The sequence below is a fragment of the Sus scrofa genome, chromosome 13 (assembly GCF_054392235.1).
Source record: "Sus scrofa isolate SSC_HxYL_T2T_F1_AM1 chromosome 13, Sscrofa_HxYL_maternal_Yorkshire_Landrace_v2.0, whole genome shotgun sequence".
Lineage (NCBI taxonomy): Eukaryota > Metazoa > Chordata > Mammalia > Artiodactyla > Suidae > Sus > Sus scrofa.
Window position 1 is genome coordinate 142452325 of NC_139395.1, and position 72089 is coordinate 142524413.

The window sequence follows — 72089 nt, forward strand, 5'->3', positions numbered from 1 at the left end:
TTTGGTCTGACTTGGTTCATATATTCTGCCTTAAATTAGTCACAATTTATTAGTTTATTTAGCATATTTACTAATTATTTTTTGAGCTTTACAATTGGATCGATACTATGGTCCTAGACATCTGTGATTCATCATGGAAAAAATATAAAAATATATAAATCCTTGCCTCCACTGAGCGGGACAGTTAGGCGATACTGATAAATGATACACTAATAAATGAACAAATACATAATTTTCTTCTACTCATGGTGTTTTAAAGAAAAATAAAGCAGGACAAAGGAATAGCACGTGATAAGGGCTTTTTTTTAATCTTAATAAATTTATTGGAGTATAGTTGACTTACAATGTTGTGCTAATCTCAGGTATATAACTAAGTGAATCTGTTATACATATTTCTATTCTTTTTCAGATGCTTTTCCCATATAAGTTATTACAGAATATTGAAGTAGTTTTCTCTGTGATGTATAGTAGATCCTTGTTAGTTATCTATTTTATATATAGTAGTGTATAGTAGGATGACTTTTTTTTATGTTACATATTTGTGGCAACATGGTTGGAACTAGGGCCTATTTTCTGTGTGGTGACCAGATAAGTCTTCTCTGATACAGTGATATTTGTGATTCTTCTGGGAGAAAAGTGATGCTGGGAGAAAACAATAAATTCTTAAAGTTTACTTATAGTGTCACAGGAATAGAGAAGAGACCAGAGTGGTTGGAGCAGCATGATTTAGGAGGAAAGTGATAAGGTGTGAGGGTAGGAGGGTAGTGTCAGGTTTAGAAGTAAGTTGGGAATTCTAGAAAATTGTGAACAGCAGAGAGACAGAAAATTATCTAACGTATGTCTTCACAGACTGCTCCTGTTACTATTTGGAGAAGAGATTGTGGGATATAGGACTGGAAGCAGCAGGGGATCATCTAGGAGTTTTTTCCATTGGTCTTGATAGGAGATGACTGTTATCTGGACTGCAGTAGCTGGTGGAGAGAAATGCTCAGATTCAGGATGACTTTTTTTTTTTTTTTTTTTTTGTCTTTTTAGGGCAGCACCCATGGCATATGGAAGTTCCCAGGCTAGGGGTCGAATAGGAGCAGTAGCTGCCAGCCTACACCACAGCCTCAGCAACATGGGTTCCTAGCAGAGTTTGCAACCTACACCGCAGCTCATGGCAGCAGTGGATCCTTAACTCACTGAGCATGGCCAGAGATCGAATCTGAGTCCTCATGGATACTGGTTGGGAATTTGGTACCACTGAGCCACATGGGACATCCCAGGATGACTTTTGAAAGTAGCGTTGACACGGTTCACTAACAGATTAAAAATCTTCCTTCAAGAGAAAGACTAAGAATCATAAGAAAGGAAGAATTAATCAGACTCTCCAGTCTTCCTAGAAGATGTAGTGTAGATATAAAATTGGATATGCATGTCTAAGGCATTCTTGACTATATTCCCTATATTCTATAATATTCATAATGATATTTACAGCTCTGTCATGAATATGGAATATATTGATGTTCCTATCCAGTTGGAAATGGGTGGTAGGGTAGGCCATGTGAACCACACATACTGTAGGATGTTTCTCTGAGATGAAACATCATGTTGTTACTGGAAGGGAGAGTGAATGCTGGACCAAAAAAAAAAAAAAAATCACAGAATATGTCTAGTATAAAAAGATGTTTACTATAAAATTTTCTTAAACTCTAGAGTTTGTATCTTATCTTCCTGCTGATTTTCAGTTGTTTTAATCTTTTTTATTTTTTTGTCTTTTTTTAGGGCTGCTTCCAAGGCATATGAAGGTTCCCAGGTTAAGGATCTAATCGGAGCTGTAGCCACCAGCCTAGCCACAGCCACAGCCACGCAGGATCCAAGCCGAGTCTGCAAACCACACCACAGCTCACAGCAATGCTGGATCCTTAACCCACTGAGAGGGGCCAGGGATTGAACCCACAACCTCAAGGTTCCTAGTAGGATTTGTTTCTGCTGTGCCACAATGGGAACTCCAGTTGTTTTAATCTTTACAGATAGTGAAGCACCTACCCAAATTCCTTAATTTGAAATTCAACTCTTTGCATGTGCCTCATCTTCATTATACCTTTTTTTTCCATCTTTGTTTCAAGTATGCTGGAAACATAAATTACACACTCCTAAATTACACATTTTGTCCCTTGCACTGCTCAACCCCCAGACCTTTGCCCACTCTACTGGAAATGCCTTTCTTTCTTTTCTCCACCTGGTAGATTCTTGACAATCCCTTAATGTGTCCCTTTCTATCAGCTTTCTCCAACTCTCTAAGGCTCCTGCCTCTGGGCTCCCCTTGCACTTTAATATCCATAGTTTCACTTTTTATCTTTTTAAATTACTTAATGAGTTTTATTAATTTATAGGTGTACAACAATCATCACAACCAGATTTTATAGCACTTCCATCCCAAACCCTCAGTGCATCCCCCCAGCCCCCATCAATTGTTTCCCTTTTATTACAACACCATCACAATATGCACATACATTAGTTTCTGAAGAATATATATTTCAAACTGACATTCCTGAATTACTGTGAAAGGACCAACTTTTACTAGAATTTCAAATATAATTATTTACCAATTTACACTTGTAAATGAGGGTGAGAACCTCTTTTTTCTCATCCAAGCCAAATCTTGTTGTATTTAGATTTTAAGGTTTTTACCAGTCTGAAGAATATGAAATTAATCATTTTTCCTGATTATTAGTGGTCATTCAAGGTTCTTCTCAAAAACCTGATTGGCATCCTATTTGATTTATTTTTATTTTTATTTTTTATTTTTTTCACTTCTGTTTTTGAGGCCCCTATGTGTAGCCTTCTGGCCTATACACTGCACAGCCTCGAGGGGGCATCATTCATGTAAACTGAGGTGAGGATGGTACCAGTCTGGGTTTTTTCAAATGTGGCCCTGAGGCAAAGACTGTGTTCTACACACCTCTCTATACCAGTTCTGTTTGGATTGGGATTTGGCACAAAGTAACCAAAGTAACAAAATAACCATTAAATAAGTGCTGAATTGATTAATGATAGTTTCATTGAACATGTCAGGAAAATTGCTTTGCTTCCAACATCTTATGAAGTAAAATATGTAGTGATGTGGCTACATCTAGACATTACTTTTATTGTAACTACATTTTCTGTTTCACTCCTTTTTTTAAAGGCACATTATCAGAAAATATTCTTGTCTATATGAAGTATTATGATAACCTGGTTCCTTAATTCCGTAACATGGGACTCTGAATGCTGAGTCTTATCTATTATTCTGGAAGGCAGACACTGAGGTAGGTTAATACAGGAAATCAGAGAAAGATTCTACCCAGTCCTCTGTGCACTTGAAATTGTTCAGATAAAGGCTTTCATCTTCCCAAAATAATTATGCATGAAAACCATCATCCTTTACATTTGTTCAGTGCGTCTCATTTAAAGACATTCATGTATATCATGTCATTTGACTTCCACTAAAATCCAACAAGTTAAGTTGGACACATTTTATTACTGAGATTAAGAGACATTTGGAAGTTGGTCGAGATGATGCAACTAAAGAGGCAGGCAAAATCTGATTTTCATAGGCAGCAGTGTGTCCATCTGTGAAACTAAATGTCCCAACCTTACTTGTTGCTGTACGCGACCGTGGAATCATCATTTTATCTAATAAGACTTAAAAATAGAAATCAGCTAAGGATTGTTTTGTTTTATAACTTTTTATGGTATTTTAAAATACACTATTTGCTACAAATGAAAGAATATGAATGTAATCTCTGTAACGTTTAAAGAATAATAATTATAGAACAAATACCTGTGAACCCACTCACTACCAAATCCAACAACATCCATATGAATGTAAGTTCTTTACCCAGCCTACCACGTTCTTCTTCAAGAATTAACATTTACTGAATTTTGTGCTTATCATTTCTGGTTTTCTTTTCCCATACTTTTATTGCTTATGTACAATGCCTTAATACATTATTTAGTTTTATTGGTTTTGAGTCTTACAAAAAATGACATGCTCAGTGTGTTCCTCTGGGACTTTCTTTTTTCATTCAAATTCTGTTTCTGAAAAAGATACTTCATTTTATGTATAGCCATAATCTATCCATTTTTACTGCCATAAGATATTACGTTGTGTGAATACAACCACAATTTAGTTACCATCCCCCACCAATGGGCATTAGAAAAGAGTCCAATTTTTTGACTATTATAATTACTACAGTTGTTATTCTTATACATGTCTCCTTGTACATATATAAAAGTTTCTGCAGTAGTCCATTTGTGTATGAATTTGGATGTTTAAATTTACAGCGTAGTGCAATATTTCAAAGTTTGCTGGGCCAGTTGAGAGACCCATCACCACTGATCCACATTCTCTTCAACACTTGTATTATCCGACTTCTTAAATGTTGACAATCTAGGGTATATGATTTGCATTGACATTAATTTTATTAATAATCTTTTATTATTAAGATTTTACTTCTGTGAAATGCCTGCAAATGATTTTTGCTTTTTTTTATGTTGGGTTGTATTTTTTAGTTGATTTATTGAGATTATTTTTATTTTCTGGATATTAAATCTTTATTACACACCTAATGGTTATCTCTTCCCAATCACAGATTGTCTTTTTATGTTCCTATCATGTTTTTCATTTTCATGTAGTTATATATATATGTATATATATATATATACCCTTTTTAATAAATATGATTTGCTTTTTTGTCTTATTTAATAATAAAAAATTCTGTGATTCATGGTAAAGAATCCATTCTTCCTATTTTTTCCTTCTGAAATGTTTTAAGTTTTGGTTTTCGTCTTCAAGTTCTTGACCCATATGGAATTGACATTCATATATGGTAGGAGTTTAAGGTTATTCCTCCCCCCCACATGGATAACTGATTTCCCCACAACATGTATTGAAGCATCCTTCATTTCTTCACTGATCTACAATACTGTCATATCTTATATCATAGTTTTATATATGCTCAGGCTGTTTTGGACAGTTCATTCCACTGTTCCCATCCCACTGTTTAGTTAGTTTTTCCTTCCACTGGGGGTTTCAGAGAAAGTTGTGATTTTACTTTATGAGCTATTACTTTCTCCTTTTTCATCTTTGTATATTGAAAAACATAATAAGGATGAAGGTAGAGTAGCATTCCTTTTTTTTTTTTTTGTCTTTTTGCCTTTTTTCTAGGGCTGCTCCTGTGGCATATGGAGGTTCCCAGGCTAGGGGTCGAATTGGAGCTGTAGCTGCCAGCCTTTGGCACAGCCACAGCAACACCAGACCTGAGCCGCACCTGCGACCTACACCACAGCTCATGGCGACGCCGGATCCTTAACCCCCTGAGCAAGGGCAGGGATCGAACCCACAACCTCATGGTTCCTAGTTGGATTCGTTAACCACTGCGCCACGACGGGAACTCCTACAGTAGCATTCTTGAAGCCATAAAGTAGCTATGAGAATGGGAGCCACACACTAAGAATGATAAAGTACTAAGATAGAATATACCTGGTTATTGACTATATTATAGTTTCCTCATGCCGTCTTTAGATTACCTACCTTTGAATGGCTTGTTATATGGGACAAACAAAATTCTATTTGGTTAATTCTTTGATACTTTTACTTTATGAGCTATTACGAAATTCATGAGGTATACTATTTACATCCCTCTTCAAATAAGAATCTGCCATAGTAGGTACATCCTGCCTACAGATTTCAGCTGCAATGCCATTGGGATCTATTTGAGCCCTCTAGTTGAAGCCATACTCTTGCTGGACAGCTCCAGATACCAAGTGCAGCCAGGGTTCTAGAGCCTGGCTATTTCTGCCCAGTGCAGGACTCTTTATGGACATCCTTTAAACCTCAGATCCCCATGGGCTGACTCTAAGGTTTTCTAAGAGCTGTGCAGCAGTTTGATGCTTTTCCTATAGGATTTTCCTCCCTTTCCTCTCTCCTTTCACTAGTGTTAGTCAAGGTTGTGTTGACTGCCTATAACTAATGGATCAAATCTGGAACACCTCCCGCTTTTTTGGTATAGTCTATAAACAATGAATAGTTTTTGCATTTTAGAGAGTTGTAAAAAAAAAAAAAAAAAGAATATGTGACAGAGACTATATGAATCCCATGAAACCTAAAATATTTCCTACCTGGCCCTTTACAAAAAAGTTTGCAAACCCCTAGTAAAGCCTTTCCTGTCTACTTCTGCTTTCTTTACCATTTCTCCTCCAGAAGAATTAGCATTCCACCTCTAACTCTTGACATCCTGCTTCCCAGAATACTTAAATTGATGCATTCGATCTCTGTTATTTCTTTAAATTACTAAAATATAATCATTAAAAAGTAGATCTAGAAAAAGGCAGAATCAGGACCAAAACTCAGAGCACGCCTCTAACTCTAACACGCCAGACTTCTTTGAGGATGCACATGAAAATACTGGATGAACAATTTGGAAGAAAATAAAAAAATCAATAATGGGTAAAATATATTTTGTTTCTACTTTTACTGACTTTTAACTTAGTGATTACAGTTATCAACTTAAATATCCAAAGACTGGGGTATATTTTCAACTTGATAAGCCATAAGAAACTAATGTTTGTTTGTTTTCTTCTTTTGAAAATCCTTTGTTCATTCTGGATTTCCACATTCTGCCTTTTCCTGCTGCCTAATGGTCATCTATACTTGGATGTGCAATAGGCATTGTAAACTTAACATGTCCAAAATAAAACTTCTGACTTTCTCTTCCAAACCTACCCTCCTGCAGTCTTTCCTCTCTGGTTTTTGGCAGCTCCATCCTATCAGTTGCTCAGGCCAAAAATCTGAGCATCATCTTTGACCCTTCTTTTAATCTGACATCTCACATCCAATCAGCAAAACTGGCTGGTTCCACTTTAAAACGTTACCCAGATTATAGCCACTTCTTGCAACCCACTGCTGTCACCAAGTCATCTCTTTCCAGGCTTATTGGTAGTAAACTTCTACCTGAACTCACTACTTTTCTGCTTGACTTCTTATATCCTATTCATTTGTAACACAACATTAAAAAAAAAATTTTAGATCCTGTGTCTTCTCCGGTAAAAACCTAATACTACCCTTTCCCTTTACTGAAATCATACATGAAGTCCTTGCAATGGTCCATTATGCCCTATACAGTTCAGATTCCCCTTCCCTTCATGCTTCATCTCCTATTGCTCTCCTCCTAGCTTTTAGCATTCCAGCTACACCTGCCTCCTCACTCTTTCTTGAACATTTTATACATATTCTACTTTAGAGCATTTAGACCTGCTTTTTCTGGATTGACCTTTCCCCTAGATAATTTGATTTACTTCTTCATCTCTTCATATTTTTTCCTAAAATATCAACTTTCATTGGGAATTTCCATGACCTTATTTTAAACCATTACCTTCCCCTAACTTTCCCAGTCTTTACCTACTTTAGTCTTTATCTATATGGCTTATCACCATTTAATATACTATATATTTAGGAGTTCCTGCTGTGGCACAGCGGGCTAAGAATCTGAGTGCAGTGGCTTAGGTCACTGCAGAGGTGCAGGTTTGATCCGAGCCTGGCTCCATGGGTTAAATTATCAAGCATTGCCACAGCTGCAGCTGCGGTATAGGTTGCAACTGCATCTCTGATTCAGTCCCTAGCCGTGGAATCTCCATGTGCCATGGGTATGGCCATAAAATATGTATATATGTATATATAATTTTATTTTGTTGTCTATATTCCCCATGTAGAATGTAAGTTCTTGGAGTGAAGGATTTTGTCTATTTTATTGTTGCTACATTGCACAAATCCAGAGGCAGCATTTCCTTTGTGGCAGAAAATACTTGGCAAATATTAGCTTCTAAAAATATTATCTGAATGAATGAATGAATATTACTAAGCCTGCATGGTAACAGTATATTGCTATGTACTTGAGTAGAAATCAAAATTATTTTTATTATGTGATAACACATAAAAAGCATAAAATAACAATTCCAAAACTTATCTTTGGGAAAGAAAAGATGGCTAGAGAAGGTCACATAAAATCATTAATAGTTTTGTTTTTGAGTAATATGGCTATTACAGTCCTTATTATATATTATCAATCAATACTGTAGTAAAAAATAATCATCAAAATAAAGTCCTTTGTCCTTGCTGTGTTAGAGGTCATTTTTCCTTCTTGTATTCCACTCTCATCTCCAAGGAAATATTCTCTGCTACCCCTGACTCTTGTTTCAAATGTTTGCTTGTTTCAGATCTCTTAAAGGTTGTTAGATTTTTTATGGTTAAGCAGCAGCAATGGACAGCCGGGGAAAGTATGCCATTAGTGGAAACAGGAAACATATTGGAAAAAGTGAATACAAAGAAAAAAGTCTCCTTTGGGAGAATAAAGTGTTCTAGTCCAGGTCATCTCAGTTAAGAAATACTTGTCCAATTTTCAAAATTTAGTTTTCTGTAATTGGTTAGTGTATTTGTGTGTGTGTATGTGTGTGTGTGTGTGTATGTGTGTGGTGGGTGTGCATTTTATCTTTTTTCTTTTTTGGGAGAAGAGAGAATCAAAGTGATAAATCACAGAAATTATGAAATAAATAAAATCACAGAAATGTTATTCAATTAAAAAAATGTAGCAAGATTATACTTTGGCTAAGGACTTTCCTGAAATTTTCATATCACAAAGGAAAATGATTCAGTGATTATAACACTATAATCACTTATCCTCTTGAGCTAATGCTATTTGTTAAACAGAAGGCAGTTCTTTAAAATAGAATTTGCTTTGTAATAATGACTATTATTGGGGGTTATTTAAAAATATTAGAAAATGACAAGAAAAAATGTTATTTACCAAGTAAATATGACAGTAGCTTCTGAAGACCACCTTTCTTTAACTCCTTCCCCTCTTCTCATCAAAACAAACAAACAAAAACCCTAGAACCATAGCATTAGAGAAAGAGTAAAAAACAACACTGAGGCTGTGTCATAGGCCGGAGGCTATAGCTCTGATTAGACCCCTAGCCTGAGAATCTCCATATGCCGCAGGTGCGGCCCTAGAAAAAGACAACACCACCAACAACACAACAATATTGTGTGAGTAGTTCCCATGGTGGCTCAACTGAAATGAATCTGAATAATATCCATAGGATGTGGGTTCGATCCCTGGCTTCTCTCAGTGGGTTAAGGATCCAGCATTGCTGTGAGCTGTGGTGTAGGTCACAGATGGGGCTCGGATCTGGTGTTGCTGCGGCTGTGGCGTAGGCTGACATCTATAGTTCCGATTAGACCCTTGGCCTGGGAACCTCCATATGCCACGGTGTGGCTCTAAAAAGACAACAAACAAACAAACAAACAAAAGACAACCCTACACATTGTGGAGTTTCTATCATGGCTCAGTGGTAATGAACCCAACTATTACCATGAGGATGCTACTTCAATCCCTGGTCTTGCTCAGTGGTTTAAAGGATCTGGCATTGCTGTGGCTGTGTAGACCTGTAGCTGCAGCTCCAATTCAACACTTATCCTGGCAAACCCCATATGCCCTGGGGGTGGCCTTAAAAAGACAAAAAAAGAAAAAAAATTCTGCTCTATGAAGTGCTCTAATGTGTGTTTATTCAGAAGAATTTTTGAGCAGCTTGATCCTGAGTGTTCCATAGCTTAGTGGTTTGCAAGTCAGAAAGTGCCTTGTAAGCCCCTGGGAAACTTATATCTGACACCCTCCTCTCAGATATTCTGATTCCCCTAATGTGGGTTTAAGTCCTAGGAACTGGGAAATTTCAAAATCCTCCAGTGTTTATACCTTCCATGTAGTTATGGATAAGAACTACCGCATGGGGCCAAGTTCTTTCTTTTACAAATGAAAAAACAGTGGGTGGAGATCTCCATAGCTCACCTTGGCTGATCAGTGGCAGAGCTAGTGCCAGATTTCAAGTTCACTTTTCTTCCCACTTAACACTCTTCACCCTGCTAGGGCCCAGTATAGGTCTTATAAATTCTTTACATCCTTTAGCCTTGTCTGCATTTAATGGTACTAGGCCTAAAGCAAGTGGTCCATAAATATTAACTTAATAAATTTGTATCTCCTAATTGCTGATCCTGGCCACATGTAGAAAAATCTGTCAATGGAAGATAAGCATACAACATACCAAGAGGTCTTTTTTATATGTTGTTTGGGATTCGGTTGGCTAAAATTTTGTTGAGAATTTTTGTGTCTATATTCATCAAAGATATTGGCCCATAGTTTTCTTTTTTGGTGGTATCTTTGTCTGGTTTTGGAATTAGGGTGATGGTGGTGTCATGGAATGTCTTTGGGAGTGTTCCTTCTTCTTCAATTTTTGGAAACATTTAAGGAGAATGGGTATAAGTTCCTTTTCGTATGTTTGGTAGAATTCGCCTGTGAAGCCATCCGGTCCTGGACTTTTATTTGTAGGGAGTGTTTTGTTTTTGTTTTGTTTTTTTTGCCTTTTTTGTCTTTTCTAGGGCCACACTCATGGCGTATGGAGGTTCCCAGGCTAGGGGTCCAATCGGAGCTGTAGTCTCTGGCCTACGCCAGAGCCACAGCAACGCAGGATCTGAGCCGCATATGCAACCTACACCACAGCTCACGGCAATGCCAGATCCTTAACCCACTGAGTGAGGCCAGGGATCAAACCCACAACCTCATGGTTCTGAGTCAGATTCATTAACCACTGAGCCACAACGGAAACTCCCAGGAGTGTTTTTATGACATATTCATTTTCATTTCTAGTGATTGGTCTGCTCAGTTGATCTATTTCTTCTTGATTCAGTTTTGGTAGGCTGTAAGTCTCTAGAAAGTTGTCTATTTCTTTTAGCTTGCCAAATTTGTTAGCATACAATTGTTCATGGTATTCTCTTATGGTTTTTTGTATTTGCGCAGTATCCATTGTGATTTCTCCTTTTTCATTTCTTATTTTGTTTATTTTGGTTTTTTCTCTCCTTTTCTTGGTTTGCCTGGCCAGAGGTGTGTCAATTTTGTTTACCTTTCCAAAGAACCAGAACTTGGAGTTCCCGTCGTGGCGCAGTGGTTAACGAATCCAACTAGGAACCATGAGGTTGCATGTTCGATTCCTGGCCTTGCTCAGTGGGTTAAGGATCTGGCATTGCCATAAGCTGTGGTGTAGGTTGCAGACACGGCTTGGATCCTGCATTGCTGTGGCTCTGGTGTAGGCTGGCGGCTACAGCTCTGATTGGACCCCTAGCCTGGGAACCTCCATATGCTGCAGGAGTGGCCCAAGAAATGGCAAAAAGAAACAAAACAAAACAAAACAAAAAACAAAAACAACTTGGTTTTATTGATTTTTTCATCTCTATTTTATTGATTTTTCTCTCTGATCTTTATGATTTCCTCCTTTCTGCTGACTTTTGGTTTTGTTTGTTCTACTTTTTCTAATTCATTTAGATGGTGAGTTAAGTTGTCGATTTGAGATTTTTCTTCTTTGTTGAGGAAGGCCTTAATCACTATCTAGTACACGGCGCAAATGAAACTTTCCACAGAAAAGAAAATCATGGATGTGGAGACTGTGGTTGCCAAGGGGAAGGGGGAGGGAGTAGGATGGACTGGGAATTTGGGGTTAATAGATGCAAACTATTGCCTTTGCAATGGATAAGCAATGAATCCTGCTGTATAGCACTGGGAACTATATCTAGTCACATGATGTAGCTTGATAATGTGAGAAAAAAGAATGTATATATGTATGTGTGACTGGGTCACCTTGCTGTACAGTAGAAAATTGACAGAACACTGTAAACCAGCTATAATGGAAAAAAAATAAAAATCATTAGAAAAAAAATACCATGAGGTCTGCAGAGTTTCAGAGCACTGAGAACATTTCTCATTGTGTTTTAAAACTCAGCAAATTGTCCCCACATAGCCTAGAACCTGTAGTCACTTCTGTCAGTTTCCATGGTACCAGCGAATTGTAGAGATTTTAGGGCTGGCTGGGGGGTTCCTGGATTACGTCTGGGGTCAGGAAGGAGGAGACTGCAGAAATCTTACACCTCAGCCACACAGAAGAAGGGAAAAAATCCACTCCCAGATTTTACTGGAATTAACAACAGGCTTAAAACATGGGGATATGGGAATGGTATGGAGATTTCCCTGGAGCTGGGCAAAGGTCCACATTGAAAGTACTAATCTATGAGGAGGAGAAAGGACTTGGTTTGCAGGACAATGGCATCTAGGTAGGAGGAGTTCACATGGAGGGGGGTGTCTACCTGGTATAATTGACAATCCAGGTTTTCTCTTTGTTCTTGTCAGAAACATCTAGGAATTTTATTTCCTCTCAAACTTCATGGAGCTGGATCCCTTTCCAGAGATTTAAATTCTATAGAGTGTGGGCGATTCTGATACATCTACTTAAAGAGCACTCAAATCAAACTGACAATAATCTTAGTCTCTTACCCTTAAGGCTCATGTCTGGGACTCTGCTGTAGGCCTGCAATTCTTTGTTTACAAAGCAAGCCTGTCTCTTTAATATGGAAATTGCATGGGGAGAGATGTTTTCCAGATAACGAACAAATGCATTTCTTCACTTGCTTTCCTAGGAAGTAGTTTCGATCATAATCATTTCAAAATCAATAATGGATTCCTAGGTCTCCTTCTCTCTTCCGGCTTGTGAGGAGCACAACCACCTCAGCTTTTGCAATGATTTACAGTTGGCTGTTTTATCATTTGGTCATTTGTTGTAGCATGTCCTCTTTCTGGGGATGAGGAAAAGGAAGTCACTTCTCCTGACCTTCTCTCCTGTCACCACCCTTGGAGAGAAAAGAGGGCATTCCAGTGGGTGGCGTCACTCAAGTATTTGACAGATGGCCCAGAGGCACCACAGCTCTTTCCCAGGGACACTTAGTGAGTCAGATCCTATCCCAATCTTGAAATAAATGATTAACAAAACAAAAGATTTATTTTATATTAAAAAAACACAATTTATTGAAAAAGAGTAATGCTTTATACAAATTCCTATTACAAAACCCCCAAAACATCTATTTGTTTGTTTCCAGGTAAGGTAGCAGAGTACAAAAATATCAAAATCGGATAAATTCTGTTAACAATTTTGTTGGCCACCTTGGATGGTAGATTTCTTTTTTGAGTCTAGCCACTAGTAACCACATGTATTTTTGCCCATCATTAGGATCTATGTAGGTAGCAGAGACTCTTTAAATTATACATTCCAGGGGCATAGACTTCAGGTTTGGAAGATACACTGAAATTGACTGGGTTCAAATCCTAAAATGCATCCCTTTGGATGACTTCCTCTACATGCTTTCACTGTGAATTCCATCCCCAAACTACCTAGTCTAGCAGTGACAGCTGCCAGCTAATAGCAACACCTCTGATGACACCACTTAACAGATATTCATTCACCTTGTCTACCCTCACAAGGTAATACAATTCAACAAATCTTCCATTCTTTGCTTTACCAACACTTACACTTCTATTTAACCCATTACATCTGCAAGCTTGTCCTAGGTCAAGTCTGCATTCCTGAAAGGAGAAAAGCTTAGCCACAAAAAGCATCAGACCATACTGACTGAAGAAGACTAAGACTGCTCTAGAAACATTTTCAGTTAGTTAGCTGAATCTCACTTGAGTGTCTCTTCACTTGAGAGGCTGGTTAAGGCAAGAAAGCCATTTCTTAAGTGTTCTCTCTTTTCAGTCGTTTGAAAAATAATCCACAACCTAGGCACTTAAATTCCTTAATTCTTTCCCCTCGTACAATATTTTTCACCTTACAAAACCGTATTAACCTGTATCCCTTCTCATTGGATCCCCACAACAGCCCTGTGAGGTAGGCAGGTCAGGAATTACAATCCTCTTTTTATAAATGAAGCAATCTAGGGCAACCACGTGCCTTGCCCAAACTGACACAGTAATTGATAGCACCAAGGCTCAAATCAGACCCTGAAGTCAACACCCTTTCTGTGACATCATCTTGCTCAAGTGAAGGAGCGTTTTCCACAGAATGGAAAGCTCTGAGCAATTGTTAAAATGGAACAGAGCACCAACAACGTGGTGGCCACAGCTGTAAGGAAGGAAGTGGGCCTGTGGAGAAAGGAAGGTGCTGAATGATGTGAAGGCCTGTGTGTAGTTTGGTTCAACGACTTCTTAATAGACAATTTAGCAAATAAAAACACGACTTAGGCATATTTCATGTTCAAAGAATGAGCATAATATCAACTAATTAATACTTACACCACTCTACCAGCTGGTTAAGTATCATTATCTCAATTTGACAGATGGGAGAAGAGGAGAAAAATGAAGTGACTTGCTTACGGCTACAGAGAGAATATTTGTCATCAGATTATCTGCAGAAAGCCTAGCACTTCATTCAGACAAACAGGCCACCCCTTTCTGGGAAGAGGTAAACTATATGACAAAACAACACAGTTGAGGAAGGGAGGAAGAAAACAGGTTATTTGGGAGGATATACAACTGTGAAAAGTAGCTCAAAAAAATCTAATCAATAGAATTGTGTTACAACACCTGAAAGCAGCACACAGCTCCTCAATGGGACAAATATTTTCAAAGCAAACAAGCACATTAGAGGTCAGAGTACAGGGAGCATGTGGGGGGAAGGTCAACAGGAATGTATCATCTGCTCACACAGAAAGATCTGCTGCCCAAACTCTAATTTGTTAAGTCTTACTGACTTTAGGAATTAACCTGTATGCATATAAAATGTGTTATCAGACTCAAGAGTTAAGCCTAACCTCACAAAAAAACAAATAAATGCATGAAGAAGGACTGACTGATGACAAAGCAAGTGCTGTAAGAGCATAGTAACAAAAAAATAATATGACATAAGCATATGTGAAGAACTGAAATAATTCATATTTGGTAACGTAGGTCAGGTCTTCTGTGAAAGACACTAAAAGCTGACGAAGGAGGTAAATGATATTTGACCCATTATATATGTGTAGATAAAAATGAAGAGAAAAATACCAAATAAACTACTTATTTAATCAACAGAATTAAATATATTTTTTTTTCTTTTTTAGGTATATTTTAAGTATGCTTATGCCAACATAAAGAGAATAAGAGCTTTTACTAATTTTTTATAGAAAAAACATGTATATGTACATATCTATATATATTTAAGGACCGCCCTCTCCCCACATTCGAGATGATTACTCAGTGGGAAGCAGTAATACACATGAAAATGGCTTCCCTCCTGTATTGAGGAAAGGAGATAAAATAAGACCATGTCATTTTTAGCAATGGGTATTTTAAAAAATAATGTTTTTTTTGGTTATACCACAGTTCAGACTCTAACAGTCAAAAGTCGAAGATCTCAGTGTCAATGACAGTATTTCAATGTCCATTTTCTGGTTGTTCCCACACGGTTTTGTCCTTTTGATTCTGTGTCACACGTAGTCTTTCCCACTGGAAGGCGAAGGTTTTGGATAGGGCCTTGGTGTTGGGTAAGATGTTGTTTTTCGGGGACAGGAGCAGCAAAGTAGGGCACCTCCCAGAAGGCAGAGAGAAGCAGCAGCCCAGCCAGTGAAGAGAGCCTGACCAAATTCATATCTAAAGAGACAAGACAATGCATTTGCTTAATCAATGAACCATGGGAAACTTTTTAAATAAAATTAAGGAACAAAATCACTATCATACTCACTATATTTTTTCCCCCACAATCCCCTTAAATTTTGTCAAGTACTTTAAAGCTTGTGAACATGTACACATGAGAATGTTTACACTGCAGTTGTTGAGAATTTGCAATAGTAGTTCAGGCAATGTGGTCCTCAGAACCGGGTTAGTTACACAAATGTTTCCAAAGAATTTTCCATGTGTAGGAAACTTGTAAAGCATGTTTGCCTACTTTTAGAAGTTGGGTTTGGGCCCTGGTTTGTTCCTGGGCTAGAACTTAATGTGTCAGGCTATCATCAAGTAGCAACCACAGTCCATAAACTGCTAGAGTGTGATGGAGACTATTTGAATTTTCAATAGTTAATCCCTGGTACCTATAAACACTGAAATCTGAAATGTATGGTTTTGTGACAAAGACTCCTAAAAAGCCCAGAAATCATTCTAGATTAAGTTGACCCAGGTGGATGTATTAAGTTATACTCCTGGGACAAGATCTGTGGCTGAGGGTGGGCAGTAAGGATGGAGAGGAGTGGATTTAGTTATAAGGCCTGGGTTTGCATCATCTCAACTCTCAACTGCTGAATGGTGGGCTAGTAACTGCACCTCTCAACCTCAGCTTTTCTTAAAGTAGGACAATACCATCTGCCTCACCTTCAGGATCCTGTAAGACAATATAAATGAGTGTACAGAGCCTAGCCATTCATAAAGCGCTTTCATATCTACTACTGGTAACATTTTAGCCTACTGCCCTTCAGCAGCTTGTCTCTACATGGTAGATCTTACTGGGTGGGTTCCAACACAATCATTGCACTATGTGTCCTCCTATACGTGGGTGATTATATAAAAAGCAGCACACCTTATCTCTCCACCACTGGGATTTTTCCTCCATTCATCTTAGAACTCAACAAACAATAATTACATCTTAACAGCCTGGCTCTGAAGGTAGTTATTAGGCTTTAAAGATGTGAACACAGTGAGACAAAGAGCCTTGTCTTTGATCAAAGAGTGTCATTACCTGAGAGCCAAGTGTCAGCCCTTTAACTTGCACAACTGGCAACATTAAGAAGGACAGCCTTTGTAAAGTTGTTTTTATGGTTGTGATGAAACACAAAATTTCAAAATGGTAACTTTTTTTTTTTATAAATAAACTGTTTTTTTCCTAAATAAGATTAAACTGTTAGGATGAAATATTATTTATTTATTAACTTTTTTAGGGCTGCACCTGTGGCATATGGAAGTTCCCGGGCTAGGGGTCAAATTGGAGCTACAACTGCTGGGCTACACCACAGCCACAGCAACATGGGATCCTAGTGGAGTCTGCAACCCACACCACAGCTCATCAATGCTGGGTCCTTAACCCACCGAGTGGGGCCAGGGATCAAACCTGCATCCTCATGGATACTAGTTGGGTTCATTACTGCTGAGCCACAATGGGAACTTCTATTTATTTATTTATTTTTGGCCATGCTCATGGCATGGGGAAGTTCCCAGGCCAGGGGTCAAATCCATGCAATAGCAATGACTTGAACCAAGGTAGTGACAATGTTGGATCCTTAACCCACTAGGTCACCACGGAATAGCAGGAATGAAGTATTATTTGTTAACCTTTAAATTAGTACTATTTTTTTGATCAGCCATAAACTGTGTAATAATAGTAATTACACAAGTTTCAGATAATCACGATTAAGTGTAAATATCAGCATATACTGCAAAAATGAAATTTCAAATATATTAGTATCTATATTAATATCTTAAGAAGTTAAAATACAAAAAAAGGTCTTGCATACATTTGGAAAGTACACAGTTTGGAACCTTTCTACTTTGAGGTTTGTTTTGTCATCTATATAGGCTGTTTTTTTTTTTTCTTTTTTTGCCATTTCTTGGGCTGCTCCCCTGGCATATGGAGGTTCCCAGGCTAGGGGTTGAATCGGAGCTGTAGCTGCTGGCTTACGCCAGAGCCACAGCAACGCGGGATCAGAGCTGCATCTGCAACCTACACCACAGCTCACGGCAACGCTAGATCCTTAACCCACTGAGCAAGGCCAGGGATCGAACCCGCAACCTCATGGTTCCTAGTTGGATTCGTTAACCACTGAGCCATGACAGGAACTCCTATATAGGCTGTTATATTTTCAAGTTTGACAGAAAGTTCCATAAAATTCTGCATAGCAAATCAGGGAAGCTGTAGCACTAACTGGACTTTGCAGAACACAAAAAAAGGGTATTTTCTCAGAGAAAAAACTATTTAACACATGGATAGGATTACCTGGCATTGACTGGGGTCATGGGGTCATAGAATTCTTGAACAATTCTGTTACCATACCATGCTGTGGCAACTAAGATAGCCAGACCTACAGAAATTCGAAACAAAACACTGTTAATCACTATGGAACACTGAGCATAAATATAGTTCATTTATAAGTATTTTACAAGAATGAAATCTCACCAGTAATGCTAGACTTTTTTTTTTTTTAAGGCTGCGCCTGCGCCATATGAAGATTCCCAGGCCAGGGGTCAAATCAGACATGTAGTCGCCGGTCTACACCACAGCCACAATGCCAGATCCGAGCCGATTCTGCAACCTATACCACAGCTTACAGTGACACCAGATTCTTAACCCACTGATCAAGGCCAGGGATTTGAACCTGCAACCTCCTGGTTACCAGTATGATTCATTTCACTGTATCACAGTGGGAACTCCTAGACTTTTTTAATTTAGTCCATTTTAATTCAGATGACTTTAGGGAGATTAGAGGTTCAGATATAATTTATTCTAAGTATTCTCTAAAGGCAGACAAAAATATTAGGTTGGAGTTAGGCATAATTTATACTGTTCATGTTGTCATTCACTTATAGTTCAAGGTCATGGGCATAAATGACACTCCTGGAAACAGTTCAGCAGATTCATGTCATTTAAGATCTCTTTCAAATTTATGATTTTACATCAGTGTACTAAACTACTTTTGATAAAGCCAAAGTTGTTAGCATTATGTCTAGTTGCTTACACAAGGGAAGATGAACACCCTTCTACATTCCTCTTGACCAAAACTCAAAATTTACATTTCTGAATGATCAAAATGAAAGGAAAGAGCTGGATAGCAGGGACGAGCAGGACCTGTCTCAGAATGGACCATCCTATTGCCCCACTGGCCGGATATATCAGGCATTGCCTTGAGATTGCTGAGATGCCACATCAGATCAACACATGCAGCACACTCTCTCAATTTCTCATGCCTTTTGCATTTCAGTAATGCCAGAGAAACTTCTTAGCAAAACAATCCACTCTGTCTTTTACAATATCTCAAAAATTCTCTTATCCAAAGAAATTCAATGACTTCTTTTTATAGTCATTCTAAAAATTCATCAATTTAGACTCATTAAACATTTCTATGCTATCTCTCTTACCCCTTCCTCCCATTAAAAAAAAAAAAAAAAGTGGTCCCATTTAATTGCCCCTGATACTTGAGAGAAAACACTACTGCTTTTGGCTGCTCAAGGAGAACATGAGAATGCTCTGGAACTTGCAACTCACACTCCCTAGGAAGTCCCTGAAACTATGGATGGATGGAGTGATGGATGGGAGTTACCAGAAGGCAAAAGAGTTCTACGCAATAAGTTGATTCATAGCCTTTGATGTAAAATAAAACTATTGGGAATAAAATGCTATCTGTGCTTTTTCTGACAGGAGTAATTTGAATAAACTTTAATCAAATCTTTAGCAAAGGCACAGGCACTCTTCCTTCATTATTGATGAAATTTGCATACTTTTATTGAAGAGAAAATGAGAAAAAATATCTAATTCTAGTTTTTTCTAGTGGTAGATTATAATCATTGTTGTCATTTTCAAATACAATAGACTACTATACACAGTATATAGAGTGGTCTATTTCAAAACGATAGACAACTACTTACATAATCTATAATAGTCTATTGTTTTATATACACACAATTTTATACACACACACTATCTTATTTAAGATAAATCATACTTTAAGGCTTTATAAATGAATTGTCCATGTCTTCTTCTTGCTCTCATTTTCTCAAAACTCACACATCTAATTCCTTAATCAACATTTAAATAAAGCAATAAATACATATTTCTTTTTTTTTAGGACCACACTTGTGGCATGTGGAAGTTCCAAGGCTAGGGGGTCAAATTGGATCTGCAGGTGCCAGCCCACACCACAGCCTCTCCGCTGTGAGCATAGATCTCAAATTTTCATGTAAAAGCCAGCTGGACTTAAGGTTTCTATGTCTTCAGATTTTAAAGGAAATAAATTCAAACAATGCAAGGGCAACAAGTCCAACATAACCTAAGGAAACCAAAAACTAGATCTTGTTTGTTTGTTTTGTTTTTTTCATTTTGTTTTGTTTTTTAGAGAGGTACCCGTGGCATATGGAAGTTCCCAGGCTAGGGACTGAATTGGAACTTCAGCTGCCAGTTAGGCACCACAGCCACAGCAACACCAGATCCAAGACACATCTTCAACCTAAAGTGCAGGATCCCCAACCCACTGAACAAGGCCAGGGATCGAACCCACATCCACATGGATACTAGTCAGATTCATTTCTGCCTGTGCCACAATGGGAATCCCCAGAAACTAGGTGTTAATCCATGCCATCTGGAGTTTAATAAGATCTAAAGGAGACAGAGCCTCTCTTACCTGAAATAAGAAAGATCACTCCCCCAATGACAGCCATCCGCATCTTCTGCACCTCATCATCTTCCATGCACTTCATACACTTCATGCCAACAGTGGCCACAAAGATGGCTATTAGTCCCAGCAGGATGCCAATTACCATCAAGGCACGGGTTGCTTGCAAAGTGCCTGGAGGAAAACATGTTAGAACATGTAAAAATCATGCCTAGATCAAAAGAGAAAAGTGATAGAAGACCAAGTATATTTCAACACCACATGGAAGAAAGAAAATATAATTAGGAGTCAGGAGGCCCCAGCGCTAGTAATGTTTCTGCAGATAAACAATACAGTTTCTCCCCTAGAAAAACAAACACCTAGTGACTGATGAGTAAGAATCCCTCCAGCTCTAACATTTTATATTTTCAACATTAAATTCGAAATCCTCTGAAAAAATAATTAATGATCTGGTTGAATAAGCTTAGCATAACTAATACATTTTCAGTCCTTACTAGTGGAGCATTTAGAGTATTTTATTTCTGAAATAACAGTCATGTGTTATCCCTAATGTTAAACCATTTATAATTAAAATGGTTTACAATATATTCTGGTAATAGTCAATAACTTTATGCTCTAGTCTTCAAGCTGCAGAAAATCTGGGTGAGTGGATTTGGAAGATAAGAAATGAATTTCTCAGGAGTTCCCATTGTGGCTCAGCAGAAACAAATCTGACTAGCATCCATGAAGACAATCCCTGGCCTTGCTCAGTGGGTTAAGGATCCAGCATTACCATGAGCTGTGGTGTAGGTTGCAGATGCAGCTCTGATCTGGCGTTGCTGTGGCTGTGGTGTGGGCCAGCAGCTATAGCTCTGATCTGACCCCTAGCCTGGAAAACTCCATGTGCTACAGGTGTGGCCCTAAAAAGGCAAAAAAGAAAGAAATGAATTTCTCATAGATTATCATGGCTGGATAAGCAGCATTTTTGTATTTCCAGTGAAAGGTGTAGGGTGGGGGTTAGGAATACCATTTTCTTAGAACAAAACAAAATAACCTTTGAGATGCTATTTTGAAATACAACAGGTTTGTATTCATTTTTAAAACTATTTAAACTGCCATGCAGTAAAGTAGCAGACAATAATTCAATGTAGTATTTCTCAGAATTCCATTAATCTCCTAAGGTCCTGTTGTTGTCATTAGTGCACCAAGTCATACTCAGTTACATACAGTGAGATATAAGAGATTTATGCCCATACATTTCTTAAAGAATAAAAACCAGATACTATCACTCTGGCATGAAAGGGACGTTCAAAGAAAAAATTAGCTGAAACCATGCTAGCTGGATGAGTTTGATTAATTCTAGATTTATTTCCTCCTTCAAATAAAGATCATCATCTTTTTGATGGTGTTAACATGAGACAAATATTTTTGCAAATATAAGTGTAATTTACATGTAACAAACCCTGCTATCTTGGGTAAGCTACTTATTATTCTTAGGGTCCATGTTTCTATTATGCAAAGTATAAATGATGGTATCTCTTATCAGGAAGTTGGAACAATTGACTTCTTGCTGACCTTCAAAAGTGGCTGACAGGATGGAAAGATTTTGTATCTCACTATCTAATTTAGACCTGGACTCAGTGTCAATATTTTTCGTGGTTGAGAACTTAGGCTACAAATCACAGTTAACACTAAAGATTTCTAAAACATCATTCAATTTTAACTTATTAATATTTACACCTTTGCCATTACCAGGCAATCTAGGATAAAAATCATAAAACTCTTTCTGAGAAGTATCGAAGGTATTTTTTTTTAATTGTATTTGAGAGATATTTGGGAATGCAAAATAAATTTTACTTAATTTAATGAAGAAATAAACCCCAGGCCCTCCCATGCTCCCCTATGAGGTCCACTTCCCCACAAACGTGTGTGGGCAAGGGGGCACCTTACCCACAGATTTATTGTGAGATTCCAGGGCGGTATAAGAACTCCTGCATCAAAACACATGTTTCATGGACCATGGGTTTACCAGGAACTAGAGCTGCTTATGAGAGTATTGTGAAACTTCTTCCTTGGAATCACAAACCACACTGTAGCATGAAGCAGAAAGTACCAAGGACTCCACAGTTATGGCACGTCCTTCCTCCTGATTTACCAACAGTTTTTACCAAGACGATCACTGCTTAGAAGGAAAATGAAAAATAAAGTAACTAAGCTCTTGTACATAACAAAGATTTCAGATAGGATCCTAACTTCTTTCTACTCCAAAAGAAAGCATTTCAGGCAAAGGAACCCTGGAAGAGGAGATGGTGAAAGTCATAAAGATGATCCACATGCCTGGAGGACAGGGTGACCGCCTGTTCATTTGCCTGAGACTCTCTTGGCTTAAAACTACAAGACCTGGAGTTCCCGTTGTGGCTCAGAAGTTAACGAACCCTACTAGTATCCATGAGGTTGCGGGTTCGATCTCTGGCCTTGCTCAGTGGGTTAAGGATCTGGCACTGCAGTGAGCTGTCGTGAGGGTCTGGCATTACTGTGGCTGTGGTGTAGGCCAGCAGCTACAGCTCCGATTCAGCCCTTATCCTGGGAACCTCCATATGCCATGAGTGTGGCCCTAAAAAGACAAAAAAAAAAAAAAAAGAAAAAACCCACACAAAAAACTACAAGACCTGCCTTCTGAGAAGGTCCTCAATCCTGGACAAACTGGGATAGCTGGTCACTACCAGGCAGGAGGCATTTACCATACAGGACTTCGCAAGCTAGGTTAAGGGGTTTGGAGTTTATGCTAAGTGTAATCAGAAGTCACTGAAGAGTTTAAGGACAGGTGACAGGATTTTTACCCTCTGCTTTCCAATGATAGTGCTTCAAGTACGTACAGCCTCTTACATCTCTCAACCACTTTCTACTTTCCATAAAGCCCAGTTTTCCAACCTTTTATTCACCCCTTTGGCTGCATTTTCTGATATTTAAGTCTTCCACTTTGTTTGAATTGTAGGGCCCCAAACCAGGCCCAGCTTCTGTAATAATCATTCTGATATGTACTTCATGTAAAAACAGCAGGCCACAAGCCCAGCAGGTTTGAGCACTTGGATCACAAAGTATGCTTTAGGAAGAGTCGGCTGGGCCCCCATCTCCTGTGTCAGGCTTGTGTAAAACCACCCAGGCAAGCGAGCACACGGAACAGCCCCTCCAGGGCTCCACCTGCACTTGCCTGGAATGATCTCATCTTTACTTTCTTCATCCCGAGGTTTGCCCCCCTTTCAGTTCTCAAAGAAAAGGCATTTAATCCATGCCCCATCTTACTCTTTCCACTACTTTTCCAAAATTTCTAAGGGAGAGGGAACAGATATTTCTTTTTGTTTGCTGCAAACCCTAGTATGCATTATTTCTTTATAGAATAATGTAGCTCTTGCATAATGTGCAAACAATGGAGAAAATGGAAAAAAAAAAAGCTATACTTAGGAATCATGTAAATCACATAGAGCAAGGGGATCATGTTTCATTCTTAAAAATCTGATAAAGCAGTAGTGTTATTTTGTAAAGCAATATGCTTTTCACTTATGTCCTGACATCCACTGGTTTATGAAATGTCTTTGGATTTTACAATGCTAGATGGGCATCAAACACAAAATTACATCTTGCATTATTGGAGACATTTGGATGGATTTTAACTATTATGATATGTGGTAGCGGAGGAGAATGAAAAAATACAAAAAAAGGGGTGAGAATCATAACAACATGAAAAGTCAGTTGGGTATACATAATGGTGGATTGCAAATCAAAATAAGAAAGTGTTGTGTTACAGGTTATGAGGGTTTTCTATGTGGATAAAATCTAAAGTGTCATGTTACAAGTTATGAGGGTTTTCTGTGTGGATAAAATCTAAAGTGTTGTGTTACAAGTTATGAGGGGTTTCTATGTGGTTTTAAGCTGGAACCAGATCCTTCAAGTTAACGTCTTACGGAAGCCTTTTAAGTCAAAGATCTAAATTATGGAATTGTGAGGCCCTTGAGGACTTGGGCCAAATATTTGTTCGTATTACTATATAAAGCATTAAGAACAGTATCTCTATTTAACATATCTTCATCCTTTAAAATTTAAGTTTGAACACATCTTTATCCTTTAAAAATTCTTTTATGATAGGTAAAAATACTCATTTGCTAAGCTTCATCTTTGAAATAATTCTGAGAAACACCTTCCTGGAAAGCCTATGAATACCAAAACCTTGGTACAGAGAGCCAGATCTAGTTTAGCTCATTAAAACTACAAACTCATTTAGGGAGAAAAAAATTAATACTTTTTGTTTAACCCCATATACTTTTTAAATGTTCTAAAATTTAAAATTATGCATCTAATGAGCTTCCAAGATGAAGCTTTTCTTGGTTGGAACACTTTGACTGGCAGAGCAGAGAAGGTGCAAAATGTTTGAAAACTATAAAATGTTTGAGACCAGAATGTGTAAACAACAAGGTCCTACTGTACAGCACAGGGAACTATATCCAACTGCCTGGGAGAGACCATGATGGAAAATAATATTTAAAAAAAAAAAAAGTATATGGAGTTCCCGTCGTGGCTCAGTGATTAACGAATCCGACTAGGAACCATGAGGTTGTGGGTTCGATTCCTGGCCTCACTAAGTGGATTAAGGATCTGGCATTGCCGCGAGCTGTGGTGTAGGTTGCAGACGTGGCTCAGATCCCACGTTTCTGTGGCTGTGGTGTAGGCTGGTGGCTGCAGCTCCTATTTGACCCCTCGCCCGGGAATCTCCATATGCCGCGGGAGTGGTCCAAGAAATGGCAAAAAGACAAAAAAAAAAAAAAAAAAAAGTATATACATGTATGACTAAGTCACTTTGCTATAGAGCAGAAATTGGCACAACATTGGAAATCAACTATGCTTTAATTTTAAAAAAGTATATTTTAGACCAGAGAGATATGTTATGCCTTGAACTATTAACTCTGAGTTGGTCTGCTTGGATTAAATCCAGAAGCAAATATGTTCCTTTCTGGTCCATTAAATTAGCAGATACCTCTGCAATATTATTATCACTGACTAGAGTTGTCTGTGGAGAAAATGGTTAGCAAACATTCAAAAAGTTACACTATTGTTTCTCATCATTATTCAGCAGTATGTGGAGAAGGCAGTCTTTTAATTATACTTAGCTAGACTGATAATCTTGAGATTAAAGACTCCCTAAGGAGTTCTTACCACTTGCAACCTGAAAGTATAATTTGAAAACACACTTACAAAGATCTCTACTTATGAGACAAAAATGAATTAGAAGTTACTGATCTACTACAGTGAAGTTAATCACCATAAGCGCCGAAAGACAAGCAGAGGCAAGTCAGTGGAATTTTTTTTTTTCCTGAGGCATTTCTAAAGTCTTACTACACAAGCAGCAGAATCTCCTTTAAATACCTGGCATTGTTCATGCCACTTACTAGCCATATTACTTACTATATTATTACCCCATGTACTATATATCATAAGTAAAGTCGATCTTAATTATTATATCTGTATCCTCACATGGTCCCTCTTTGCATCAGTAGTTGCTTAGTAAGTATTGGGCAGATAAAGAAACTGACCACTAGGAAAAAAAACCCTCTCTTCTCCTCTGCAATTAAATGAGCTCATCAGAGAAGGTCACAGAACTATATTCCCATGACTTCTTCACTTATTAAATCTTCCACTTTTTACTCAAGTTCAAAGTTTCTCAAAAGTTCTCCTTGGTAGCATTTCCATTTTATTGCTGGATAAACTGGGGGCCACTGGGTGTGACCTCAGGACTCCAGCACAGTCAATATCTGTGGTCTGGGATAAGGCAAGACTCACTACTTTTCAGGATACCCTGAGCAGTCTTGCTCTCTTCTTTTGTTTCTTAGATTGTCTCATGATTAAATGTATATTTTTATGTCACCTCTGTGCCATTGACTCATCACCTCAATCAAGGAAAACCTGAACTCTATCACTTGCTTGTCTCCTTTCCATTACTGAAATTAGTAACAAAGAATGTTGGTGATAGAAGGAATCAATGGCACTTTATCAATCATCTTGGCTGCATCCCTAGCATACAAGATAGGGCCTGGCTCATGTTTGGTGAATGAATGAATGAGTCACGAGTTCATCTGCCCATACCTCCCACTCTGCCCTATTTTACATGTGGGGAAACCACAGCCCAGAGAGATTGAGTGGCTCACTATCATAGCCATGGCGAGTTTGCGCAAAACCAGAATAAGAATTGGGAACTCAATGGGAGTTCCCATTGTGGCACGGTGGAAATGGATCCAACTAGTTAACCATGAGGTTGCGGGTTCCATCCCTGACTTTGCTCAGTGGGTTAAGGATCCGGCATTGCCGTGAACTGTGGTGTAGGTGGCAGACACGGCTCAGATCCAGTGTTGCTGTGGCTGTGGTGTAGGCCAGCAGCTGTAGCTCTGATTTGACCCCTAGCCTGGGAACTTCCATATGCCAGGGGTGTGGCCCTAAAAAGCAAAAAAAAAAAAAAAAAAAAAAAAAAGCAGAAACAAAACCCCAAAGATTTGGGAACTCAAGCCCAGGTATGGGTTTTGACTTTCATTATTCAAGAATCAGAATTAATTCCTGAAACAGATTTGAACACCCATGGCCCCTTGAACACCCTTGGTTCAGCAGGCATAATGCAGTCTAGGAAAGTATAAGCAGGTGCCCTCCTCTCTGCCTATGCTTCAAAGACTGTCCAAGTCAGTGATTTCGTTCTTTGATTGAGCCTGACATCATGGTGAGAGTGCTGGGAAACTTCACCAACGACCAATACTCATTAAAGCACACCTACACACATGTGGATTCATGCAAAGCAAGTTGAACAGGCTAGAGGAGGTTATAAACAAATTACAAAATCCCAAGGCTAGATGAGACTTAGAGAGAGTCTAGCCTAACCTCCCATTTGTCTGAGGCTTGGATTTTCCCTATAACATTCCTTCAAAATGCTTATTTATTCCTCCACTTACACACCTCCCACTACGCAACCTCCTGGGGCAACCCAGTCTTTGGAAAGCTCTAGCTATTAAAGTCAAGCCAGAAGAAGCAATTAACTAAGCACATGAAATAGGCACTAGCTTGCCAAAAGTTTGAGAATTGGATCAAAACAAGGCAGGACGTACAGTTTAATCAAGAAAAGTCTACTGCAATTTGATCTGGCACTCTTTTTCTTTTTCTTTTTTTTGTATATTACAGCTATCAGTCATCAGTGTCAATAAACATCACATACTTGGATGGAAGTGAGATCATCTCAGCCATAGTAAAACCACAGTCCGCAGTGTAAGATTTGTTTCTCCAGGAAGTTCCTCACTTACATTTTCATATACTGCTTTGCAAGATCCACCTCAGAAAGTCCTGCTGTATCTTATTTCCAACACTGGCTGAAGCACACTGTATCCCTTTAGACACTGTCATGTGCTTTTTATAGCTGACTCTGGTTAGAGCAGGGGAGCAAGAGCTTTTAACACATCCAGTGCTATAATCTTGATAAATCCTCAGATCTGGGCCCTCAGTTGCCAAGTGGGCTCACTAGCAAAGAGAACATGAAACAATTTCAAGAAATGTCTAGCGAAGCTTTTCACCTAAAAGCACGTCGTGGAATGCAACTTTTACAAGGAACGCTACTTATATGTACAGATAATCCTGTTCAACTAACTCTAGATGTCACGGGACTGTACCAAAACCAGCCAATGAGTCACCTCCTCAGGTCTCTACACCAGGTGGGCGTGAGCTCTACCGTCCAGGTGTAGAAACAGAGATAGGTCGGTTCTCTGGGCTCCAACCAAAGGCATCTAGTGAATCACTGGCAGGTAGGGGAGGGTACCTGTGAGTCAAGACTCCCTCTTCTGGGAGTCAGTTTTGAGAAAAAGGTCTTGGCCCCACCTTGGATAAACTCTGGCTTTAACCAAAACAAAAAGAGGAATTTGATCTGGAGTTTAAAGATATTCATGTGGAAGAAATCTCCAAAATGTATATGGGGGGTGATATTGTTTAGTTCCACAGCTTTAAAAATTGTAACAGCTACATTAACTAGAAATAAATGACAATAAAAAGTGTCAATAAATGACAATAAAACAATACTTTATCACGTGTAGGGATGACCTGTTTTGAATATTTACAACATGGATTAATTGGATTTTTTCTGATAATTTACAGAAGTTAAAAGGAAACCTATTTCAACATGTGACAATGAACTATTTTGATTAGAGGAACCAGAGACTGAAATTGCCCTTAGAAACATCTCCACCTGTCAGTTTCTCAAAATGCCACCCCCAAATGCCTGACACAATTCCTTACATGTATTTATCTCTCCATGGGGGAGAGTCAATGACTATACAAAGGAGTACACCTAATATACTCCTTATATTTGGCCTAAAGAAATCCTAATATGGGAAATTTGAAAAGCCGAAATAACAACACTAAAAAGCTCCATGTGTACACTGACTAACCAAATTCCACAGGTACTCAAGGGGCTTAAACGGATTTGGAACAGATTTAACACCTCTGAAGTACATAGCTTTTCACAAAACCATATTCAGGAGATAGACAAAGCAACTGAAGTAAACCTGGGCCATGATAACAGCGCTTCCAGGTATCACACAAAGGGGACAGGCTTGCTTATCTAGGCAAAGGCTAAGGAAGCTTTTCTTCCAGTTAGTTTCAAGGCATGGAAGACACCAGGTTCAGGAAAACTAATGTTATATCTCAAGGAAGACACTCCAGCCATGAATTGTTACTATCAAAGTTAAGTAGGGATTTCATGAGTTTCTGACAGGGCTCTCAAAAACTTTTGTTTGAAAAAAATAATAAAAGGAAAAAAAAGCCATCTTGTCACCCATCTCTCTCACATCCTTAGGACTATTTTTCTCTACATAATGCATTTCAACTTGATAGAAGTAAGAAGTCAACATCTGCTACACAGCAACTCCTTTGTGGAAGACAGAAACTTAAAGAGGACCTGGCCTCTGTCTCCTGACACCTGCACTCATCAGCTGGGTCTCCTTTGAGGCATTTGTCTTTAGCGCCTCAATTTTTTATTTTTATTTTTTGCCTTTTAGGGCCACACCTGCAGCACATGGAAGTTCCCAGGCTGAGAGTCAAATCTAAGCTGCAGCTGCTGGCCTACACCACAGCCACAGGCAATGCCGGATCCTTAACCCACTGAGCAAGGTCAGGGATCCAACTCGAATCCTCCTGGATAACAACTGGGTTCAGTATCGAAGAGCCACGATGGGAACGCCTAGTGCCTCGTTCTTGCCTTCATATTAGTAGAAGGGAGGTTGTTTAGAACTTTTCTTTCTCATCCTCCTTTTTCCATAGGCCACCAATCTTCACTTCCTAAATTAACACTACACCTCTGCCTCCTCTGAAGACCCCTGGCTTGAAAGCTAAACCCTTCTGGAGAATCTTAAAAGACTTCTTCAAAGATTCATGGGAGGGGATGCCTAGGGGCCTCCTTCCTTTACTAGATCTTAAAAATCAAAAGAATCAAAAGATTCAAACTAAACTCTGAGCAGAAGACGCTAGGTTGAGACAATATATATCGGAATGCGATTTTTCCCAGGAAAACTCAAACTAAAGATAGATTTAAAAATGTATTCAATAACTTTGGGATTATCTATTTAATTTTATAAACTTGAGAAGCTACCAGGCTCCAAACTTTTCACGGCTTACCATTTTCCTGTCCCAACCATAGTTTTTCAACTCTTTATACAGAATTTTAGCATGTCCAGGGGAGGCCTAAGAGCTCAAGTTCAAGTTTGGCTTCACTTGCTCAATTGCCACCCCACTGTCAGGGGCATATAAGATGAAATCACACCTGGAAGAGGAGTAAAGTATCACCCAGAGAGCTAGAGAAAAATCTAGAGCTTGGTTGTGGGCCTCTTTTTCTCCAAACCACAGATCTCTCCACTTCCAGCACAGGATAAGAAGACTCGATCCATCGAACGTTGACAGACATGTAATTACGCAACAGAATCCTATGGAGTAGCCACTACTCCAAAACGGAGTCACTAGGGGGTTGGGATCCCTGGGTCCTGGCTGCGGGAGTGGGGAATGCACTCACTGTTCAGATTCAGCAAGGAGTCGAAGACTTTGCACTGGATCTGCCCGGTGCTCTGCGACACGCAGGACATCCACAGCCCCTCGTAGATGGCCTGGGCCGTCACAATGTTGTCACCAGCGTAGGAGTAAATCTTCCACTGAGGCAGTGCGGTGCTGACGATGGAGCCGATCCAGCCCAGGAAGGCCAGGATGAAGCCCAGCAGCTGCAGCCCCGCGTTGGCCATAGCTCTGGCTCAAGGGCCGCAGGTGCACAAGGCGGAGTTTGCAGGTGCGCACCCGGGACTCCCGGGGGTGGAGGAGCCGCGCGGAGGAAGTTACTGCGCGGAGCTCGGCTCCCTGCGCCGCAGCTGGAGATGCGAGGGGTGCAGGTCTAAGGCCGGGTGGGCGCTGAAGTTGAGAAGCAAGAAGCTGCTGCTGCTGCTCCCGGGTCGGGACTGAGACGCGGAGCCACTGGGCGCCGCAATTTAAAGCAGCTCCGCCCAGGACCCGGCCCGGCCAAGGCGCAGCGCCCCCTGACGGTTTCAGGGCGGCTCGCTGGGAAGCGAGAGAGAGAGCCAGAGCTGGGGATGGCCCACGCGCTGGTGGCTGGAAGGTCCCGCCCACGATGTGGGGACACCCCGAGAAGGGTAAGATACGCAGGGTCCAGCGCTCACTTCCTTTCACTTCTCTCCTCGCTCTTTCCCTCTGTGAGCCTTCCCAGACGTTCGTTCCATTCATTCAATCTACATTTATCCATAAATTACTATGTATGTCTAAACACTAAAAATGCATCAAGATAAAAAATAGAGACTTCAAGAGACGCAGTTTCATTTTAAACTTTTTTTTTTTCACTTTCTGATTCAAAAGCGTTTCCTATCTTTCTCCACCCCTTTTCCCTCCCTCACAAACACTTCCCTACCTTTTCTTCAGCCTCCTCCCCTTTCTCTTTTCCTCCCTCTGCCCCCTTCTTCCCTTCATGTTCTCTCCTAGAATCATACACTTCTGCAAGGGTTGTAAGAAATCTTTATACTTTATGGATTAGGAAACTGAGACCCAGAGAGGGCATGCAATTTTCATATGCTCACACAGCCATTGAGTAGCATATCCAGAACTTGGTTTTCAGCCCACTTTGCTTCCTAAGACATCCCACCTTGACCAAAATATATATCCTTTTATCAATTAGCATCTTTATGAAAATGAAGCCTACCCTCTCCATCTTCCCCGCTCCTCACAACACACACGCACGCACGCACTCACGCACACACACACACCCAGCCTCTTCCCCACAGCAGTGTGTTTCAGAGCAATGATTCATTTCATTCTCAGATCAGAAGGACCTGGACAGTGCCCCCTCCCCCCAACCCAAAGAGTGTTTCATTAATGAATTATCATATGCTATTCATCAAAGGGGACAGCATCTAAAAACACCCTCTCCCCCAATAGGAAAAGGACTGCGATTTAGGAAGTCCAGGTTCTGGCTCCAGTTGTAGTGACTGGCTATGGCCAACGCCTTAGGTTTGACTCTAGTTCAGCCTTTAGTTTCCCTTTATGGGTCTCCAAGGCTTCCTTCTTTGTAGTTACTTAGAAATGTACCTTAGGTGCTGTGGTTTGGAATAATTAAAATGTTTTCCCAACAGCTTTGTGTCTGTGGTGTGAATGTGGTGGAAGGAGAAGTTTCTATGGTTTTCATTAAAAACAGAAGCACCTCAGAAAGACAAGCTCAGGAGAAAACAAGATGTGCTCCAATACTTCCTATGGCGGCTGCCAGTTTGTAATGAGGAGGGAATGTGTACAAAAAAGCTGATAATGTGAATGAGAGGAGTGAAAAAAATCTCTTCCACTTGTGGGATATTGGTAATGGGGGAGGCTGTGCACATGTAGGTTGAGGGGAATATGGGAGTCTTTGCACGTTCTGCTTAATTTGTGAACCTAAAATTACACTAAAAAAAAAAAAAAACTATAAAAAAGCAAAAAAGGAAAAATAAAAACCTTACCACCCTGACTTCCACCTGGCTATCTCCATATGCCTTTTGAAAATTTAAAGCCAAAGAACAGGTCTGCCTGGCAATTTGAGAACTAGCAATGAAAAGGGTAAAACATGAGCTGAAAGAAGAGATTTAATTTCTAGTAAGCAAGATTATAACAAGTAGGTGCCATCCCTTATCTGAAAGCCTCCCTAGACAACCCCCCCCACCTCGAAGGGTCACAGGCAGCTCTGTAGGGCAGGACCACATCCAGGTTGAGTCCTCAGGGCCCAGGCTTAGTTAGTAATTCTTTCTAGGTCCACATGGATGTTCTGTGGATGAGGATACTTCCTCCTCCACACCTGAAAATTAATGAAGATGAAGAGGTATGGATGAAAAGGTCTCATTCACATTTGATTTATTTATTCCCTGGGATTTTTTAGCTCAGAGGAGATTCTCAGAAATAGACCATCACCATGGGACTCAAATAGTCTTATCTGTTTTGTTCCAGTCAATTCAGAATGAAAAACATTTAAAATGTTTTTCTTTGTTGTTCAGATTAGATAAATGAAGATAAGATTTGAGCTCAATGAATGTACTTGTACCCAGGCCCCTTTAATCTGCATTAGGATCTGTTTTTATCAACCTACAATTGTCAGGGAATTAGAGGACTGAACTCTGTGGTCAGTAGGCTCCTTGTTTTTGTTTTGTTTTTATTCCAGGTCTGTGTGAGGCTGATTATTTCATTGCCCACAGCCACTTTTGTGAGGCTGCGGTGGAGGCTGTTTACTCCGCTGTGATCCCTGCCCATCTCTGGCATCCCTAATCCTGTCTAGTTTTCTGTCCTTCTCTCAGAGCAGATAGGTGAGATAATGGCTCAGCATAAATCCATCAACCCAAGAGGAAAAACAACTTCAGACATTGGCCTTTAATATATATAAAGTATAAACAATAGAGACTGCACTGTGACCAAGACCTTTCTAGAAAGGCCAGTGATAGTGTGGCAACATCCTGCCTGCTGAGTAGGAAAACCTGCTATGTACTGTCAGACAAATGACTTCCTTTCTCTTTCTCAGTTTCCCTATCAGTAAGAGTTAGGAATTGGCTTCTAAAATTTACCCAAGTCTAACGCTTTATGACTCTGAGTAATAATAGCTGATACTATAGGGTAACACACAGTCCTCACCAAATATTGTGCTCAAGGTTTATAGGCACCATCTCTTCTGTGAAGGTGACAGAGACACAGAGATGTCAGGTCACTTTCCCAGGATTAGATTTGGTAAATGGCCATACTGAGATTCTGGACTCTACACTTTCACCCTGGAGTATATGCCTTTAAGCACTGTCCTAGGAGACTTCCCATGTGAACCAGATCAACTGAGATCTTTTAGGGATTAGAAGTCCTTATCATGTGTTTCTCCCTCCAGTGAGATATTCCACACTGTGACTGACCTCCTGTTCTTTGCTGTCTCTTCCCAACTTCTGCTGCTACACTAAGATTCTACATCTGGGGGATCCAGAATCAGGTGGGGAAGGTCTTGCTGCTGAGAAGAGGAGTGTGGGTGAAATCAGCATGTAGCCTGCTGATTTGCTCCATAAGTGACTGATGCTTGAGCTCAGCCATGATCCTGAGAAACAGGAATAAGTACAAGACATACACAGAGAGATGAAAGTAAAGGGGAGACAAAGGGTGACAGGAGAGAGTATAGATAAAGAAATAATCCTGAGAGGCAGAATGGTAAATTCTCAGAAATGGTGACTGATGAGATTACAAAAGACTTTGGGAGGCAAATATTTCATTCAGTGACAAGGTGTGTTGCTATCAACTTTTCAGGCCTTCTCTAGTTGTAAAAGCAGAATGGATGAATACATTTGTAAGTAAGCAATTATGCATAATTATTTAGGGCTCAAGAGAGGATTGGAGTACAAACGTGAAAGTTTAACATGAATTCTAGCGTGAGAATATAAAGATTATTAAGACAAAAAACCCTGGGTGCTTGCCTGACTTTTATTAAGACTAAAACCCCTGGGTGCTTAACTATTACTTAAAACAGGTCTTTCAATACCTTTGGAGTTTTTGAGAAAGTAAAGGGGTATAAGTGGCTTAAAGCATAACATTTTGAATCCTAGTTCAATCATTTCCTAGTGGAATAACTCTGGAAATTTTATGTAATATATTTGAGCCTTAGACTTCTCCTCTTTTAAGTAAGTAAAACCCTACTTCATCATGCTGTGATGATTAAGCAATTTAATAAGTACTCATTACTTAGAACAGTAGTTAGTACGTGGTAAGCACATGATATGGTGCTTATTATTATTTCAAACAGAACAGATATATTTAATTCGCTAACTCTACCATTTACAGATGATTCTCACATTTGCTCAGAAAGACTCTTTTCTTGTCTTTTTTTTTCCTACCAGAATCCCAGTTAATATCATGTTTAAATCATGGTGATGGGATAGGAACTGTATCTAACAGGAAGATAAAATTTTGTGTTCAAAAATCCAAAAGGCAGTAATGAGAAGGATGAGGGCTTTATAGGAGATTTCTAAGCCTCTTCTTCTGGTCCTGGCCAGTTTTCCCCTCCAAGTCCTGTGTCCTGCCTGCAGCTAAGGCTAAAGACCAAGAACCTCTTTGTGAGAAGGGATGGGACAAGAACAGAGGGAGGGTGGAGCTGTGGTGCCAAGTGACTCTGCAGATCAGCATGGTTTTCAGAGGGCTAGGTGGGAAAATTCTGGCTTAAGATTTGTATTAAGTTTCTGTCTTCCTATCATGTGGGCATAAATTTCCCCCTTAGATTCTCCTCTCAGCTTCCAGCTAGCAGATCTATCTACTTAGGAAAGAGGGAAAACAAATGGAGTTTTACCATACAAATCTAATCTTTGAATCATAAAAAATTACTTTGAAGCAAGGTGGCGAAGAGCTAGCTGTTCACTTACTTTATCCCTTTGCTTGTGTTCTCTTTAGGGGAAGGTTTCCTTTTAAACATTTGAGATGTTAGAAACACACCACTAATTTGGTCATTAAGAATCAAAAGGTCAGGGGTTCCTGTCATGGTGCCGTAGTTAACTAATCTGACTGTGAACCATGAGGTTGCAGGTTCGATCCCTGGCCTTGCTCAGTGGGTTAAGGACCCGGGGTTGCCTTGAGCTGTGGTGTAGGTCACAGATGCGGCTCGGATCCCGTGTTGCTGTGGCTGTGGTGTAGGCCAGCGGCTACAGGCTACAGCTCTGATTCGACCCCTAGCCTGGGAACCTCCATATGCTGCGAGAGTGGCCCTAGAAAAGGCAAAAAGACCAAAAAAAAAAAAAAAAAAAAAAAAAAAGAGAGAGAAAGAAAGAAAAAGAAAAAAGAATCAAAAGGTCAAATTATGACATTTTATTTGCATTTACATTAATGCATTAGTAACACTAACTGTATTAAGCAGGGTTCTCCAGAGAAACAGAACCAATAGGAAGATAGGTAGATAGATAGATCCCTGTATTAAACATGATGTTAGACAAGTTATATACATATATATATTAATAAAACTATATATAAAAAACTAGTTTATGTTATAATATATATTACATATACTTATATAATATATATATTTATATAATGTATATATTTATTTATAATATATAAAAACTACTATATATGTTATATTATTATATACATAGAAAGAGGTAAATATTTATTTTAAATAATTACTTATTCTTTTTTTTGAAGAATGGCTCATGAAATTGTGAAAGCCACTAGGTCTGAAATTTGTGGAGCAGACCAGCAGGCTGGAGACTCAGGTAAGAAAGCATTTGGATCTTGAGCCCCAAATCTTGCATTCTGGAGGAGAATTCTTTTGTTTTCCCCCTTGAAACTTCACTCTTTGGTCTTAAGGTCTTCAACTGATTAGATGAGGCCCACCACATTATATACAATTATGTTTTACTCAAAGTCCAGTGATTTAAATGTTATTCACACCTAAAAAATACCTTAACATCAACATCTATACTAGTGCTTGACCAAACAATTGTCCACTGTAGCCTAGACATGTGGAGACATAAAAGTAACCATCATACTAACTAAGGCTTACTGTTCATTTACATCCTAAGAGCTTTATTTGTATGAAGTCAGTACTCAAAAGCAAGCCAGTGAGTTAGGAATTGGTCACAGCAGTCGAAGAAACTGAGGCCCAGATAGGTAAAGTAGTTTGTCCCATCGCACAGCTGGTAAAGAGCAAGGTCAGCATCCAAACTCAGTACATGAGGTCCTGAGGCAGAGAGCTTACATGGTGGCTTGAACTAACCTGAAGCACATACTTACGTTCCACTACCTTTGTGAACCTCCAAGCCGCCCATACTGACTGACCCCTCAATAAGTCCCCAAACCAGAGTCCTACCAGAGTGAATAATAGGTGCCCAGTAAGTGTTGGGTAATTAAGCAAATGAGTGAACAGATGGATGGACTGATGAAGGAAGAATCTCTAATCATTAGGAGGGATCCGAAGCACGGCCACACAGTGTGAGTAAAATCAGTTTGTTTGTTTGTTTGTCTTTTTAGGGCCACACTGGAGGCTTATGGAGGTTCCCAGGCTAGGGTTTGAATCAGAGCTGTAGCCACCAGCCTACACCACTGCCACAGCAATGTGGGATCTGAGTTATGTCTGCAACCTACACCACAGCTCATGATACCATGGATCCTTAACCCCCCGAGCAATGCCAGGGATGGAACCCGAGTCCTCATGGATACTTTTTGGGTTCGATAACCATTGAGCCATGTTGGAAACTCCCATAAAATCAGTTTTGATTCTCACAGAAATCATGGTTTTTGTGGTGGTGGTGGTGGGGAGAGCCAACCAAAAATAAATAGCAGTGTGATAAAGATGATAATTTGTAATACCTTAGTCTTTGGAATAAGACAGAATTGAGGTATGGTATTGCTTTCTCCATGCAGAAGACATGATACTGGATAAGTTGGTTAATTTCTTCACACCTCTCTTTCCCCATCTATAAAATAAAATAAATATATGCAATTCACAGTATTGGGAGAAGCAAGCGAAATGAATTGAGATTGTATCTGTGGAATGCTGAGCTCTGTACCCAGAATGTGGATAGTGTTTGATCAATGATAGTGGTACTGTAAGAATCTGGGTGAGTGTCCCAAAGCCAGAGAATAGAGGATGGTAAGCAGCCTATGATTTCATCAGGTTGAACTAAGTATTTGAACTAAACGCCCAGCTACATAAAGGAGAGAACATTTTAGACAAAGGGAAGCATTTATACCAAAATGTAGAGCTGGAAACTGATGAGCTGCATCTCATATTTGGCTTGAAGATGCATTTTGTTTGAACTTCCCAGTAATTTTCCAAAAATTAACTTTGAAAAGTTAGAAGATCCCTGTTAAAATCTAGAGTCTGATCAAAACGAGATGGCCATACTCCGCAGCGCTAGGTGGGTTCTCTGTTTTCCCATTTCTCCATGGTGTCTATTTATTCTTTGTTCACTTATGTTACTGCTCTAGATCCTGTAGGCTAGTGATGTTACTGTACACATAGAAAGTACATGTAGTAAATAGTTAACAGGACTTTCATTCTGAGCTAAGGAGTGTGAGCTTTATCATGTCCTAAGCAATAAGGATTCGTCACAGGAATATACTACTACCATGTAATCAAGCAATCCCACTCCTGGGCATATATCCAGACAGAACTACAATTCAAAATGATACATGCACCCATAAGTTCATAGCAGCACTATTCACAATAGCCAAGACATGGAAACAACCTAAATGTCCATCTACAGATGAATAGATTAAAAAGATGTGGAACATATATGCAATGGAATACTACTCAGCCATAAAAAAGAATGAAATGATACCATTTGCAGCAACATGGATGCAACTAAGTGAAGTAAGTAATGAAGACAAATATATGATACCACTTATACGTGGACTCTAAAATATGGTACAGGAGTTCCTCTCGTGGCTCAGTGGAAATGAATCTGACTAGCATCCATGAGAATGCAGGTTTGGTCCCTGGCCTCTCTCAATTGGTTAAGGATCTGGTGTTGCCATGAGCTGTGTTGTAGGTTGAAGATGTGGCTCGGATCTCAAGTTGCTGTGGCAGTGGTGTAGGCCAGTGGCTACAGATCTGATTTGACCCCTAGCCTGGGTATCTCCATATGCCATGAGTGCTGCCCTGAAAAAAGACAGAAAAATAAAATAAATAAAATATGGTACAAATCAACATATCTACAGAACAGAAACAGACTCACAGACACAAAGAACCGTCTTGTGGTTGCCAAGGGGGAGGAGGAAGGGAGTGAGATGGACTGGGAATTTGGGGTTAATAAATGCAAACTATTATGTTTAAAATGGATAAGCAATGAGGTCTTTCTGTACAGCACAGAGGGCTATATCCAATCTCTTGTGATAGAACATGGTGGAAGATAATATAAGAAAGATAATAAGTATATATCTATGACTGTCACTTTTCTGTACAGAAGAAATTGGCACAACATGGTAAATCAACTCTATTTTAATTAAAAAAAAAAGCAGTTACAGAATTTCAAGCAGGGTTTTGAACAGATTTGTGTTTCAGAAAGATTTTTCTGGGTTGCAGAAGGCAGAGATATAAGTCAGTTAATGAAAGGCTGTGGAAATAGTCTAGGAAAGGGTTGGTGAGAGGATTTGATTAATGTCAAAAGCAGCAACATGGGAGGCAGAAAGAAGTGTGCACCTGCTAGTGATGAGTGGAGATGTATGTTGTATGCCTTTATGTGATTTAAAATATTTATGCTGAGCCAAGTGTGATGACAATTTTTGAAAATGCTGGGTGGTTTCGTCCATTGGCACAGGACAGAGACATTATGTGTGTCCCTAAAGGAGAGTATTTTGATGGGAAAAGGTCTCTGATTCCCTCTCTCAGTTTTAACCATTTCAAAGATGAGAAAAAACTGGACCTTTTGGATTTACAAGGTGTCAGTCTGTACTATGGCTCCTTCCTAAGAGATTTTCAAGGACAATTATATTTTGCATGATTATAAACTGTAAAATGCAAATGTAAAACTCTGCTTGTTTTGGAGCAATAGTAGGATCTGGGAAAGGGAGGAAGATTTGGGTGAGGAAGAATGGATATTAAAGGTTATTTCCAGTTAATGTGTAGATGTGGATGATTAACTCTACCTGAGGTTTCCTGGATTTTTTTTTTTTCTTGAGGGAAACAGAAAGACATGAAAAAGTTTTAATTAAGTGCAGACCTAGTCAGGTTTGTTTGATAATGATTTTAACAGCATTCCTATGAAGGGTGAAGAATCGATGATGAGGGGAATTGTGGATGGAGTACCACAGTGCATTCCAGTTAGGATTAGACTGTGAGCTGGGTAAATGCTGAAGCCCAGGAAGAATGGGTCCAAACTGAGAGAAAAATAGGAATAACCAGTTGAAGAAGTAGGATGGCATTAGCTCATTGGTATGCTGGAGACCAGTAAACTGTCAAATTAAGGGACTGTTGAAAGGTCGTAGGACAGAGATCTCAACTTTCCTACCCCCACTTAATCATATACATGGAAGGATGCAAGCCCAGTGCACTAACCACAGAAATTTCCCAATTCAAGAATACAATACCCAACATTTAGTGAGTCCTAAGTGGATGCTCACTATTCCAGGTCCTCTCTGCCTGAGACTTTTAGGAACATCAATTTTGAATTACCTCTATTCTATTGAAAAAGTATTATCTCATTGGGAACTGTTTGCTCTAAGGAGTAAACCGACTAGCTATTACATTATTAGATTAACTACACTATTTTATAATGCTGACACATTCATTATGCTTTGTCTTCTAATGCTGTTCACAGATGCTGTGTCCTGGGAAGCTGTTGAAGCCCAGTGGAGCAAAAATGGCTCAGAGCAGGGGTCATAACTCCAGATTTCTTGCATTCCAATTCTGGCTTTGCTGGCTGCTAGCTGTATAACATAGGCCAGTTAATTATTTTTCTTTGGATGCCTCATTTCTTCATCTGCAAAGTACAGATACTAGTATTACCATCAGCATCAGGGGGTGGTAGAGAGAAGATTATTAGAAAAGGGCCTGGAACATACTGACTGCTCAGTAAATCTTTTCTCTTATAGGAAGAGGAAGACTAGGATCTGAACCAGTACTTATCAGTGAGGATGGAGAGTGGGTGTAGGTGAGAAATTGTGCAATGGGATAAGCTTCTTTATCATGCCATAAAATGAACTATAAGAACATAATTAAAATTCCATAACTCTCACTCCTGGGCATCTATCTGGATGAAACCATAATTTGAAAAGATACATACACCGCAATGTTCATCACAGCTCTATTTACAATAGCCAAGATATGAAAGCAACCCAAATGTCCGTTGACAGAGGAATGGGTAAAGAAGATGTGGTGCACATATACAATGGAATAAAAAATGCACATATAAAAAAGAATGTCATACTGCCATTTGCAGCAGCATGGTGAGAGCTAGAGATTATCATACTAAGTTATCAGACAGGAAAAGACAAACATCATATGATATCACTTATATGTGGAATCTAAAAACATGATAGAGACAAATGATTTGGGTTTTTTCTCTCCTCTTCTTGGCAAGTCTGGCCAGAGGCTTGTCAATTTTGTTTACCTTTTCAAAGAACTAGCTCTTGGTTTTATTTATTTTTTTTGAATCTGTATTTTAATAAAAAACTATGTTGTACTATCCTAAAAAATAAAAAAATAAATTAAAATTATGCAAATAAACTTATTTGCAGAACAGAAAGCGACTCACAGACTTTGAAAACGAACTTATGGTTACTAAAGGAGATAGGTGTTGGGGGAGGGATGGACTGAGATTTTGGGATTGGTATATAAAGTGTGGTATATAGAATGCCTGGCCAAAGGGGACCTGCTGTATAGCACAAGGAACTCTACCCAATATTCTGTGATAATCTCTATGGGAAAAGAATCTGAAAAAGAATGGATGTGTGTACAAGTATAACTGAATCCCTTTATTGTAGAGCAGAAATTATCACAATGTTACAAATCAACTATACTTCAATAAAACTTTTTTAAAAATTATGTAACTGATAGAAAATAATCAAAACTGAAATTAATTTTCCAAAAACCTGTGTGTATGAACTTCTTACTTTCAAATTAAAAATTTAGCTCTCCAGTAAAATCTGCCACTGTTTCAGCCCTCTGCCCCATCGCATTTTTTTCCCCCTCCTGAGAAAACCTTAGAAAAGACTACTTACTCTATGAAAGTTGTGTAAGTTAGAGGTTAGACCATGTGGAATCAGAATTGGTGAGTAAACAGGAGAAATACAAAAAGGACAAAGAATTCAACATTGCAAAATCCCACAGTTAGGAGTGAATTTGAAGCTGATGTTCTGTTACTCTGCCCTGTAGTATCAGACACGTGTGGGGTCAGGGCCACTGGATGTGTGCAGTTTACTGGGTGGAAACCAGCCTTTTTGCAGTAGAGGCCAAACCTGCTGGAATTTGGCTGCAAAAAGTTGTTGTCTTCTGCCTAGAACTGTCTTCCTCCACCTTCTTGATATTAATGGTGGCTGCCACCACATTCCCACGAACTTCATTAAATATTTACCGAGTACATAATCTACCAAACACGGCTCCAGTACTTAGGGCAGGCACAGGCTTGTTTCTGACTTGCTACATTATCATTTTGTAAGAATTGTCTTTCCATCCCTTGGCAGGATAGGGGAGAAAAAGTTAACTATTATTCAGTCACTAACTGTGCTGTCCAATTTGTTAGCCACTAATTACATGTGGCTATTTAAATTTTAATTAAAATTGAAATTAAAAATTCCATTTATCGGATGTACTTGCCACATCTCAAGAGCTCTGTATAGTGAATGGCTATACTGGATAATATGTAGGCAGGACATTCTATTATTTCAGATTCCTCTGCTGTTTAGCACTGTACTAGAGTGTTCTGGTCACGGTTTGACAATCGATTTGACCAAAGGCACAGGTTCTACATTTAAAAGCTTTCATTTTCTATTCCTCTGAAAATGAGTGTATTTATATCCTATGGATAACGTCACAAATTGCAGCTAATGTAGTGGCTTAAAATCACACGTTTATTATCCTACAGTTCAGTAGTTCAGAAGATTGAAATAGATCTCACTGGGCTAAAAGTAAGTTTTTATAGGGCTTCCTAACTGTCTGGAGGCTCCATTCCCTTTCCTTGCAGATGCTAGATGCTGCCTGCCTTCCTCGGCTTTTGGCTTTCTTCTTCCATCTTCAAAGTCAGGCACTTTGAGCTAAGTCCTTTTCTTACTGCCAACTCTCTTCTCTCTTTTATGCTTCTTCTCTTGTGCTTATAAGGACTTTTATGATCACATTGTTCTCTTTGGGATAATCCAAAATAATCTCCACAACTCAAGGTCAGTTGACTAACAACTTTAATTCCATCCACAACCTTAATTCTCCCTTTGCCATTAAATGTGACATATTCCAGGTTTGGGGAATTCAGTTTCAGACATCTTTGGGAGGGACTGTTATTCTACCTATGAGTAGATGAGTAAATGATTTATAAATTACAGTGATTTTCCTTGAAGAGAGAGGCAATGTAAATATATTACAGAGAATTATTCATGTTTCACATTTAACAAAATTCTAATTATATAATTAGAAGTAATTTAATTAAATAATAGACAATTATAAGAATAATATGATACTAATAAGTATTATATGCATCAAATACTAATTCTAAGATTCTAAGAGCTTACTCATTTGAACTCCATGAATGAATGAGTGAATGGAGACATTAATAGCACCGAAATAGGCTTGTGGGATAAATGAGACTTGGGAGATACTAATCAGGAAGGTAGGGTTCTCTTCCTAGCATAGCCTCCTGCTCACCTATGAGTAGAATGAAATCTCTGGATTTCAGTTGTTCACATAGCTCAAAGAAGATCAGATAAAACAATCTCTCCCAATTCTTACAATTTTCCTTTATATATTAAGGTAGAAGAAGTGATGAGACTGAAAAAAAGCACAGTATTAAGCAGCAGAATTGTTCCATATCACTTCTAAATAAAACAGTAGGCACAGGAAAACTAAACATGAATGATTTATGATGAGATAATAGAGCATGTTTTTAGTTTTTTTTACTGATAGGATGTACTATGACTGAAGAAGTAAAGAAATTAGGCAAAAAATAGTCAGACTGAGCCTGGGAACTGTATTTGCATGCACTTTGCTTTGCTAAGGACCAAGATTAGAAGGAGAAATGCCAAGAGAACACTTGTATTTCCAGTTGGTTTAGACTGACATTATGAGTCTGAAACATGTTTAAACATATTTTTATCTCCTTGCTTTATTTAAATCAGGTGTTTAGGAAAACATATGACTGTTATTGCCATTAGAAGAGCTACAATCCTGTCAAAAACTATCCGACTTTATGCAAATAAACCTTTGCACTCAGGAAAGTTCATAAACAACTAAGACCCTGTGCTGTAGCATTAACATGTGTGGTATGTAGCAGCTCACTGAAAGATCACCCCAAAGGATAAGATAAAGGCGTTTTCTCCATAAAATTCTGCAAGAGAAGCTTTTTGAGTTAAATTGAGCTTGGGTTTTAGAACCCTGAAGAGCTACAACTTTCAGATCAAGGTGTTTTAAAACTATTTTGTCTAAAGAACAAAAATAGCTTAGTTATTGTCTATTATTCTAGAGGTCAATAAGACTCTTAGAAATCTTTGGGCAAATGATATTCTAAATATATTAATAAATTAGCAGTGTTGAGTGAATTAAAAAACATATTAACTTAAATGTACCTTTTCTTAAAAATTATAGATAAAATTACATACACCATAAATTGAAAATGTTCCCTTATTGGAATTGAAAACAATCAGATAAAACTACTCTAAGTCTATCTCTATCTCTTCATTTCTTTCTATATATCATCTATTTATCTATGATAGTCTATCAAATATTGTGCAGCCCATTGAACATGCTAGATTTATTAAAATCCCATTGTAATTTACAGTTCTTCCTCTGATTCTAAAAAAGAAAAATATGCTCCGTCTCCTGGAAAATATATAGTTTGTCACTGTCTATTACACCCATTTACTCATTCAATCATTTATCTATATTTCATATTCTTCAAGGACCTATTATTTGCCAGGCATCAGAAAGATAATGATGAAAGACTCATATTCCAGTGCAGGTGACAGGCACCTGGCCAAACCCTTGTAATGCCCTATGGTAAATTCTATGAAAAATGTAGGTAAAGGGTTATGGAAACAGAGTAGATGAGCATCTAAAATCTGAGACAGGAAGGAGAGGCCAGATTTGGCATTAAAAAGATGTTATTTAAAACTGAATCTTGGGAGTTCCCGTCGTGTTTCAGTGGTTAAGGAATCCGACTAAAAACCATGAGGTTGGAGGTTCAATCCCTGGCCTTGCTCAATGGGTTGAGGATCCCGTGTTGCTGTGGCTCTGGCGTGGGCCAGCAGCTACAGCTCCGATTAGACTCCTAGCCTGGGAACCTCCATGTGCCGCGGGAAGTGGCACAAACCAAAAAAAAAAAAAAAACAAACAAACAAACAAACAAAAAAAAACCAAAACCAAAACCAAAAACCAAAACCAAAACCAAAAACAAACAAAAAAATCACTGAATCTTGAAGGATATGAATGAATCATTCATTATTTCTTCCATTCATTCACTTGTTGCTACTCTGTGTCAAAGCAATGCAAAAACAAAGCCATCCCTCTTCTCAAGTAATTCAATATCTCCTTGGGATATGGACTTGTAATGAACTAGAGTAGAGTGATTGTTGCTAGGATAAAGCTGTGTGTGTTTGTGTGTGTGTGTGTGTGTGTGTGTGTGTGCCCGTGTTGCACAGTAGGGTGGCAGAAGATGTGATGAGACAAGAGAGAACCAGGCAAGCGGTAAAGTGTAGTTCAGGAATAAAAGTCTGCGAAATCTTGGACAGAACATATTTATATCAGGTAAATAGCCATTAAGTATAAAACTTCAAGGCAGGCAAGAAAGAGAGACCATAGACAGCTGGCCATGCTAAGGACTTTGGCTTTATCTTTTAGGTTATGAGGGAGCTGAAAATGATTTTATGTAAAAGCAGAAGACCTTTTCTGTGTGCACCTCTACATACTTTCTGCAACCAACTCTACTCTGCTCTGTGTCCTAGGAGATGAATCTTTACAGTTGCATCCCTGGTCTTCTTACCCTCTGATTTTGATCAAAGAGAAGCACTGGTGTGTCGTGTCTTATTGTGCCCTCCTCATTGTTTGTCAGAATGATACACTCATCCCCCAGATGCTGCCCTTGTCGGCTGCAAACAGCTCATATTTTAGCAGCGATGGGGATAGCCCTTAGCTGGTGAGCACGATCTTACCATGAGATGCCTGCAAAATCATGCAACTATCCACTTTAGCAGTGGTTGGTGGTTGACTAATACAAGGATGTAACAGCCCAGCACCCTTGGATATAAGTAGTACAACCTCTGTAAACAGTTGAGACTCCAGAGCTCTTCATGGATTCAGGTTGAGGATGAATTTTTCCTGAAATTACATCTTTACCTAGCTTCTTCTCTTGACCTATCCTGTTTTCTTCACTCTTTCAAAGGTTTGTCCTGAAAGCGTTCCCTGAATATACCACTTGCTTAAGATTCTCTGCTTCAGACTCGGCTTCTAAGGAACGTGGTTTAAGATATTGTTAACAGAAATGGTCCTACAAAGCAAATTCTAAAGATGTAATTCTGGAGTTAGATAATATACCAGCTGGATGGCAGTGAAGACTTTGTCCCTAATGATAAGTGGTGTGTTGATAGTTCCTTGGATGTTGTGGCAGTACCATTGCTAAGATGATGGAAATGAACTAGTTTTTACAATTTTTCTGGCATTTGAGAGATATAGGGAAAACAGTAAAATTAAAGTATATGGAATTTGGTGGCTACAAGTGAGTGCTTGCTGGTGCATTCAAGAGAGAAAATAATCATCTACTTAAAGCTAAGTGTGAAAGTTCTTTACAGTCTTTAAGGAGATCCTTATCACCTGTAGCTGGAGGGCATTCTGAGCTGGTGAACAGGCACAGGACTTAATAGCAAGAATAGCGTAACTTCAGAAAGCTGAATCTACAATCTAGGTGACTCTGGATGCCACGATAAGACACATGCTTTAGAGAGAGAGAAAGATATGCCATACGAAGATCTAGTGGCTTTCATATTTCTGACCCTTTTAGGGAGCCAATAGTTTGGGGCACTGTTCCAAGGTAAAGGGGAAAAAAAAATCATTGTGCCTTGTGTATCCTACCGTTAAATAAGAAGCAACGTGCAGCAAACATCACACTACACTGAATGATTTAGCAAGTGATGTGGAAAGCTGCCAGGTTTCAGTAGGAGTCCTGAGCAAGAAAGGGCATGTAGCAGCTATAGTCAAAGTTGTTCTACCACTTGGGTCAAGTGGTCCAGAAGATTCTACAATGGTGCATGAGTTATTTGTAGGAGATAAAGATATGTGTGGAGACCCTGTGGGCCCAACAGATGAGTTTCAAATAGGCAACTAAGATTTTGGAGCAAGAGCACACCATCTGCAGCAGAGAACATCATTCAGAATGTAGCTGCTGGAATGCTACTCCACATGGTGATTAGTTAGGGTTCTTTGGAGAAACAGAACCAATAATATACAGAATATATTTATATTTTATAAATATAAATACAATTATATATGAATATTTATGATAGGATTTGGCCCACATAATTATGGAGGAAAAGAAATCCTACAATCTCCATCTGCAATCTGGAGACCAGAAAAGCTGGTAGTATAATTCAGTCCAAATCCAAGGGCAGAAGAAGATGGATGTCCTGGCTCAGGCAGAGAGCAGATTTACCCTTCCTTTGCCTTTCTGTGTTATTTAATTTTTTTATTTTTTATTTTTTTTGTCTTTTTGCCATTTCTTGGGTTGCTCCCACAGCATATGGAGGTTCCCAGGCTAAGGGTCAAATCAGAGCTGTAGCCACTGGCCTATGCCAGAGCCACAGCAACGTGGGATCCGAGCCGTGGCTGCAACCTACACCACAGCTCACAGCAATGCCGGATCCTTAACCCACTGAGCAAGGGCTGGGATCGAACCCACAACCTCATGGTTCCTAGTAGGATTCGTTAACCACTGTGCCACAACGGGAACTCCAACCTTTCTGTGTTATTTAGGCCCTGAATGTATTGGGTGATGCCAACCTGCATTGGTGAGGGAGATCTTTACTTAATCTACTGATTCAAATGCTAATTTCTTCAGAGACACCTCATAGACACACACATAAATAATGTTTTGCAGATATCTGGGCATCTCTTAACCCAGTCAAGTTGACACATAAAATTAACCATCACAAGTCCATCTCTTGTCAACTTGGCATCGATATTTATATACGTTTAATTTTAATTTATATTTTTTATTGAAGTATAGTCTATATAATATATTATATTTTTTTAGGTGTACAACATGATGATCCAGTATTTTTACAGATTATATATTATAGATTATAGATTATACTCCATTATTCTCTATTTAAAGTTATAAAAATATTGGCTATGTTCTCTGTCTTGTCCCTCCCTCCCCATTGATAAATGCCAGATTGTTCTCTATATCTGTCTGTTTATATTTTATTATATTCATTCATTTTACTTTTTTAGATTTCACTTATTTTTGTCTTTGACTTATTTCATCAGGCATAATACCCTCCAGGTCCATTCATGTTGTTGACAACGGCAAAATTTCATTCTTTTATATGGCTGAGTAATAGTTGTATATAATATATGCATATATATAAACTATATTACTATAATACTATATACTATATATATGGTGTATGGTATAAGGCACTGATTTATTTGCGGATATTGAACTCTCCCTGTATCCCTGGAATAAATCCCTCTTAATCATTGTGTATGATCCTCTTTGTATATAAGGGAATTCTAGTTGCTAACTTTCTTGTTGAGAAGTTTTGAGTCTATATTCATTGGAGATCTTGCTCTGAAGTTCTCTCTCTCTTTTTTTTTTTTTTTTGTAGTGTCTTTGTCTGGTCTTAGTATCAGGGTAATGGTGACCTCATAAAATAAATTTGAGTGTTCCATCCTCTTCAATTGTTTGGAAGAGTTTGAGGCATTAGCTCTTCCTTAGATTTTTGGTAGACTTCACCTGTAAAATCATCTGGTTCTGGACTCTGGTTTTTTGTAATTTTCTATTACAGATTCAGTTTCAGTACTAGTGATTAATGTGTTCTGGTTGTCTATTTCTTTCTGGTTCAGTTTTGGAAGATTGTATGTCTTTAGAAATTTATCCATTTCTTCTAGATTGTCCAATTTGTTAGCATGTAACTGTTTGTAGCATTCTCTTATGACTGTTTGTATCTCTTTGATGTTAATTGATATTTCTATTCTTTAATTTCTTATTCTGTTTATTTGTATCCTCTCTCTTTATTTCTTGATAAGCCTGGATAAAAGATTATCAATCTTGTTTGTCTTTTCAAAACACCAGCTCTTTTCTATTATTTTTCTTGGTCTCTATTTTATTTATTTTCTCTTTAATCTTTATAATTTACATCTTTCTGCTGACTTTCAGTCATGTTTCTTTTTTCATTTTATAATTCTTGAGCTAGTAGGTTAGGTTGTTTACTTGAGATTTTTCATATTTCTTAAGGTAGGCCTATTTTGCTATAAACTTCCCTTTAAGATTTGCTTCTGCTGTGTCCCATAGATTTTGGAAAGTTGTGTTTTTGTTTGCATTTGTCTTGAGATATTTTCTGATTTTCTTTTTTTTTTCCATTGACCTATTTGTTTTTTAGCAGTGTCTTGTTTAGTCTCCATTTATGTGGGGTTTTTTTCCCCATTAAAAAAAATTATTTCTAATTTCATATCGTTGTAATCAGAAAACACACTTAATGTAATTCCTAAATTCTTAAATTTGTTGAAACATTTTGTGGTCTAGCAAGTGATCTGTCCTGGAGGAAGTTCATTGTGCATTTTAAAAGAATTTGTATTCTGCTGTTTTTGGATGAAGTGTACTATAGATATCAATTATGCACAACTGCATCATTTAATACTGTTGTTTCATAACTGAAAATGTACTTCTCCAGGGGAAGTAAAGTGCTTGAGTTATGTTTACTCTTCTGATATCCCATCACTTAAATACTATGATGTAAAATTAACAGTACTTAAATAGTGATAGAAAGTCAATACATCTTATGTTATATGACAAGAAAATATGTGAGGGAAGGAAACAAGGCTATTTGCTTAGTATAATAAATACACACCAATTTAATTTCGCTGAAATTTGCTGCTGACATGCTGAGTTCATTCTTTCAAAATGTCTCAATATCTGTCTTTTCTTCTGTCTTAGATGAACAGACCTAACTAGTGAATGTATTAATGAAAATACATCTATTTCAGAGCTGACTTTAAAAGTTTAGTTTTTTTACTTCATAAACTGTGAATATGAGTATGCCAGCAGCATACAATGTAACTGTTGTAGTATTTAAATGTTTCACTTTCTCTGTAAAAAAATAAAATAAAAAATAAATACATGCAAAACTTATTCATAACAGAATTAAGAGGAAATATTCATGACAGTTATAGTACTTGTTTCTGATGCTAGTCAAATGTTCATAACTAGTATTTATAACTATTTTTAAGGTTTTTTTAAAATTATTTTTAAATTATTTTTAAATTATTGTTGATTTACATTGTTCTGTCAACTTCTGCTGCACAGCATATGTATATATGAATGACTATACAGCAGGATCTCGGTCCTGGTTATTTATGACCTAAACCCTTATTTCCAAAGGGTATGTGCTATTGGTAGTCCTTCCTGGATTAGGTTGTGCTTTCTACTGACCTTAATCATAGGGCATAGTAACACCAAGAGATGCTCTAAAGGATCTCTAATATTCCAGACATACTCTTCCTTACTTCCATTGTGGAATGGTAGTCCAATTTCCCCTTGGTATTCAGGATTACCAGGAGAGTAAGTATCTGGCCAAAGGACATCAAGTAAGATGTCCAGAGCTATTTATTTTGAGTTGGTGCTATCAGACCCAAGCAACAATTATTTATAAAAATGAAAGGTTTACATCTTATATCAGCCTCAAGAAGATCCAAAGGGCATAAGTAAGCTGGACCAAGTATCTCAGACTTCAGTGTCACCTAGCATGATCTCAAAACATACCACTCACACAGCTCATAATTGTGGCCTCATGGGTGATTCTTTATTATCAGCTTAGGAGAAGAAGACTTAGTCCATGGATGGCTCAACTCGTTCTTTTAGTTTGGGTCCCAAACAGGCTGCTGTTGTAATACAACCCTACTCAGGGCAGCCTTAAAGGAGAGTAGTGATGAAAAAATTTGAACAGTAGAGAGAGCTTTAGTTAGTATTACTCATCATCCAGTTTTATTAAGAGCTGTGTTGCTCAAAATAAAGATATGCAGCAGTGTATGGACTGTGGTGAATGGCTTGACTAATTGACTTGAGGCATGTAAGGAGCAAAATTAACAGTTTAGAGGCAAGGATGTCCAAGAAAGCATAATATGGATAGACTATGGGAAGGGACACAAAATAAAATTAATTTACTATCATATCTTAACCAGAAGTGGAGGATAACTGGTCCAATAGATTATAAACCAACTTCTGTTCTTGCTGAATAGATTCATTAATGGAGCAACCATGGTGGCAGATATGGTGACTATCTCTGAACCAAATAGCAGAGGCTTCTTTCTCACTGAAGATGATCTAGCTAATGCCTCAACTAAATGTACAACCTATCCAGAAACAAATTCTAATGCTGAGCCCCTGATATGATACCATACTTTGAGGAAATCAACCAGACACTTGATGGTAAATTGATAACACTGGATTTTCTTTTCCTAGGAAGGGCAATAATTTGTCCTGATCAGAGCGACACACATATTCCAAGTATGTGTTTACCTTTGTATTTTTCTTTTTTATCAGTAACATCTCAGTCAACATCACATTCAAGTGCTCACGTAGAATGAGATCCTACATAATACCTCCTCAGACCGAGATCTTTTTTATGGCAAAAGAAGCATGATGCTGGGAACATGGCAAATAAATCCTCTGGTATTACCATATATTGAATTATCTGGAGGCTGCTGACCTGATAGAACATGGAAATTCCCATTTAAGGCACATCTGCAATACCAGTTTGGAGATGGCACCCTGTAATGGGAACATTGTCCTTCAGAAATCAGTACTTTTATCCTAAACAAAAGGCCATATATGGTGCTGTGTCATGAGTAGGTAGAATATATGGGTTCAGAAACTGAGATGGAGGAAGGAATGGCTCTATCTCACAATCACCCCTGGGCCTGACTAGGAGAATTTGTGTTTCCTGTTTCCTCAGCTTTGATTCCTATGGGACAAGAGGTCCTATTTCCCAGAGGAGGAATGCTTCTTCTCAGAGCAACTGCAAAAGTCCCAAGCCATGGCTGACAGCTGATCATTTAGAATCCTTCAGATAGACCATCAAGCAAAGAAAGGAATTACCACACTGGTATAAATGTTTTTTATATCCTCAGGTATTTTTAACCTGATGAGCCTAAGGAGGTAGGGTTGTTGTCCCTTAAGGGGCATGGAAGAATATGTTTGATACTTAGATGAACTGCAGGATATTTCTTGGTAGTTTCATTCCTAATTTAATTATAAATGAATGAGTACACAATTATTATCTGGTAAGCGCATGGTGATGAGGATTGAAAGTCTCTCAGCAATGAAGGTCTGAAATCATCCCACCAAACAAGCTGCCACCGAGGCCGTTGAAAGTTCTAGGTGAGAGTAAGAGGGATTTAGAAGAGTAGGAAAAGGAGATGATAAGTATCACTTGCAAATTTAAAACCAATTGTAGTGAAGAAGGCTGTAATTCATCCTCTAATGCTCCTCTTATACATTTTGTCTAGAAGATTAGACCAACCCAAATTCTGAAGAATGTGAAAACAAATGGGAAGAGCTTAGGCTGAGCTTGTGCACCCATCCCCTAGTGGCTGCAGGTCTTGGCTGAAAACTGCTCAGGTTGGCATATTTCTCCAGAGGATTGCCCTAGGCTGACTGACGCTGTCACACCCAGAGATTACTGAGAGGTTTAACTGTTTCCTCTCCCAGGGGTCAGGCTGTTCCAAAGACTGGCTAATGCAGATAAGACAGTGTAGTCTTTCTTTCTCTATGCAGAAAACCTCTAGCTACAATCTATGTTCTAGAGTGTCCAATGTGATTAAACTGAGCCAAAACCTTTCCTGAAATCACATTTTTGCCTAACTTCCTTCACCCTTTGCCTTTCCTCCCTCTCCTTACTCCCTTACAGATTTTAGCTGACTACTTCCTCAAAGATCATTTGCACAGGAGTACCTCTCTTATGTTCTACTTCTGGGTTATCTGATCGACATCAGTTGGGTATGGCAATGGCTGTGTTCCTCTACCCTGGATCACAATCTCAACTGGTTGTCATTTCCTGTTGCTGCAGCTCTCTTGCCTGTTTTTTTGTAAAGGGCTTCTCCCCTTTTCCTTTTAGGATGCCTTGTGGTAGTAGCTTTCTCTTATTGAAAGTCCTGAGGTCTTAACCATCCTTTGCTCACATCTTTGAAGATAGTCCTTCTATTTAACGCTTCTCCATTGCCCCATTTGTGAGACACTGATTTTCTGTCACAGTCCTGACGGATAAAGTAGGGCCAAGCAAGGAGTGATCCGATCAGATTAACATTTAGAAGAGCAATTTGGCAGCAGTGCAGAAGAGAGATTAAAAGAAAGGCAAGTCTGATGGAGGATAATGTGAGAAAAAAGAATATATATATATATACATATATATGTATGACTGAGTCACTTTGGGGTGTACAGCAGAAATTGATAGAACATTGTAAATCAACTATAATAGAAAAAAATTTAAAAAATAAAATGATCTAATAAATGAAAGGCAAGTCTAGTTTTAGAGAGATTATTTAATGGATTATTGTAATAATCCAGAAAATGGGTGAGAAAGTTTAAACTTCAGTATCTATGGGGATAGCATTTTGGGGGTAAATTTGAGAGATAGGCAGTGGAATTTGGTTTAAGGATTAAAATAACCTAATGGCCTGAGAGAACTAAAAGCACATATGATGTCTTATGAATTTACTACCTCAAATGCATTTACTCTCACCCTGACCCTAACCCTAACCCTAACCCTTACCCTGTAGAAGCTTGTGGTCTTAATGGAGAATCATTCCTCTTTTGATAGTTATTATAAAAGGCAAAACAAAGTAAATGTTATACTAGAGTTATCAGCAAAAGACTGTGAAAGCACATAATAAGGAATAGCCACCACTCTAAGGTTATAAAGCACAGAATTGCCCAGTTTCTTTAACTAAACATATGTCTTCAGAGAAATTACTACATTACTCAAATATCTCTGATTAATTTCTTAAATTCTTCAAAAAGCCATAGGTGGATTTTTAGGCATTCATTTCCCAGGGGCAATGTTTAATTGCCTTAATCATATTCCCCTTCTACTACTAAAAGATTTACAAAGAAATGACTATTAAATATTATTTAAACCATCTTTAACATTTGATGAGTTTAACACGCATATAAATTTCTAACTCTAAATTCACACATAAGTATAGTAGAGTAATGAATAGTGTGTATAATGTATATGTATATATTTATAATTAAACATGCTGGGTACTTTACTATATATTATAAAAATATATATGTGAAACTATATTTGTTATATAATATATTAAAATTATGTGTAAGTGTATAAAAGTATAATTTTAGCCCCACTTTTTTGTCAAAACATTCAGAATTACATGTTTAAGTTATCTTTGGCCTTCCAGAAATGAATAACAAGCAACAGTATGAAAATGTAAAAATATGTAAAGATTTAAGAGTAGAGTATGGCCAGAGCATGAAGTATCCAAATGTCTAGAGAAACAGTTATAAAAGGTAGCTGAGCCAAGCTATAAAAAGTCTTCTTTTCTATGCTAGAGATTTGGTTGGGATTTAATAACTGGTTGGACATTGGCAGAGGAGGGTCAGGTAAGGGATGCGTTCTTCCAAACTGATTGATTGAGTAAATATAATTCTTTTTACCCAGAAGTACAGATAGAGTGAATAGGAAGACTGGGCTTTTACTCAGAGAGAAGTATAGGAAAAATGGGTGGAATTCTGGGCCAGAGAAAGAGTTGGCCTAACACTGGTGTTCACACTGGAATTTGTGGATTTGGGGTGTAAAGGAATCTGATTAAGACACCCCTCCCTGCCCTGACATACACCGTGCTGCTGTTTATTTTCGCTCAACTGTATTGTTACTTCCTAGTTCTTATTGTCCTATCTACACTGATGGCATGTTGGGAGATAGAGAGTTGGCAGAGCTATTAGGGGCAGGTAGGCAGGCAGGGTTTTGGCTTGGGTGGATACTGTAAGATAATGGGTCTTTCATAAATTCTGTGTTCTTCTGTGGTATATCTCAATTTAGGGAATTTCTCTTGTCCTCCGCGCCAGATCACACACTTGTTGCACTTCAGGAATTTAATTTATCCTCCCTTAGTTACACATTCTCTGACTGCACTTAAGGAATTTGAGTTACTTCCTATTAGTTTTGAGTCACCCTATTTGGAAATTCTGGAGTCATTTGAACATATTCTCATCTCATTGCTATTATTCCCATCCTCCATAAACAAGTCTGGTGTTTTGCCCAGATTCATTTCTTCAGTTGCATTGTCTCTTATTCATTTATATTTTAAAGGTCCATGCTCCATCTCCCTTTAATGTAAGCAGCATAAGAACTCTTTGGAGTGGAAAACGAATTCCAGTTCTAGTTGTGCCATTTGTTCAGCTTTAGGCAAATGCTTTACTTCCCTTGGCTTCTGGTTACTCAGTCATAAAATACATGAAGGGGATAAAATAAATGCCATTTAGAAACTTCCTATCCATAAAATTCTATGACTCATAGTTTGTCCTAGGTGGCCTGATACCCTACCCATCTGTTCTCCCTTTATGGGCCATAATTGTATATTTATTATTGTATTTATGGCATTGTACTTGAATAATCTTATTCATTTATTTATGTAATATATATTTATTGAGTTGTTGCTGACTATATGCCAGGTACTGGCTAAGCCCAAAGAACAGGACAATTATAGCCAGTCTTTTTAGAGCTTACAGGGTAACTAGGAATGTGATGTGATGATATTATGATGATAAAAATAGAAGATGATAAAAGTAGAGAGGATAAATTAAATTCTGTCTGCAATCCTTCTGCATAGCACTGGGAACTATATCTAGTCACTTATGATGGAGCATGATAATGTGAGAAAAATAATGTATATATGTATGTGTGACTGGGTCACCTTGCTGTGCAGCAGAAAATTGACAGAACAGTGTAAACCAGCTATGATGAAAAAAAATAAAATCATTAAAAAAATTTCTGTCTGCAAGACAGAAAGATCTCTCCCAGTCAGGAAAGCCTACCTTGAGGTACTCTATACAGCGACCTAAAGGAGAAGAAAGGGGAGTTCCCGTCGTGGCTCAGTGGTTAACGAATCCGACTAGGAACCATGAGGTTGCCAGTTCGATCCCTGACCTTGCTCGGTGGGTTAAGGATCTGGCGTTGCTGTGAGCTGTGGTGTAGGTCACAGATGGGGCTCGGATCTGGCATTGCTGTGGCTGTGACATAGGTCAGCAGCTATCGCTCCGATTATACCCCTAGCCTGGAAATCTCCATACGCCGTGGGAGCGGCCCTAGAAAAGGTGAAAAGACAAACAAACAAACAAACAAAAAAAAAAAAAAGAGGAGAAAGGGAAGGGAAGAATGCTCTAGACAGAGGGAATAGCATGTTAGAATGCCTGGAGATGGGAGAGCACAAGGATTTGAAAGAGGTCTGTATAGTTGGAGAAGACAGAATAAAGGAGAGAGAAATATACAGAGGTGGTTGTTCAGTCAGATTTTGTTCAGACATTTTGAACCATCTTAAGCTTTTGGATTCTATTCTAAGAACAATAGGAAGTCTCTGAAAACTTTAAAGTAGGAATGTGCCCTGATCATAGTTACATTTTGAGTTGAATCTGCGTTCATAATGATAATGAAAATAAAATAACTGGAGTTCCCACTGCAGTGCAGTGGGTTAAAGATACAGCAACATTACTGCAGCTGTGACATAGGTTGCAACAGTGGCTTGGATTTGATCCCTGGACCAGGAACTTCCATATGCCACAGGTGTAGCCAAAAGGAAAAGAAAAGAACTAACCCTTATTGCATGTTTACTGTAGGCACAGCTATACATTCATTATATAAGTCGTCCTACTTAATCCTCATGATAACTGTATTTAACAGTTTCCTAGGACTGCTGTAACAAATGGCAGCAAACTGAATGATTTAGAGTAACAGAATTTTTTTTTCACAGTTCTGGAGGCCAGAATCCGAGCTGATGTGAAGAACTAACTTCATGGTACTCAGTGCACAGAAGCCCAGAGACAGGAATGTCCTTATACTTGATGAGGAACAGAAAAAAAAAAAAATGCCAGTGTAGCTGGAGCATAGGGAACCTAGCAGGTGGAGGATGAGGCCAGGAGGTCAAGATCAGGAGGAAGCCTTGAGTGTGTGTGTGTGTGTGTATGTATGCGTGTATGTGTGTGTGTATTCTCATGTACATGGGAATATTTGGAAATAATATGACTTTTGTTTTATTTAAAGCCATGGGAATGGAAGTTATCACCCATGATGGAAAAGAAGAAAGAGGAAAAACAAAGGCCTCTAATTATTTAAGTCTCATGGAGAAGAGGTGGTCATAGCAGAAGGAAGAAAATAATATGTTTTCATGTCTGCTTCCCCATTACATTGAAAACTGTCTCCCAATAGCCAAGAAAAGTGTTTTATACAAAATTATGCCAAAAATTTCATAAATTAATTTCAAACAGATGAAAAGAAAATAGTAATGTATGACTCCCAATTATGGTATTTTTCATCAGTGATGCCCAAGGCTTTATTTTTTCTAAGTCCACATCCTTGGCTGTGTGACTTGGCTTTTTTTTTTTTTTTTTCCTCCCCACTAACAAATGTATGTATGGCTTAGTTCCTCAACCCTTAACTTTCATCATGTTTTACATAGGGTTGGTTTTACATGACTTGCTTTGGCCAGTGACATACAGTGAAGTGACTGTCATTTCTGGATGCAGACCTTGAGGGCCTTTCTTCATGTGTCTCTTACACACATGTCTGTTCTTATACTCTTGTACTTCTACCATGGCCATGAGAAAGACATGGCTAAATCACACCCAGGAAGAGGGATGAGAAATGTGTAGAATGCAGCTGCCCCATGTGTGCTGGGTAAAGCCCAGCCTAGAGCAGAGGCCCTGGGCTATTCTGTAGGAGTTTGAGTCCACCCTAGATTAGCCTCAACCAGCCCAGACAACTAAACCATAGAAGTTAGAAAAATGAAGGTTTGGTGTTAAAACCACTGAGTTTTGGAGTGGTTTGATACACAGCAGTAATTAACTGATTTACCAGTCTTTTAAGGGGGTGACCAAGCTGTAGGATAATGAGGTATTGGTGGGTACATCAAGGAAAGGCATGGAAAAAAGCAGTTAGTCAACTCCCACCTCTAACCTCATCCTAATATTTCATGAAGATCCTAAGAGTCCAGTAGAAATACGTGCAGATCTGGTTTAGAAAGGAACATGTTTTTTGAGATATAATTGATTTTATTTCCTGTATAAAGCCTTCTAAACTGACCCAAACTCCAGGGTAAAATGATAAAGCTTTTCTACACAAGGGTAATGCTTAGAGTTTCAGAATAATAATTTATGACAACATATAAACTTCATTATAGATGCTGTATTGCATTATTCAATTATTTACCATCTTAAAGGCATTGAAAATGATTTACTCAATGTTAAGAAACAAAAATGGCAAAACCTGTTTTTATTTTATTTTAAAAATTCTCTTCAGGGCCACACCATGGCCTATGGAAGTTCTCAGGCTAGGGGTCGAATTGAAGCTGCAGCTGCTGATTTACCCCACAGCCACAGCAATACAGGATCCAAGCCACATCTGCGACCTACACTACAGCTCACGGCAATGCCCGATCCTTAACCCACTGAGTGAGACCAGGGATCGAACCTACATCCTCATGGATACTAGTCAGATTCATTCTTGCTGAGCCAAGATGGGAACTCCTAAAACCTGTTTTTAAAAGCAACTAAGAATTTCTAATTCTAAATTTAAATACTGCAAAAAGTATTACCAAAATTGAGAGAACATTCAAAGGTTTTGAAAAATATAGGAAGCTTATGGGAGTTCCCATCATGGCTCAGTGGTTAATGAATCCGACTAGGAACCATGAGGTTGAGGGTTCGATCCCTGGCCTTGCTCAGTGGGTTAAGGATCCGGTGTTGCCATGAGCTGTGGTGTAGGTTATAGACGCGGCTTGGATCCCACATTGCTGTGGCTCTGGCATAGGCCAGCAGCTACAGTTCTGATTCGACCCCTAGCCTCCATATGCCGTGGGAGTGGCCCAAGAAAATGGTGAAAAGACAAAAAAAAAAAAAAAAAAAAAAAAAAAAAAAAAAAGAAAAGAAAAGAAAAAAAAGAAAGAAAGAAAGAAAAAGAAAAATATAGGAAGCTTAACATTAAAGGTCATCATGTCTGGAATCAGGGATACACAGGGTTGAGTTTCAGCTTTACCACTTAACTAGCTGTGACAGCCCTGAGAACACACCTCCCAGAACCACAGGGAGAGTGAGTGATGGATCTGGCTGCTGGCTTTGAAATCTTTTACTGTGTTAGGGTTGAGACCATGCCTTCCATGGGCTGCTCAAGCCAGTGAATGAGAGTGATGAGCTACTAGGCTGACCCATTCTCTGCTGTGACTTTAAACAAGGAGTCCCAACAGTGTGCCACTTAGACTGCAGGCAATCCAGCCTCTTCGCCCTCTGTCCTGCATTCTGGTTCAGGCTTGTACTATAGACCCGTTTCTTTCCCCACCTTCTCTAGTTCCCTCCATAGCTTTTTCCACACACATTTTCTCTAGTAAAATTTTTGTGCAGTTAATCCCACTGTGGCAACTGCTTCTTAAGGAGCCAAATTATCACACTAAGCTCTATGAGTCTCAATTTCCTCATGCATAAAAAATAACCTATTCTGTAGTTTTCGAATAAGGTTTTTTTTCAGTCTTTTTGTCTTTTTAGGACTACACCTGTGGCATATAGAGGTTCCTAGGCTAAGAGTCTAAGGAGCTGTTGCTGATGGCCCTCGCCAGAGCCACAGCAACGCCAGATCCAAGCCCCATCTTCGACCTATACCAAAGCTCATGGCAATGCCGGATCCTTAACCCACTGAGCAAGGCCAGGGATCAAACCCACAACCTCATGGTTCCTAGTCGGATTCGTTTCTGCTGCACCATGACAGGGAACTCCGTAAATAAGCTTTAAATCAACCTTTGAATTTAGATGCAAACCATTACAAATAGGATGGACAAGAAATGAGGTCCTACTGTATAGCACAGGGAACTATATCCAGTCTCTTGGGAGAGACTATAATGGAAGATGATATGAGAAAAAGCATTTGTATATATATATATATATATATATACGACTGGGTCACAATGCTATACAGCAGTTACTGACTCAACACTGTTAACTATAGCCTAATTAAAACTATATTTGAAAAGTAAAATAAAGCTAGATCATACAGTGACTGGCATTTATAAGGGTTAGTTTAATTAATGGAAACTTTTCATTATTGTTTTTGTTGCTACTATTACTTATCAGTTTTTTTTTTTAAGTAAACAAAAACATGTAGTATATTAGCAGATCATGGCCTGAGGACTGTCTGTTTCCAGGGAGAAATAGGTGCAAAATAAATGGAAGATGAAATAATAATCAGTAAATACAATAGATACACAATTAATGCAGTTATAAATCAAAGTAATCACAAAGATCTAAGGTTATTAGCCATCTAAACTGAATGGTGATATTTGATCCTCGGGTGAACTAAACTGGCCTTGGTGTAATAGAAACATCAGGGACTAAGTTTTCTTTTGATTGTGGAAAAAATTCAAGAGCATTCAAGTTAAATCAGGCCATCATCTCCCAAATATAAATCAGAATGTCAGAGAGAGTTATAGCAAGTGCAGCAAGATGTTTTTTCTGGCTTGAATTATCCCAGTAATTACATGCATTCTACATTTTGCTTAGGTTGAGGACACACAGATAATTAATGGTCTTAATTTGATAGTGATTACAGTTTGGATAATGCTTTACTCAACAGTATTTGACTGAAACTGAAACTGAAGAGCAGCTGAAGAAGTGAGTTTGTTTACCAAAAAAGGAAAATAAATTAATAAAACTTAAAAGGGAAAGGGAGTTCAGGATTGTTTCTTTCTAATGTCAAACATAATTAAGAATTTTTAAAGAATAAGGAAGGATTACCAAGGGAATTTAGTTTTCTTTTTCTAAACATTATGCCTAGCACATAAATTTTCAATAAATATACTGAATTTAAGTATGCTGGAATATTTCAGATACAGGATATAGGATTGGAATCATCTTTCTATAGATCTACCCTACTGATCTAAATAGAAGGATGGAAGCAGAAGGATGAAGAAAATGATCATTCAAGGTCATTTCCAGCTTAAGATATATTCATGATGCTATTTTAGAATGTATAATCCTACTCTAAATTCTACTTTCTGTAGCAAAGTGCTGTTTGAATTACTTATTCCAAACAGAGCTTTTCAGGTTAGCTTCTATTCATGTAATTAAAAGTCAAATTAGCTATGGTTGGGAAAAGTTGCACAGAAAATGCCTATATCCTGAGTTCCAGTCGTGGCTCAGTGGTCAACAAATCCAACTAGGAACCATGAGGTTGAAGGTTCCATCCCTGACCTTGCTCAGTGGGTTAAGGATCTGGCATTGCTGTGAGCTGTGGTGTAGGTTGCAGACATGGGTGGGATCCTGCGTTGTTGTGGCTGTGGTGTAGGCCAGCGGCTACACCTCTGATTAGACCTCTAGCCTGAGAACCTCCATATTCTGCAGGAGTGGCCCTAGAAAAGGCAAAAAGACAAAAAACAAACAAACAAATAAAAAGGCTGTATCTGAATGTGATTGTTTGGTGTGTGTGTATGTGTGTGTGTGCGCGCGCGCATGTGTCTGGCTCATTAATAGAAGCCAAAGCTACAATTCTAGGACATCAAAAGGACCTTGAAATATCATCATTGCTTTCAGCAGAGTTTGTGACCCCTCCCAGGGAGCATCTCTTAAAGTTTATCAGGGCTCTACTCATTTTCTCATATTAACTCCTCCAGGCAATGAGTAGACCATCCGTTTTAAGCATTATACTAGTGCTAATTATTTCATATTTCACTCTCCTTTCTTTTTCTGTCCTTAATTCAGCCTGTCAGAAATAGCTGTGAGACAGACCTGAATATGATACCAGCTCAGTATGTAGAAGTTGTGTGTCCTTGGGAAAGGACCTTGACCCCAACTTAATTTCTTCCTCAATTCCTAATAAACTATTCAGCCTGTAGTAAATGCACAATAATATTTGTTGTATAAATGATTTTGTGAAATGGAATCAACATAGTGTTTACACCAAACAGTTATTATGAAGAGTAATACAACGTCACTGAGATTGCCATACACTGGGCAGTTCTTCATGTTGTTAATCATTATATTAACTACATTAATGAGCTATCTTCATTCATAATTCAGTCTGAGTGACCTCGTGTGAGTAATCTACTCCAATAACCTCTTAACAGGTTTTCCTCTTTTCGATCTCTTCTCTTGGACCCTTACTTTCCACACTAATACCAAAAGTTACTTCTTAAAATATAAATTTCATTATGACAGTCCCACAACCTGAAGCCTCTAATAGATTCCCATTTTTATGGAAATGGCCTTCAAACTCTTAGAAGTAAACAAACAAAAAACTAAAGCTCATTCCCCAGATATGTATTTTTAATTATTTATTTATTATATCCATGGACTGCTAAGTTGTCATACTATTTATGTTATCAAACCTAAAATTAAACATTGAAAAGTTGCAATCGTGATTAAATAAACACTAGTTTAAAAGATTTTGCTAATCTTGATGGCGCCATTTTAATATTTTAATAGTATTTTAATATTCAAGCCACTGTGTGCACTTAGGATAATGTCTATTTTAATAATTAAGATATCAAATTTGTCCTCTAGATATATATATCTGTTTTTAAATTTGCTGACAGGAATTCGCTATATGGCTCATCAGTAATTAACCTGAGTATTATCCATGAGGATGTGGGTCCAATCTGGGCCCTGCTCAGTGAGTTAAAGATTTGGCATTGTCTTTGCCTGTGGTTTAGGCCAGCAGCTGCAACTCCGTTTAGATCCTCAGCCTGGGAAATTCCATATGCCGCAGTGGGGCCCTAAAATTTTACACACACACACACACACACACACACACATACACACACAAATCTAAATTTGTTGACAAAGAGAACAGGTTCTAGTATTAAAAGTGACAACCTTGCTTTTCTCATGGAGTTGACCTCTTTTAAAATTATTAGTCTTATCTTCAATTCCTGGTTTCTGTGTTCATTTCTTAGGGCTGCTGTAACAAATTACCATAAATTCGATGGCTTAAAAGAACAAAAATGTGTTCTCTTACAACTCTGGAGACCAGATGTTTGAAATCAGTTTCCCTGGGCTGAATCCAAGGTGTTGGCTGGGCTGCACTCCCCCTGCAGGCGTCCTCTGGGAGGACCAGCCTTCCTTGACCTCTTCTAGCTTCTGGTGCTTGCAGGGAATACTTCTTGACTGCATCACTCCAGTTTCTGCCTACATAATTCCGTTGCCTTCTCTTCTGTCTGTATCAAATTTCCCTCCATCTCCCTTTTATTAACATACATGTGATTGCATTTAGAGCGAATACTGATAATCTTGAATTAACCTACCCATCTCGAGTCTTTTTTTTTTTGTCTTTTTGCCTTTTCTAGGGCTGCTCCTGCAGCATATGGAGGTTCCCAGGCTAGGGGTCTAATCAGAGCTGTAGCTGCTGGCCTATGCCAAAGCCACAGCAACACAGGATCTGAGCTGCATTTGCAACCTACACCACAGCTCACAGCAGTGCCGGATCCTTAAGCCACTGAGGGAGACCAGGGATTGAACCTGAAACCTCATGGTTCCTAGTGTGATTCTTTTAACTACTGAGCCACGACAAGAACTCCTCAGGAGTCTTAATTTAGTCACTACTGCAGAGTCCCTTTTTTTTTTGCCATACAAGATATCATTCATGGGTTTCAGGGGTTGGGACGTGGATATCTTGAGGATAAGAGAGCACTATTTGGAGTTCCCATTGTGATATGGCAGAAACCAATCTGACTAGGAACCATGAGATTGCGGATTCAATCCCTGACCTCGCTCAGTGGGCTAAGGATCCTGCATTGCCGTGAGCTGTGATGTAGGTCACATGTGAAGCTTAGATCCTGCATTGCTGTGGCTCTGGTGTAGGCCAGCAGCTAAAGCTCCGATTTGACCCGTGGCCTGGGAACCTCCATATGGCGTGGGTGAGGCCCTAAAAAGCAAAAAAAAAAAAAAAAAAAAGAGAGAGAGCATTATTTAATCTACCAGAGTTTCTCTGCAGAAACATTTATTAAACCTGGGTAGGCAGGATTCTGAAATGGTGTCCCAATTCCCACTCCCTGGTGTGCATACCTTGTATGAATCCCTCCCCTTGCATGCCAGTGGAACTCTGCTATGATGAATTTCATTTCTATCAGTATGTTATGTCATATGGTAAAACAGATTTTGAAAATGCAATTAAAGTTCCAAATAGAAGTTCATTTGAGTTAATAAGATTAAGACTACCTGGGTGGCTCCAACTTAATCAGGCAGAACCCCCCAAAAAGGAAGAGATTTGAAGTATGAGATTTTCCTTTTGCTGGTCTTGGAGAGAATGGAAGCCACTGTGAGTTCTATAGCCAAAAGGAAGTGATTTCTGCCAACACCTTGAATCAGTTTGGAAGAGGATGACAAGTCTCGGATAGGACAGAAGCTCCAGTCAGTACTTCGCAGCCATATGAGATCTGAGCACAGGATCTAGCTGACCTATGCTGGACTCCTGATCTGTGAAAAGTGAGATAATAAGTGAGTGTCATTTTAAGCCACTAAGTTTGTGGTACATGGTTAGTTAGAAAGAGAAACAGTAATAGAACAGAAGTACAAAGCCACTTAGCCTTTTGTGAGAATGAGCTTAGCTACACCTAGACAAAACTGTCCATTGATATGAACCCATGTAAACTGTCATATGTAGCTGTACCCTCAGTGATGATAAAAATGAGCAGTGCCTTTGTCAACCCCTCAGCCCTGTGGGTCTCTCAATTTATGCATCTTAGGATACTTTGCTTAACACATATTTGACAATTTGAGTATCTGGCTGGTCTAACAATGTCTGTAATCACACCATGATGTTTAAGGATCTCTACAACATTGATGTCAACCTATTTTTTTTTTTTTTGGCTTTTGGCTTTTGTCTCTTTTTAGGGCTGCACCTGCAGCATATGGAGGTTCCCAGGCTAGGTTTAATCAGAGCTGTAGCTGCCAGCCTAACGGCATAGCAACACGGGATCCAAGCCACATCTGCATCCCACACCATAGCTCATGGCAACGCTGGATCCCTAACCCACTGAGAGAGGCCAGGGATCAAAACCGAAACCCCATGGTTACCACTCAGGTTTGTTACCAGTTGAACTCCGTGTCAACCTATTGTTTGATTCCTCTCTCTTAATGTACCTGTCATCCTTTTTGGCCACTTGTTAAACTTGCTAGACCACTCACTGATCTCCAAATGCACAGTTCTGTTTTCCACGTTTAAAAAAAAAAAAACCTCTACTTCAGTTACTTCAGTGAATGCCTTCGTTTACCTTAACTTTCTAAACTCCCTTTCATTATTCAAAATCCAGCTCAAATATGACCTCTTCCAGAATCCTTTTCAGCCAGTTATCATATTTGGTACAGCTAAAATTTGTCATTGTCTCCTAGGCCTTTGCACATAACTTCAGTAGGGTAGTCATGTCACATTTTTTTTTTTTTTCCAGAGGCACCAATTGTTTATTGCACAGCAGATCTTACACAAAGGGTCCTGGAGCAGGGCTCCACTGTGTGTGGCAGATGACCGGAAGGACGTAGCAGCAGTCTTGGCTACTGGGAGAGAAAGAAGCTGCCTTTTATAGACGGCATTGATATCATATCACAATATTGTAATTCATTTTTATTGCATCTATTGCTAAAACGTGAGTGTTTTGCAGTCAAAAACTGCATTTTACCAAGGTCTCATTTCCCATTGTGGTGGGCATCTTCCCTTCTGATAATAACACATCCTTTTCCTTAAGAAACTGTTCTTTCTCCATGTGTTTTGTGCTGACCATCATAGCTTTCTTGTCCCCATGTTGGCAAAACATGTGGACCAATATATCCTGATGTCTGTGCCACAGACCAGGATGGCACGTGACTTAAACTGGGCCAATGTAAGCATTTTCTACACTCTAAATATGGTACTAGTTGGGAAGAAGTCTATCCTCTTTGTTCGTAAGAGTGTGGAGAATGAGGAATGTAAGCCTAGAACCACCTGAAATCATGAGTCAGGTCTGGTGGAGCTCCTGTCATTGAAGAATGAGGCCAATTGAGAAGGAGAAGCAGAAAGAAGAGATGGGAATCCTAAGGGGCTTAGTTCCCCAGATATGGATCCCTGAGACTAGATCCATCCCAGCATTTTTTAGTATCCCTACCTTTTCATGTCAGCTCATAAAACCTTCTCTTTTTGCTCAGGGCAAATGGGTATATATACACTTTACAGAGTTCTGCCTAACATTTGTAGAGTACCTAACAAGTAGCCTGGCTCACAGACTGTGTTCACAGTAGTTGTTCAATAACCACCATTCTAAAGATTTTTTTTTTTTTTTTTTTTTTTTTTTTTGGTAGTGGCTCCTATTATATTTACTTGAAGAAAATGAACAACAAGAATCTCAAACATATAGGGACACTAGAAAGTTGTTAGAACTCCCTTGTGTTGGCCTTATTCTCACACACAACAAATCCTCCTAGTAATCTGGCCTCTGTTTCTTACACCGTCATTACACACTTTCAGAGGTAATTAAATGTCTATGATGAGTAGGGATTACCATGGCTAGACTTAGACTCATTTGCTTTTGACTTGTTGACACCTTTAACTTTGTCATTTTCATATTTTCATTTCTACCAATATACTGATTTCTGTGATCTTTCTTTACCCCAGTGCAGTCAAATACCTAAACAATTACTGACTTGTGAAAAAATCCCCAGGTGCTAATCCTTTCCTTTAAACTTTTGATTTGGGAATGTGCCACATACTTCTGTTTATTCATTGCTTTTTGAAAACTTTCTAATAAAAACTACCTGAGGAGTTCCTGTCGTGGCTCAGCAGTAGTGAACCAGACTAGTATCCTTGAGGACACGGGTTCTTCCCTGCTCTCATTCAGTGGGTTAAGGATCTGGCATTGCCATGAGCTTCAGTGTAGGTCACAGATGTGGCTCAGACCTGGCGTTGATGTGACTGTGGTGTAGGCCGGCAGCTGTAGCTCCCATTTGACCCCTAGCCTGGGAACTTCCCTATGCAGTGGGTACAGCCCTAGGGGGAAAAAAATAAATAAATAAAATAAAAAGCTACTTGAGAAGTAATTTTGGAGAAATCTTCACCTTTTCTCTAGGATGATTTATTTATTTATTTATTTATTTTTGTCGTTTTGTCTTTTTAGGGCCACACTCATGGCATATGGAGGTTCCCAGGCTAGAGGTCTAATCAGAGTTACAGCTGCTGGCCTACAGCCACAACAACATGGGATCCAAGCCGTGTCTGTGCCGATCTTTAACCCTCTGAGCAAGGCCAAGGATCGAACCCGGAATCTCATGGTTCCTAGTCAGATTCGTTTCCACTGCGCCACAACGGGAATTCCTGGGATGATTTAAAAGTAACAGAAATTTAAAAGAAAACATCAGGTCTCAGATTATTAGAAAAATGTGTAATTTATGGGCTTTAAGTATCCTGTGGTAATTCTAGTAATAAACACTTAGGTTATGATTTTTTAAAAGAAAAGTTCCCTTAAAATCTTGTGAGAACCAATGGAGTGTTCTCATTCACTTAACTGCCCAGTGGCATGCTCATAGTCCATGTCAGGAGAAGGTCCATATAAAAGGAAATTGCAACATAATTAATGATTACTGGAGCTTAGGTATGCAAACAAAAAAAGAATGGAGCAGTATCCAGGTCCTTAATTAAAATTTTAATTTGTGGATTTTTTTTCTTTTTTTTTTTTTTTTTTACTTTTCTATTTGACAGACATCTCAAGTGCTTAATTTTTTGCCTTGTAGGATCTTTCCTCTGAAGATCTTCAGTCATTAAAACTGAACTGAGCCTAAAAGAAATCAGTAGGGAAACCATCAACTTGGTGGATTGAGCATGGGAAATCTCTTTTCTTTTTATGTTCATACATCAAACAAGTGCAAACAATTATTAATAATTACATCTTTAGATTATTTTTATAACTTTACTTTATGAGACTAATAAACAAGCTTAAATATATCTCTCTTTTTCAGATTGTTCTGCTTTATTTGCTGATAAAATACTGCTATACTAAGCATAATATGATTGTAGAGCTGTAATAACTTTCAAATTTAGATGGTTCTTTTTTTGTAATACAACATTTGTCTACACAGAGCATAGAAACATCATGTCTGGATGAATCTATAGATTTTGAGACTAATGGAAAGTTTTTGAACTGCCAAGCACAAATAATACTGTAGTAAATTACCTCTCTGTGGTGAACCAAAGGCATGTTTATCCAGAATGATTATATATCCCTTCCCAGTCTCATCTAAAACCCAATGTTATTCATATTCAAATATGTAAGATTATTTATTTTGTAACAAAGCTGGCATTTAAAAGCAGTAGGGATATAATAGTCAATAAATGGTATTGAGATTGCTCTCTATTTTGAAGAAAATAAAGCTGTGTCTTTTCTTTACACCATAAAGCCTTGCTGAAATAAATATTCAGTGTCATAAAAGAAAGCGAGAATTACCATTATGACTATAAATTCGAATTTCTTTTTTTGTCTTTTTTTAGGGCTTCACCTGCGGCATTTGGAAGTTCCCAGGCTAAAGGTCTAATCAGAGCTGTTGCTGCCAGCCTACACCAGAGCCACTACAACACCAGATCCGAAGCACGTCTGCAGCCTACACCACAGCTCACAGCAATGCCGGATCCTCAACCCACTAAGCGACGCCAGGGATCGAACCCACAACCTGATGGTTCCTAGTCAGATTTGTTTCCGCTCGCCACGACAGGAACTCCTAAATTTGAATTTTAATGATTGCATTCATCATTTAGGATAAATGCATTATTTAGGATAAATGTTATTTAGGATAAATAACATTCATCATTTATGATAAAAATATTTATTCAGTTATTAAGTGTGTTATTCAATAGTATATTCAAATTTTGAATGTATCCTCTGTGAATTAATAAATAAGGTTTATGATTCTTTATACTAGATTATGCACAGTGTGGCATTTTATATTTTCAAAAGATATTTTTTCAAAATTAACACCTCATAGTATGGAAATACCTTTGATTATTATCTAATACATGCAAAATCCTTTTTGGTATGTCCCACTTGAAAAGAATTCAACTTAAATCATAATCTTCATTTTTTTTAACTTAAGAAGTTGCCTCCGTTTTTATAGAGGGTGTTCCTCTGGCATGATATCCTCCTACAGAGTGTGTCCTATTACTAAATTTTGGTGGAATTCTGGAGATGTACTTCTAACACATGAAACTTCTCCAAGACTATGTATCTGTTAAAGAGCAGAGCTAGGATTAGAACCAAGATAATCATGATTATACTTGAACCTTAAGTCATACTCTTCCCAACTCAGAATTCTGAATTTTGTCTCTGAAAAATTTCTCACATTCATTTCTTCCTCTTTATCCTCACAGCCAGCATTTTGGTTGAAATGCCTTTCATCTTAAAAAAAAAAAAAAAAAGTGATCAAATACATGAAATAAAATTTGCCACCCTAACCATTTTTCTTTCTTTCTTTCTTTTTTTCTTTCTTTTTATTTATTTTCTTTTTATGGCCACACCTGTGGTATATGTAAGTTCTCAGGCTAGGGGTCAAATTGGAGCTACACCTGAGGTCACACCAGTCACAGCCAAACCAGATCTGAGCTGCATCTGTGACCTACACCACAGCTTGCAGCAACACCAGATCCTTAACCTACTGAGCTAGGACAGGGATCGAATTGCATCTTCACAGAGATTAGTCGGGTTATTAACCCACTGAGCCACAATAGGAACTCCAGATTTCTAAGTATTTCATTCTTTTTCATGCTATTGTAAATAGAATTTTTTTGTAATTTCATTTTAAGATTGTTCATTGTTAGTATATAGAAGTGCAGTTGAGTTTTGGGTGTTGATTTTGTGCCTCACTAGTTTAATGAGATCATTTTAGTTCTAACAGATTTTCTGTGTGTATATGTGTGTGGAATAGTTATGGTTTTTTACATGTACAATCATATCATCTGCAAGTAGAGATGATTTTGCTTCTTCCTTTCCAATTTGGTTGCCCTTTATTTCTTTTTCTTGCCTAATTTCTCTAGCTAGAACTTCCATTACTATGCAAGTACTCTTTATCTTTGCCTGGACTAAAACAATAAGCCCTATTGTCCTTACTTTTGCTTTTTTTTTTTTTTTCTTTCCTCATGCCAGTTATTCTTCCACACTTTTTTTCTGTTTTAGAGAAATCTTTCTAAATTCCAAACATAATCTTTAAAGTCCTTCTAATTCCCCAAAAACTGAAGTCCAATTTCTTAGCACTATATTCAGAGTTCTTCACAAATTTGATCTGAACTGAAACTTTCTGACTCCTACCCTACACCCTGGACTCTGTACATGGATTACATTTTTCATTTTCCTACTTTGGTGCTGTACTCACAGTTTTCTGTCAACCTAGATTGTAGGTCTTCCTCTGTCTTGGCATTCATAAATTTTCTCTTCCTTTAAAACATCTCAACTTGGCTAAAGCTATCTTCGAGTCTCCCTATAACTTATATTTCCTTCAAAATTATCCCATGGCATTTTATACTAAATTTTATGGCCCTTTGGAATGGATTAGCAATGAGATCCTGCTGTGTAGCACTGGGAACTATGTCCTGTCACTTATGATGGAGATGATAATGTGAAAAAAAAGAATCTATACATGTATGTGTAACTGGGTCCCCCTTGCTGTACAGTAGAAAATTGACAGAACACTGTAAACCAGCTATAATGGAAAAAATAAAAATCATTATATTGAAAAAATTTTCATGGCCCTTATTATACTTTCATTCATAATTAACATTAGTTTATCTCTCTGCTATAATTTTTAAATTCCTTGAGGGGAGGGAGTATTTATTCTCTCTTGTGTTTGCCTCTCCTCCAGGTCATAGGGAATAGCACAGAGGCCTGTTAGCAGTAAATGTTTAATACAAGGTTGTAGATTGGGATTCTAAACATGAGGCTGATACATGTTGAGGAATAAGAAGTATCATAAATAGTAGCGATCTGAGATTTTGATTTCTGCTCCCTGTGTTCTCTCATCTTTACATTTCTTCCACAAATGAGATTGATTATCATTTTCTTTGTGATACAAAAGAAAGTATTTTCTTCTTGCCTCAAATTCCTGTTTTGTAAGGCCAGAGTGATTCTGAGAATTTTACATCATAATAAGGGCCACTGAGGGATGCCATGAAGATAAGCCAGAAATAAAGTGTGATTTATAAAGCATGTTTTTTCTCACAATGTAAGAAGAATATCTAACCAGTAATGCATTCATTTCTCCAGTTCAGCAGTTTTCAAAGTAGAAGTGCCACCTAGGACTGAGTATGTAAAGCAGAATAAAAATCTGGCAAATCCCCCCTGAGTACAAAAAATTGAATCAGTCAGATAGAGAAACTCAGTCTATAAATTCTCTACCACACACAAAATGTGGACTGGAAACTAAGAACATCTTCAGAGACAGCACTGCTTGCAAGATGATTGTAAATTGTGTGGAATTTTGAGATGACAGCTAGATGCTTATTCCCAAGGTGTTATCATTAGTATCTGCAGTGAATTTTTCCTAGAAAATTCAAAAATGAGTTCATGAGACTTCAATAAGCCAGGATTGTATTAGAAAATAGATACTGGCCTGACCTATTGTATGGGCCTGTCTGAATTGAAACTAAAAAAAAATTAAATTTCAATGAACATAATCTTTTAATTAAATCAAATCCTGCTGCAGATCAAGTTTCTTTTTCCCAGTTGTCATTCTTGGAAGGACTTCAGTAGTTATTGAAGTTTATAAGTCAATATGATTGGTAAGTTTACCTAAACAAGAGATATTATGGCCCTTTCTTCGGAAAAGATTAAAGATCCAGGACACTACTGAAACCTAATTTATTATTATTTTTAAAGAATGTAGTTTTACAAATTGCAGATGGCTTCACTCTGGAATAACTTCCGAATATTCTGTTGTTTTAATACATATATTTATTGAAGCTAATTAAATAAACTTGTTGAATAAATACCTTTGGAACTTTTCTTATAGCACAAGTATGATTTGTAATCAGAGTATCATTTTTCTGTATATAACTAGGTACTTCTAAAGTGATGGAATTTGTTTATTGAAGTGCTTCAAGCGCTTTCTTCCATCTTGCTTAAAATATAGTTTGCCTGGGGTTCCTATCGTGGCACAGTGGTTAATGAATCTGACTAGGAACCATGAGGTTGCAGGTTCAATCCCTGACCTTG

At 38.4% G+C, this 72089-nt stretch overlaps 1 protein-coding gene and 1 long non-coding RNA gene across 2 annotated transcripts; one reads left to right on the plus strand and one right to left on the minus strand.

The window, feature by feature from the left end:
- Positions 1-14987: 14987 nt before the first annotated feature.
- Positions 14988-30752, minus strand: CLDN1 (claudin 1). The gene is given in 4 exon segments (NM_001244539.1): positions 14988-15524; positions 17854-17938; positions 20252-20416; positions 30303-30752. Coding segments are annotated over 4 exon segments (636 nt in total). The 5' UTR covers positions 30526-30752; the 3' UTR covers positions 14988-15361.
- LOC146397669 (uncharacterized) lies at positions 18048-26683 on the plus strand. Its single transcript, XR_014822661.1, has 2 exons — positions 18048-22756; positions 22797-26683. It is a non-coding gene; the product is annotated as an uncharacterized LOC146397669 (long non-coding RNA).
- Positions 30753-72089: the final 41337 nt, after the last annotated feature.